This window comes from Lampetra fluviatilis, chromosome 14, assembly GCF_964198595.1.
Source record: "Lampetra fluviatilis chromosome 14, kcLamFluv1.1, whole genome shotgun sequence".
NCBI classification, from domain to species: Eukaryota; Metazoa; Chordata; class Hyperoartia; order Petromyzontiformes; family Petromyzontidae; genus Lampetra; species Lampetra fluviatilis.
In genome coordinates, this window is record NC_136288.1 from 38,481 (window position 1) to 104,331 (window position 65,851).

General features: G+C 51.5%; 1 protein-coding gene across 1 annotated transcript; it reads right to left on the reverse strand.

The window, feature by feature from the left end:
* Positions 1-19,806: 19,806 nt before the first annotated feature.
* Positions 19,807-59,185, reverse strand: CLHC1 (clathrin heavy chain linker domain containing 1). The gene is made up of 11 exons (XM_078862456.1): positions 58,919-59,185; positions 55,446-55,633; positions 54,226-54,365; positions 53,807-54,008; positions 52,698-52,816; positions 44,720-44,819; positions 34,402-34,508; positions 32,971-33,145; positions 23,336-23,538; positions 22,541-22,720; positions 19,807-20,502 (listed from the first exon to the last, which is right to left on the reverse strand). Exons 1-11 carry the CDS (start codon positions 59,063-59,065, stop codon positions 20,255-20,257), a joined length of 1,809 nt encoding a protein of 602 aa, XP_078718582.1. The 5' UTR covers positions 59,066-59,185; the 3' UTR covers positions 19,807-20,254.
* Between the last annotated feature and the right edge of the window lie 6,666 nt (positions 59,186-65,851).

The window sequence follows — 65,851 nt, forward strand, 5'->3', positions numbered from 1 at the left end:
ACAGTGTGGTCCCGTCATGCAATGGCTGACGGCTTGACCTGACAGCCCGGAGATTGAAACACTCCGTGGCATGTCTAGCCTAGTGGGCTGTGCGCTCACATGGCTCGGAGAGTGTGGTCCCATCATGCTATGGCTGACGGCTTGACCTGACAGCCCGGAGATTGAAACACTCCGTGGCTTGTCTAGCCTAGTGGGCTGTGCGCTCACATGGCTCGGGGAGTGTGGTCCCGTCATGCTGTGTCTGACGGCTTGACCTGACAGCCCGGAGATCGAGACACTCTGTGGCTTGTCTAGCCTTGTGGGCTGTGCGCTCACATGGCTCGGGGAGTGTGGTCCCGTCATGCTATGGCTGACAGCTTGACCTGACGGCTCGGAGGTTGAGACCCTCCGAGGTGCGTTGAAACAGTGGGCTGGAGATTCGTAAGGTTCAGGTGGAGTTGTCCTGTTACGTTGAGACTGTATCCCTCAGTTGTTAGGGTGCATGTTGTGCAGTGAGTGAGAGACTGGGTCGTCTCAGCTCGGTCGGTACAGCTATATGCTGCGATGCGAGTCTTGGAGAGAGACTGGGTTAAAATCCCCCCGATATGGCCGACGCGTGCTACTGGTTGTGACGCCGCGTCGGAAAGGCGGTGGGGTGGTAACATGGAAATTCCCCCCCCCCGATATGGCCGACGCGTGCTACTGGTTGTGAAGCCACGTCGGAAAGGCGGGGGGGTGCTAATGGGTGACTGTCATTGCATGCGTGATTCTAACGGGAAGGGGGGGGGGCTGTGCTGTAGCGTAAGTGGGTTAGCCAGTTTTCATGTATATTTGTTGTTTATTCCCCGTTTTCTATGCGGTTCAATTTTACCCTCGTCGATTCTGTATATATTACGTGATTGTATTTCTTATCGGTCGCCGGTCATTTATTTATGTTGCTGGTTCGGAGGCACACCTTTTCGATTTTTCACAGTTGTGTTACAGCCGGGGACGGCTGTGTGTTTATACAGGGGGGGGTGATGTAGTGACATAGAATGGTCACTACTGTGTCGGCCTGTACGAGGGCTGGGGGCCCCAAGGGGGTGCCTGGGGGGTCACGTGCTGGAGGGATCCGGACCTTCCCAGAGGTGGGGGAAGTGAGGCGTGTCCTGGGAAGGGAGGCGTGGCCTGAAGAGAGCCAGCCACGCCGGGGCGGAGCCAGCCACGCCAAAGCAGATATAAGCGTGGTGTGAACGCAGAGCGAGGCTGTTGTACTGTACTCCGAAGTGAAGACATCATCGGTCGTCAAGTCCCGAGTCGTCGTCCTGGGCCAGGCAGGCCGTTGCCTGCCTGGTCCAGTCTGTGTCGCGTTCCAGAGTGTTAGTGAGTTGAGGAAGGTGGTCACCACCTCATGTACAGCGTTATATTATTTACCGTTTAATAAATAGTGTTGCCTCCAAGCTGCGTGTGTGTGCACCTAATTCGGTCCTACTACAGCTGTACAAGGCAGAGGCCTGCTCCTGCTTGAAAGGAAATAAAAACCTTAAATCACGACCGCGGCTGGTTTGTCTCTACCGTGTCTCTGCTGGTGTCGTGCCTAGTCTCGGCTCCCTGGCTGCCTGGCCAGTGGCAGCCTCGCAGGCCCTCGGGGCCATGGCGACCAAGCGCTCTGGGGTGGTGAGCCAAGAGGCGGAGGATGAATTTAGATTTAAAGCTTTCGTGACTGCAGGGATTCATCTTCTTGGTTCTTTCGGTAAAGTCACGTAGAAGGGAAGTAATAAAATAATAAAAATAAAACATAATAAAACAATTCTCACGACGTTTCGGCCACAACGCAAGCAGCCGTCCTCAGGAGAAGAATGAGAACATTATCAAGCTAGGAGCTTATATAGGTGTAGCGAGGAGGAGCGCCTTAACAAAAGAATGTGCATATGAAGAGGAATTTAGCATACCAATGGACAATGCGTAGGGGGTGGGTGGAGGGGTTTCAAAGTCCCATTATGCCCATGCATTATGCAGGATCAACAGCACCACGGGGGGGCGCAAGGAACAGCGTTAATAAAGGAAAGGAATGTTAGTGATATGTAGCTGCATTTACCAAACAACCACGTAGAAAACCGAAGTGAAAACTACATAAAAAACTAAAATATAAACTGATACTTACTATACTCTACAATAAGCTGAGTTACTAACAACAAATAATAAAATTACAATTCTACGTCGTAAGAAGTATATAATATACTTCCATCTAAACTTTATTCTCTTAGCATATACAGTACTATATACTGCCATAGATAAACCCAACATTAAATTATATACTGTATTGCTGTAAACCACCCTATACTTTATACATTTTAATATAACACTATTTATTATTAATTGATCAGACCAAACAGTTCTCGTTGAAACCTTCTGCAGCCAGGCCACCAAGATTGTACGGCTTGCCAAAGATACATAAAGAAGATACACCTCTTCGTCCCATTGTCTCTACTATCAACTCCCCCACTTACAAACTGGCTCGTTTTTTGTCCGAAATCCTACGGCCTTTCACTGGAAAAACCACCTCTGCAGTACTAAACTCTACTGACCTGGTATCGACAATCAAGGGGATTGCCCTGTCCCCAGAGGACCTGCTTGTCAGTTTTGATGTGGTTTCCTTGTTCACCAAGGTGCCTGTGCCTGACACCATCGCAATCATTGAAGACTTGGTTCATCAAGGATTAAATGCTGGGGTACCTCCCCTGGTGAGACACTGCTTAACCAATACATACTTCACCTGGAATGGAACCTTCTACAAGCAAATTGAGGGCACCCCAATGGGCTCCCCCCTATCTCCGGTTGTAGCCAACATCTTCATGGAAAAATTTGAGACGGACGCCATCCAGACTGCCACTCTACGCCCGACCTTATGGAAGAGGTACGTAGACGACACTTTTGTCATCTGGCCACATGGCCGGCCTGCTCTAGACCAATTTTTCGACCACATCAATTCCATACACCCAGCCATCAGATTCACCATGGAAGTCGAAAATGATGGCAAGCTACCCTTTTTGGATGTCCTAATCAAAAGGAGACCTGATGGTTCAATGAGCCACTCTGTCTACAAGAAAGCCACCCACACGGATGCTTATCTAAAACCGGATTCCCACCACCATCCATCCCACAAGAATTCCCTCATCAAGACTCTATATCATAGAGCCCAATGCATCTCCGACCATGAACACATTTCCAGTGAACTCAAACACGTACGCCAAGCTCTTAAGGCTAATGGTTACTCCGACTACACAATCCGCAAAGCCATCACTCCAACCATCAAGAAAGATCCTGTTGAGGAGCCTTTCAAGACCATCACCTTACCCTACATTGCTGGGGTCACAAAAAAGATCTCCAAAATCCTGATTAAACACAAGATCCAGGTCCGATTCAACACAGTATATAAAATCCGTGATCTGGTACCATCTGTAAAAGATGTGATTCCAGACATACAGTACCCTGGCGTCTACAAACTAAGTTGCCTCTGTGGTAGCAGTTACATTGGGGAAACCAAACGACACGTCTCAGACCGCATTCATGAACATAACGCTGATCTAAAACACGGTAGGACAAACACCTCAGCCGTGGCAGACCACTGTTACAACTCAGTGGGCTCACATGACATTGACTTCTCCAAGACGGAGGTTCTCTGCAAGCCATCTGGCTATCATGAGAGATTCGTTCATGAGGCGATCCACATATACAAACACAGAGACAATTTTAACCGAGAAGATGGATTCAGGCTTAGCAATCATTGGAAGGACGTAATAAACCATTTCGATACACATTAGGGTGAGTTGAATAATACATAGTGTTATATTAAAATGTATAAATTATAGGGTGGTTTACAGCAATACAGTATATAATTTAATGTTGGGTTTATCTATGGCAGTATATAGTACTGTATATGCTAAGAGAATAAAGTTTAGATGGAAGTATATTATATACTTCTTACGACGTAGAATTGTAATTTTATTATTTGTTGTTAGTAACTCAGCTTATTGTAGAGTATAGTAAGTATCAGTTTATATTTTAGTTTTTTATGTAGTTTTCACTTCGGTTTTCTACGTGGTTGTTTGGTAAATGCAGCTACATATCACTAACATTCCTTTCCTTTATTAACGCTGTTCCTTGCGCCCCCCCGTGGTGCTGTTGATCCTGCATAATGCATGGGCATAATGGGACTTTGAAACCCCTCCGCCCACCCCCTACGCATTATCCATTGGTATGCTAAATTCCTCTTCATATGCACATTCTTTTGTTAAGGCGCTCCTCCTCGCTACACCTATATAAGCTCCTAGCTTGATAATGTTCTCATTCTTCGCCTGAGGACGGCTGCTTGCGTTGTGGCCGAAACGTCGTGAGAATTGTTTTATTATGTTTTATTTTTATTATTTTATTACTTCCCTTCTACGTGACTTTACCGAAAGAACCAAGAAGATGAATCCCTGCAGTCACGAAAGCTTTAAATCGAAATTTAACCGCCTCTACGGGGAGGGTTTCCACATAACTTTGAGATCCTTCAACAAGCTCCGGGATAAGAAGGCTCAGCTAATCGAGTCTCTCACCTTTCTGAAGAGATGCCGCGACTCTAAGGTAATACCAAACGCATTTACACTAACATCTGCTGCTGTAACTTCTTCTAATGCGAAACGAATTCTGTCTAGAACTAGCTTAGCTCTTATCTCAGAGAAAATCAGACTTACGCGCACCGAACTAGATCAGTTAGACAAGACACTCTACAAATCACACTTATCTTTGAGTGCAACAATGTCCACATCGGATTGGGAACACGTGGAAAAAATGACTGCCTCTTCAGCTGCCGCTATGTCGACTAAATGTAAGGACAACTTGATTTCCAAATTCAACCGCCTCTCAAACAAGAAACCGGACCCACACATTGAAAAGCTAGATGTTAACAAAGTCGTAATTAATCGCAGTAACAGTCCTATTTCTGAAGGTTTGAAATCCGTCTTAGCTAAAGGACTAAACTTTGCAGTCACACCTAGACACATACCAGTTAATGATATAATTGCTCGAGTAGATGTAGCTCTCAAGGGCTTGAGTCACATCGCTGCAGACGTAGCAAGATCTGAAATCTCTGTAACCCTCAAAAACGCTAAGATGCCAGCTAGCAACATCAGCAAAGATGAGCGTTTTGAATTAGCTCAATTAAAAAAGAGGGATGACATTGTCATCCTCTCAGCCGACAAAGGCAATGCCACTGTCATCATGGACAAAATAGAATACAACAACAAAATTCAAGAACTACTCAACGATGGCAGCTACACAAAAATAAAAAGAGACCCCACCAACAGCCTCGTCTCCAAAACCAACAACATCATTTCTGCTTCAACCGCATTAATTGATCAGACCAAACAGTTCTCGTTGAAACCTTCTGCAGCCAGGCCACCAAGATTGTACGGCTTGCCAAAGATACATAAAGAAGATACACCTCTTCGTCCCATTGTCTCTACTATCAACTCCCCCACTTACAAACTGGCTCGTTTTTTGTCCTAAATCCTACGGCCTTTCACTGGAAAAACCACCTCTGCAGTACTAAACTCTACTGACCTGGTATCGACAATCAAGGGGATTGCCCTGTCCCCAGAGGACCTGCTTGTCAGTTTTGATGTGGTTTCCTTGTTCACCAAGGTGCCTGTGCCTGACACCATCGCAATCATTGAAGACTTGGTTCATCAAGGATTAAATGCTGGGGTACCCCCCCTGGTGAGACACTGCTTAACCAATACATACTTCACCTGGAATGGAACCTTCTACAAGCAAATTGAGGGCACCCCAATGGGCTCCCCCCTATCTCCGGTTGTAGCCAACATCTTCATGGAAAAATTTGAGACGGACGCCATCCAGACTGCCACTCTACGCCCGACCTTATGGAAGAGGTACGTAGACTACACTTTTGTCATCTGGCCACATGGCCGGCCTGCTCTAGACCAATTTCTCGACCACATCAATTCCATACACCCAGCCATCAGATTCACCATGGAAGTCGAAAATGATGGCAAGTTACCCTTTTTGGATGTCCTAATCAAAAGGAGACCTGATGGTTCAATGAGCCACTCTGTCTACAGGAAAGCCACCCACACGGATGCTTATCTAAAACCGGATTCCCACCACCATCCATCCCACAAGAATTCCCTCATCAAGACTCTATATCATAGAGCCCAATGCATTTCCGACCATGAACACATTTCCAGTGAACTCAAACACGTACGCCAAGCTCTTAAGGCTAATGGTTACTCCGACTACACAATCAGCAAAGCCATCACTCCAACCATCAAGAAAGATCCTGTTGAGGAGCCTTTCAAGACCATCACCTTACCCTACATTGCTGGGGTCACAAAAAATATCTCCAAAATCCTGATTAAACACAAGATCCAGGTCCGATTCAACACAGTACATAAAATCCGTGATCTGGTACCATCTGTAAAAGATGTGATTCCAGACATACAGTACCCTGGCGTCTACAAACTAAGTTGCCTCTGTGGTAGCAGTTACATTGGGGAAACCAAACGACACGTCTCAGACCGCATTCGTGAACATAAAGCTGATCTAAAACACGGTAGGACAAACACCTCAGCCGTGGCAGACCACTGTTACAACTCAGTGGGCTCACATGACATTGACTTCTCCAAGACGGAGGTTCTCTGCAAGCCATCTGGCTATCATGAGAGATTCGTTCATGAGGCGATCCACATATACAAACACAGAGACAATTTTAACCGAGAAGATGGATTCAGGCTTAGCAATCATTGGAAGGACGTAATAAACCATTTCGATACACATTAGGGTGAGTTGAATAATACATAGTGTTATATTAAAATGTATAAAGTATAGGGTGGTTTACAGCAATACAGTATATAATTTAATGTTGGGTTTATCTATGGCAGTATATAGTACTGTATATGCTAAGAGAATAAAGTTTAGATGGAAGTATATTATATACTTCTTACGACGTAGAATTGTAATTTTATTATTTGTTGTTAGTAACTCAGCTTATTGTAGAGTATAGTAAGTATCAGTTTATATTTTAGTTTTTTATGTAGTTTTCACTTCGGCTTTCTACGTGGTTGTTTGGTAAATGCAGCTACATATCACTAACATTCCTTTCCTTTATTAATGCTGTTCCTTGCGCCCCCCCGTGGTGCTGTTGATCCTGCATAATGCATGGGCATAATGGGACTTTGAAACCCCTCCGCCCACCCCCTACGCATTGTCCATTGGTATGCTAAATTCCTCTTCATATGCACATTCTTTTGTTAAGGCGCTCCTCCTCGCTACACCTATATAAGCTCCTAGCTTGATAATGTTCTCATTCTTCGCCTGAGGACGGCTGCTTGCGTTGTGGCCGAAACGTCGTGAGAATTGTTTTATTATGTTTTATTTTTATTATTTTATTACTTCCCTTCTACGTGACTTTACCGAAAGAACCAAGAAGGCGGAGGATGGTGCGATGAGACGGCCTGGAGGAGGGAGACCCGCAGAGGAGAGGGACGAGGCGCGAGCGTCGACCTCGAGGCGAGCGGAGGAGGACGCCTGGTGGCAGCGGGCGAGGAAGGGAGAGGAGCCGACGAGGAGTGGGATGGTGTCGGCCAGCCCAGGAGAGGAGGCGGAGGAAGCACCGAGCTCGGCGGGACTGCAGGCGCAAGGTGCCCAAAGCGACGCTGTCCAGGCAAGTCCTGGACCTGTGGGGGCAGGGCGGCCCCAGGAGCCCGCAGGGCGGTGGCGCGGAGGTTCGGCAGGGAACTTCACCCCGATACACGCTAAGAGGCATAACTGCGTGCGGGTGTCCTTTAAGGAGGACGTGCCAGAGGAGGTCACGATCGACAGACCGAGGTTCGTGTGGTCAGTGATGGTCGAAATTCTGAAGGTGGATCCGGCAGATCTGTTTTGCTTGATAGCCTTGCCAGGTGGCAGGGCTTTTGACGTGAGCTTTAAGACAAGTAACTTACTGCAGCGTTTAATGACTTTGTTCGAGGAGAAGGCGGGGGAACGGCCACTGTGACTGCTGAAGCTCCAACTGCTCTCTGAGCTCGATACAAAAGTGGTCACAATATTTCTGTACAACGAGGCTCTGCCAGACCACGACGTCGAGGTGTGGCTGAGGCAGCACTGCCTGGTGCTTTCGGACAGTAAGCGGGTCCAAGACTCTTTAGGGATCTGGACGGGCGCCAGACAATGGCGAGTGAGGTTGAGAACGGCAGAAGGGGCTCTGCAACACATCCCGAGCGCCCTGAACATTGGTGGCAATAGGGGCTACGTGGTGTATGCGGGGCAGCCGAAGCTCTGCAGGCGATGTGGGGGGAGTGGCCATCTGGTTGCAGCGTGCGAGGCACGGATTTGTTACCGATGCAAGGCACGGGACCACGTTGTGACAGAATGCTGCGCCCCGGCATTGTGCAACCTATGCGGGAATAAAGACCACCTGTACAGGGACTGCCCACTGTCGTACGCAAATAAGGTCCGCGCACATAGGAGCAGGGTGGCGGATGGAGAAGGGGAGGTGGCCGAGGACGGGCTGAAGCCAACGCAGCCCGGCGGGAAGGTGGAGGACGGGGGTGGAGAGGTGGGCAGGCAGGGTACGCCACTGCAGGACGAGAGGGAGGAGGGGGAGATGACGTCGGAGGAAGACGCGGATCCCATGGGCCGGCAGGTGGAGCACCCTGGGGACAAGGACGAGGAGCCCGTGGGAAAACCCCCCGACCCAACGGTGGTTGACTGGGCGGAGGCGGTGGAGGCGGGGGAGGACGGAGAGGAGCAGCAGAGGGAGAGCACCAGGAGGAAGAAATTCAAGAGGGTGGTGAAAAGGAAGCAGAAAGCGCCGCGTGGCCCAGCGAGGACGACCCGCAAACGGGACCTGGAGGCAATAGACTCCTCGATAGACGCGAGGTCGTCGGAAGATGGGGCCGTGGCGGCTAAGACCAACCAGGGAAGAGGGCTGCCCAAGGAGCCTAGGAGAGGGGAACAATTGCAGGGATTGGCTGACACAAACCTGTATGAACTATTGGACGACGGGTCTGGGTAGGGAGAGACAATGCTGGGTATGGACCTTACCGTAGCATCAGTAAACGTGAGGGGAATGTGGGGCAGGGCTAGGAGGGGGCTATTCTACATTATCTACGGTCCCTGAAAAAGGACGTTTACTTTTTACAGGAGTGCCACTTGCCATACTCCCTTGGTCGAGAGGATCTGGCTAGGGACTGGGAGGGACACTGCTTCTGGTCCGGAAGCAATGTTAATAGGTGCTCAGGAGTGGTTATCCTCCTAGGTAGAAAGAACATAGAGGTGCAGGAGGCCCGAGAAGTGGTCCCGGGACGACTCCACTATGTCGATGTTGCATATGGTGGGGCGGCGGTCCGGCTGATCAATGTGTACGCCCCCACAGGCTCTCCGAAACGTGTGGAGTTGCTAGAGAACGTGGCAGCCTTGCTGCTAACACGAAGACACATCGTCATGGGGGGTGATTTTAATTGCCCTCTAACCCTGGCGGACACGCGGCCAGTCGCCGGATGTCTAAAGTTGGACCCCTCCTCTAGGAGGCTGGGGGCTTTGGTTGGAGATTTTGATTTGATTGACGCTTACCGGTCGTTACACCCAAAGCGACCAGGGTTCACGTGGTCGAGTTGTTTGGGAACCGCACACTCGAGGATTGATTTCCTCTTTGTCTCTGCCAAGGTTAAAGTGGAGAGAGTGGAAAACGAACCTTTCTCTTTTTCTGACCATAAGATGATAGCGGGGGGGCTCAGAATCCCAGATGGGCTGAGGTTGGGAAGGGGAATCTGGCGCATGAACTCGGGACTGCTGGAGGACAAAAAGGTGGTGGAGGAATTTGTCAGGCAGTACGAGGAATGGAGGAGCCTGCGGTACTGCTTTGGCACGATAGCTGAATGGTGGGGAATGGTGAAGGGCCGAATTAAGTCCTTTTTCCAGTCCCAGAGTAGAAGGAGGAGCGTAGGGGTTGTGTTGCGGGGATTGAATGAGAGATTGGAGGGAGCATATAAACTGATGGAACTGGGATTCCCCGTCATGGGAGAAATAAAGCAACTAAAATATAGGATCTCTGCGGTGTTGGAGAAGCAGGCCGCGCAACTTGCATTCAGGGCTCGGGTGAAGGCGGTCGAGGAGGGTGAGCGTTGCACGCGTTTTTTCTTTAAGAAGTGCAGGAAAGCGGACAACACAATCCGAGAATTGGTATGTCCCAGGTTAGGTAGACTCAAGAACACAGAGGAGATAACGGAGGCCGCCAGGGGTTACTACAAGGAATTGTACAGGAGCAGGCCGTCAGACGAGGGGGCGCAGAGCACACTGCTAGGGGGGGTAGATAGGGTTATTGAGGCTCCAGAGGAGATAAACAAGCATATCCAGAGGGCAGAATTGGATGAGGTGGTGGGGGGATTACGTCGGCACAGTGCACCAGGTTTAGATGGGATACCGGCTGAATTCTATGTTACGTTTTGGAGTACCCTCAGGGACGACATGTGGCAGATGTATAAGGAAATTACGGAGGAAGGCCCTGTGCCAGATTCAATGACAAGAGGGGTCATAACCCTTATATTCAAGGGGAAGGGGGAGCGCAGCAACCTCGGGTGCTGGCGCCCGATCACCCTGCTGAACACCGATTATAAAATCCTGGCCAAAGTTATCGCGGCACGTCTGGGGAAGGTGGTGGGGGAGGTGGTGGGGTCTGACCAGAAGTGTGCGGTTCCGGGCAGGCGGATATCCGATAACCTCGTTCTGTTGAGGGAGGTGGTGGAAACCACTGTGGAGAGGGGTAATTCATTGGGTCTACTCAGTTTGGATCAGGAGAAGGCATTTGATAGCATCTCGCACGATTATTTGTTCGCGGTTTTGAGGCAAATGGGGGTGGGGAAACAGCTTATAGACTGGATAGGGAAGCTATATCATAAGCTCACAGGTAGCCTGCTAATAAATGGAGTCCTCTCGGAAGGGTTTCCAATTGGGCCCGGTGTGCGGCAGGGGTGCCCGATGTCGCCGGTGTTATTCATAATGTGCATGGAGCCTTTTGCCCAGGCTGTCAGGGGAAGTCGGCTGATTAGAGGGGTGAGCATGCCAGGGTGTGCGGAACCAGCAAAAATTGCAACGTATATGGACGATGTTGTCATTTTCTGTGGGAATGTTGCTTCAGTATGGGAGGCCCTAAGACTTGCGGATAGATTATTTTTGGCCTCAGGATTTAAGGTGAATGTAAGCAAAAGTGAGCTGCTGATATTCGGTGACCCCAGGTTATTTGAGGGCCGCCCGCCAGGTATAACGGTCCAGGGTGAGGGGATCAAAATCTTAGGAGTCACGTTCTATAGGGAGGACTCGGCGACTAAGAATTGGCGGGGAAAAGAGTGCATGGTGAGAGGCAGGCTGGCTGGTTGGGCAGACAGGCGCCTTTCAATGGAAGGTAGAATGTTGGTTTTGAGGGTGGAAATCCTCCCGGTACTTATCTACCTGGCCTACGTGTTCCCGCCAGGGGCGCAAATGGCAAAAAGGTTGGAGGGCCTGTTTTTCAAGTTCATCTGGGGGGGAGGGATGGACCGAGTGAAGAGAGAAACAATGTACAAACGTGCTGAGAACGGTGGGAGGGGGGCCCCGAATGTCGTGTGCATCCTTAACACGATTTTTGTCTGTAATACGCTGCGACTATATTTCTCCAATGGCCTGGCGGCATACGCATGGTTCCGCACGCGTCCACAGGATATTTTCCTGATGTATGGCCATGAGAATGTACCCCCGATTGATGTGCAACTTGGTGCAGCGGGGAAACAACCGTCCCCTTCCTTGCCTGACCACGTGCGGGACTCGCTTAAACGGGTTACGGAGGCGCGAGAGGCCGCCAGATGTGCGACGGCCCGTACGCAGGCAAGGAACGAGAGGTGTGCGCGTCGATCGCGAACTGACATGCCTTGGTCGGTGGGCGATATGGCAGGGCTCCATTGCCCTCAGGTGCCAATGGGTACGTCCCCTAAACTGCACAGTCCTTGGCGGGGGCCTGTGAGGCTGGTGGACATTCGGAATCCCCAGAGTGTTCGCATTCAGTACGGCCAACGTCGTTGGTATGTTCATTCGTCGTGGCTCAAGCCCTATGTTGACCCGCGTGCTGGCCCTTCATCCCCACTTGTTGACCTGCCGGGGTCTGGCGTGCCGAATGTGCCACTTGCCTCGCCGAATATTCGGGAACCATCTAGAGGGTTCCACGAGGGGGTGTGGCTGTAGATGGAGCTTAGCTCCGCCGGGGGGTATATAAGCGGAGGCAGGAGAGGACTCGAGGTCGGTGTGCGAAGCCTCGGGTCCAGATTGCATTGCCGCTCTACCTCTCCTCGCCAATGACCATGTGGCGAACCTCCGACGAAGCCGCCTCTCTTCTGGGCACGCCACCAGCCAGCGGTGTGAACGGAGAGAGAGAGAGGGAGACGTGCCGCAGCAGCGGAAGGGGAAGCGAGAGAACTACCCAGAGAGAGAGAGAGCACAGAGCTGTGCAGACATTCTGTTAAATAAATGACACCAGTCCAGAGTCGTCATGGAAGTCGTTTATTACATTGGAGTCAGAAGTGGTTCGTCTGGAGACGGAAACATACAATGGAAAGAGAAATGTCCAAGCATCTCAAGAGGAAGAACCCACCTGTTACGTTTTACGATGACGACGGGGTGGTGACCTAGGACCTGCCGACCCCGGGATCCATGGTCCCGGTTACAGGAACCGCGGCTGGTGAAGTCGCTGCGCCAAAAGCGGGCGGCGCGGCTGCAGCTTCTTCGCCACGGCAGGTGGAAGACGGCTGGAGGAGGATGGAGGAGCAGCTGGAGTCACTGCGGACGGTGCTTCTCCAGCTGGTATCGCTCGTCACCTCGTCCGCATCGTCGGGCGCCTGCAGGAGGTACTGCCGAGGGGTGACGTGCAGAGGCTTCAGACTGGAGTCTTGGAGGTTCCCCCTGCGGAAACGATGGCCACAGTCGCAGGCGCTGGGGAGGCATCCGCCATTACGCGCACTGCGGAGACCATGCGGCAGGACGCCGCCATCTTGGGCGGCGCGGCTGAGATGCGGTCAGAGCCCGCCATTTCCAGTGAGCCGTGTGGCACGCTGGCTGTGGGGGCCACTGCTCCTGCTGGGCGACAGGGGGCTGAGCGCACCTGACGGCTTCTGCACGTAAAATAATTTATCGCTGCCGGTAGCGATTGGAGTACCTTCACTTGGAGATCTGAGGTTGCGTTCCGGTCGGTGCAATGGTCAGAGGAGGAGGCGCTGGTCGCTTTGCTGACCGTCCTGGACGACAACGCTCTAGCGGTCTTTAGATTGATTCCCCCTGAGAAAAAGAAGACGCTTCAAAGTGTTTATGCGGCGATGGCGAAGGTCTATGAACCACCTTCCGACACCCGACAAAAGTTTATGCAACGGAGAAGGGGGAGCTCAGAGTCTCCGCTCTACCTACCAAAGTGCCCTTATGGCATTGGCTGTGGCCGCCTACCCCGATGTTAAGCAGGAGGTCCTTGACTCGTTGGTCATGGACCGCATGTTGGCTTTGGCAAGGGACATGGGGGTGGTCTTGCCCTCTTGTGGGCATGATGTGCAGGCGTCCCGGTGGGCTGCTAGGTGTCTTCACGCCCACGAGAGCCTGCAGCGATGGTCCCAGATGGCTGCGTGGATGGGCGACCCTGCTCGGGATGGTGAGCCCGAGGGGTGGTTGCCGACTAAAGTGGTGAACATCCTGCCGGAGCACGCAACTGCTGAGGGCGATCTGGCTGCTGCTATGCCTCGTTGAGGTTTGGTGGTCCGCGTTAGCGTGAGGACGGGGGTGCCCGGAGGACGGCCGTCACCTGCTTCAGGTGTGGTTGCTTAGGCCACTTCGCGAGAGAGTGCAGGGGCTGCCCTTGATCGCCGACTCTGCCTGCTGCTCCGGCTTCTGCTGCTTCTCCGACGGATCACCATCATCCCTCACAGGGGAATCGGTACACGTCGGACATCCGGCCAAATTGGCCAGTTTAACACGTAGGCTTTCGCGACCAATGTTATTCATAATCAACGTTTTTGGGTTTAGATCGCGTTATTTATAAATGTGTCGTAACCCTCCACCACCCGACACGGCCAATCAGTAAAAATGTGTCACGTTGACAAAAGACAAATAGTTCACTGCTTTAGCCCACCGGTGTGTTGAAGCCACAACATTTACAATTTGAGTACGACGTTTCGCTGGTAATTGCATCCAGCATCATCGGGCAATTCGCCAGAATGGTGAGGCTCTGCTGTGTCTCCCGTTCTTATATAGAGCAGCAGCAGGGTGACGTCATGCATCTCATACCACGGGGCACAGTTGTTCGTATCACGATTCGGGGGCTGACGGGCTGCGTTCGGGGCCGCGTTGGCCTGTTTCGGTGACCCAATGGACAACTTGGCGCGTCGCGTGGTCGCGGTGGCTGCGAGATCCTCGGCGGTACCTGGTTCCATTCAAGGGGTGGATGTCCGCATCTTCGTTGACACGAGATCTTCCGCTACGATCATTTCGGACGTGATCTTTCAATTGTTATCGATTCCCGTTTCGCGTGTTCGTCCGGCCTTTGCTAATTGTGTAGCTGCTAATGGGGGTAGCATGGGCATCGTCGGTCAGGTGGACGCTCATATCGCGATCGGAGAGGTCGCCGCGTCGGGGCCGGTTCTGATCTCCAGGTCCTTGGCCGTGCCGTGCTTGTTGGGTACTGATTTCCTTGCAAAAATTCCTATAAAGATCTTGGTGGACCAGGGCTGCTTGAAAATGCCCTCTGGTCGCAATGTGTTCTTTCTACCCTCGTCGCTGGGTTGCTCACCTCGGGTTGCCGACGTGCAGGCGCTGGTCGATATCATGGTTGAGATCCCGCCAGGTTCCCAAATGTTGGTGCCGCTGCGCTATCGAAAAGGGGGTGGCTGCAATAATTCGGCGGCTGGGGTGCTCCTGACCCCATCTAATGCTGCGACTCGTGGTCTGACGCTGGTCGGCACTCAGCCAATTGTTCGCTCCGAACAGGACCGTTTCTGCAGGTTCTTAACGGTGGTCCAGATGAGGTTGTTGTTTCCGCCAGCACTGTTTTGGCCCATGCCACCACCGCCTTTACGGAACGCGCCGAGGTGGAGCCGCACCTTAGGTGGGGGCGACTCATATTTCTCCTGTTTGGGACGATAGATGGATTACAGAGTTGTGTCGTGAGAATTTGGCATTGTCGCCCGAACAATAGAATGGGTTGCGCGCGCTTCTGCGTGAGAGAGCGCCAGACTGTGGATGTACGTCCCTTTTGTCTCACTACATTGACACGGGCGGGGCCAGTCCTATTCGCCAAAACTCGCACCGGTTGAGCCCAGGGGAGAAGGAGCGCGTCCAGAGCGCTGTCAGTGACATGTTGGCCGCAGATATCATTTCACCATCTAATAGTCCTTGGGGCATGCCAGTTGTGTTGGTAAAGAAAGACAGGAACCCCAGGTTTTGTGCGGATTTTCATAAATTAAATAAGGTTTCGGTGGCCGATGTGTATCCACTGCCGCATATGGATGACTCCCTTGATGTGCTGTCCAGGGCGCAGTACTTTTCCACTCTCGATTTGTCTTCCGGGTTTTATGCAGTTGCCACTGGACGACTCGTCGAAGCCGAAAACCGCTTTCCGCATGCCTCAGGGACTCTTTCAGTTTCACTGTCTTCCTATGGGCTTAAATTCGGCTCCGGCTACCTTCCAACGTTTGAATGAGCTCGTGTTAGCTGGCTTGCAGTGGGATACGTGCCTTATTTATTTGGACGATGTGATTGTTGTAAGTTCAACAAACACCTCCTATGCCTGCACTCCGTTTTTGAGAGAATGCGCTCTGCCAACCTCAAGTTTAAACCTAAAAAATGTCATCTGCTGCAGAATTCGGCATGCTATTTAGGTCACATGGTGAGTTCCGACGGTGTTGACATGGATCCGACAAAAACTGCTTGTGTCCGTGACTGACCTACCCCCACATGTGTGGGTGTTCACAGTTTCGTCGGCTTCGCGTCGTATTACCGTCGATTCATGCCGAATTTCGCTACGGTTGCTAAGCCCTTGCACGCGCTGACTGCCAAAAATCAGAGATTGAAATGGGGTCCTGAGGAGGAAGCGGCGTTCATGGCACTTCGCGCTCGTTTGCTAGATGCGCCGATGCTCCAAAATCCCGATTTTTCGTTGCCGTTTATCCTCGACACTGATGCCAGTGATACGGGCATAGGCGCCATTTTATCTCAGTCGAAAAACGGGGTGGAGAAGATGGTCGCGTACGGCAGCCGTGTTCTTTCCCCCGCGGAAAGTCACTATTGTGTCACCAGGAGGGAACTGTTGGCCATTGTCTATTTTGTGCACCTGTATAGGCCTTACCTTTACAGCAGTAAGTTAATTGTCCGCACTGATCATACGGCTCTCAAATACTCGTTGAAGGTTGAGCAGCCAGCCGGCCAGCTGTCTCGTTGGCTCGAGATATTACAGGAGTTCTCGTTCGACGTCATTTATCGTAAGGGTTCCCGGCATTGTAACGCCGATGCACTGTCTCGACTGCTGCCGGTGACTCATTGCATGTGTTTCTCCGGGACAAGTCGTTGCTCGCCTGTTGCTTCACTGCCGCGAACTGTCATGTCTATGGTGAACGAGTCTCCCTTGCAGATGTGCCGGCTGATGATGCGTTGCAGTTGCCCCGCTCCGTATGGATGCACGAGCAGCTGTTGGATGACTCCTTAGGGGCTCTGTGGCGTCAGGTGGAACAGACACGTGAGGGTTATGTCAGTGGAAGGTGGTCGATTGGCTTTTCAGGAGGGCCTTTTGATGTGGAGGGATGATATATTGGACCATTGGTGCATTGTGGTTCCCGTTGCTCTCCGTGACGGATTGGTTCACGTGTTGCACGGTGAGAAGTTGTTGCACCTTGGTGTTCAAAAGTCCTTGCTAACGTTGCAACGGGATTATTATTGGCCCGGTATGACAGCCGACGTCTCTCAACTTATTCTCTCCTGTCATGAGTGCGCCCGGCGGAAGCCGCCATGCCTGAAGTGCCATCCGCCGCTGCAATCTATTTCCGTTATGCGCATCAATGAGTTGGTGACTTTCGATGTCCTGGGGCCCTTCCTGATCACTCCCAGGGGTAACAAATACCTTTTGGTGGGTGTGGAATATTTTTCCCAGTGGCCGATGACTTGTCCCTTACTTGACCAATCCGCATCCTCCATTGCTGATGCATTTTTGAATGGCAATGTAATGGACAAAGTTGCCCCGGAGCAATTGCTTACGGACCAGGGCGGAAATTTATCTTCTAAATTGCTATGCGACGTTTGCGACGCTTTGGGCACCAAGAAGATTAGGACGTCGCCATATCACCCTCAGACTGATGGGATGGTCGTGCATCTAAATTGGACTTTGACAGCCATGCTCTGCCAGACTGTGGATGCCAAACAAGCCGATTGGGATTTGCACGTGCCTAGCGTGCTCGCCGCTTACAGGATGACTCCGCACGCTTCCAGGGGGTTTTCTCCATTTTCTCTCATGTACGGAAGGGAAAATGTACCACCTATTGATGCTCAATTGAGATCGCCTGTTCGGGGCGCTAAATTGACCCTGCCTGACCATGTGCGGGACTCCCTGCGCCGGATTTCTGAGGCGCGCGAGGCGGCTCAAGTTAACACCGCTAACGGCGCGCAATGAGCGCTTTGCGCGCAGGTCCAGCCACGACTTGTCATGGTCCGTCGGCGACCGGGCCTGGCTGCATTGCACCTCTCCCAAACTGCACAAGCCGTGGCATGGGCAGGTTGAAGTGGTTGAGGTTAAGCGCCCACATTGTGTATGTATTCGGGCGGGTCGGCGTTGTTGGTTCATCCACCCGTCGTGGTTGAAACCCTTCGTCCCTCCACGTGTTGCTTCGTCATCCGATGAACCGGAGGGGGGTGCGGTTGTACGTTGATCCTCCGAAGATTTCTGTTTTTCCGTCCACAGCATCCGACCCCTGACTGCCGTCGCGGACGATGGCCTTGCCGGGTCCGGCCCTGTTACATCAGACCCCTCCGCTCTTCTGCTGACCGCGCTACACTTCCAGCCGCGCCTTATCAACGCGAAACGGGATATGGCTACCACGGAAGGTCCGGCGTCGCAGACCCATTCTAAAACGCCTCGATTTTGCTGTTTATCTTTGCTTTGGTTATTCACCTTTTAATGCCGGCTCGTACAGTTCGTGTTGCTTTTATGTCTGTTACACACCCTTGTCGTTGCCGCAAGGTCTTTTATTGCGTCTCTCCATTACTCGTCCATTTCATTCTTAGCCGGGATGGCTATTTTTTTTCATTCGGGGGGGGAAGGGGGGTGATATAATGAGAGAGCGCCACCTGGGGGGTTACAGGGGACATCTGCACGGCCACCGCTGGGTAACCAGTATCCAATCTGGAGTAGGGATTCAATCTAGGCCAAGGGTAACGGGCGAACCTACGGGGAATATTCGGGAACGATCTAGAGGGTTCCACGAGGGGGCATGGCCGTAGGCGGAGCTTAGTTCTGCCGGGGGGCATATAAGCGGAGGCAGGAGAGGACTCGAGGTCGGTGTGGGAAGCCTCGGGTCCGGACTGCATCGCCGTTCTACCTCTCCTTGCCAACGATCACGTGGCGAACCTCCAGGGAAGCCGCCTCTCCTCCGGGCACGCCGCGAACCAGCGGCGTGAACGGAGAGCGAGAGGGAAAGGGAGACGTGCCGCAGCAGCGGACGGGGAAGTGAGAGAACTACCCAGAGAGAGAGAGCGCGGAGCTGTGCAGACATTCTGTTAAATAAAAGACACCAGCCCAGAGTCGTCGTGGAAGTCGTTTATTACAATAGTAAGAAGCAAAACCGATAAACCTACGTACTTCTCCCACCGAAATATTTGTTTCTTTTTGTTTGCATTTTGACTGCTTGTGTTGTGGTTATTGAAAACAATGATCCCTTGTATAAAGGTGTCAGTTTGTGTACCAGATAAAAGTGTAAAAACGTATTACTATATTTTGCTGCTGGTAAAGGAGGTCTCATAGTATATGATTTTTTTGCCCGTATTGAAACGGCTGTACACAGTATGGACATGAAAACTCACTTTCCTGTACAAGAATATAGGTAAACCGTATGGGTTGATGACAGATATGAGTGTGTCAAATAAAACCCCCACACACACAGTAAACACAGAGTCCCACCTATACAAACATTTAAAAATCTGCAACATTTAACATACGTTTATGCAATGTTAAATACATTGACTTAGAATCAAGAAAAGGAAGAAGACGGCAAAGGAATATACACCACACCGCAGTCAAATGCACGAATGGTGCACACCACCAGTCTCGATAGATAGCACAAATACCCCACGAACCCACCCTGGACCCCTTCCGGAACAACCCCATACCCCTGGAAACAGCCTTGACCAACCCAAAAAATACTCAAAACCTACCCAGAATCCACTTGGAACCAACCCAGACCCACCCAGGATACCCCCCAGGATCCCCCTCAGACCCACCCCAGACCTTGCCCAACCCAACCTAGACCGCCCCGGCCAGACACCAGACCCCCCGACCCCCCTGAACCCCCCTGGACCCCACCCGAACCAACCCCAAACCCATGCCGAACCCCCCCCCCCAGACCCATCCAAAACCTCCCTGGGACCTGCCCAAACCCCCACTGGAGCCCCCTGCCCCTGGACCCACCTTGGAGCCCCACCAGATCCACCCTGAACACCCCCCACCAGACCCCCACCAGACCCCCCCCCCCCCAGACGACATCAGAATCCCCGCCCCCAACACACTTGCTGTTCTGCCTTCTACAGACCATTCAACCTATAATTTATAACACACGCAGATGTCTTAATGTACCTCCGATTAGCACGGTTGGCAACATATGGTGAAATAGAAGTTCAACATAGATACAACCCACGAACCTCGCTACCACTCTGTTGGATCACAGGCGCGTCTTACCACCGCCACCATCCCCAATGCACTGTGGTGCCTGAAAAAACCACAACCAGAAAGAATTGCCACCTTTTCTACAGACCAAACCTAGACAGGCATATTTCTCAGTCAGCCTAGGACCTTAGGTGTATCAAGACTGTGCAGTAAATAGTAATAAACTTTAACATAATTCCACCAGATCTCGGTACATATTCATTCTTGCCACCTCGACTGTCTTGAGTCGGAACCAGACAAGTGGCAATCCTACTGCCAGTGTCAACATTTTTATTTATTCGGGGGCTTATGCTGGGTGACAGTCACTCAGTAAAACACGTGCTCCATGAGCAAGCGTCCCTCGCTGTTGTCTCGCTCTTTAGGGAGCTGGGCATCCCCTGCAGTCTCGGCCCAGCCCTCATCATGGTCCAGCCTCCTCAGCGGCACGGGGGCCACGGCAGCGACAATGGCGGTCGCCAGGTCAGAGCAGCTGTGGCTCTCGCACTCCTCTGCAAGGCCCCGCCAGCCGAAAGAGGGACACACGGCGTCGTGCTCGATGACTTCTCGGAGACAGTCTAAGGAACAACCGTGGGGTGGTGGTGTCAGCACACAATAAGTTAAGGTACAGGTGCACAATTGCAATTGCTTGTTTACAGAACTGCTTGTGGAGAGACCTCCACTCGAGGGAGATCTTGAGAAACTGTCCACAGAGTATTTGGCCTATTTTTACCGACGTCATATAACAATACGAAAATGGCCAATCGACTAACTGTGGTGTACACCTTTATACGGCAGGGTGACCAAAGGTAAGATCATTTTTAGAGAAGCGTGGCCAAAGGTGGGAGAATTTAAATAACTTTTCTGCTGCCATGCCGGGGAGAAGGAACAGTGTGTTTACTATCACACCATGGTAGCTAATTATCTTAAATTCGACAGTTTCATTTGTAAGACAAAGTCCGTGTGTTGTAGATGGTGGATCCAGAGCTGCTGGGGAGGACCGTGATGAAGGCGTGTGCATCATGGCGGGGGATTGACCTTACCTCACACTCGCCGTGCAGGTTGATGAAGGAATAATATTTCGTCTCACTTATTGCCGAGTTGCTGAAATTGGTTTGGGTGGCCCTTTCCAGTTTAGCTACGCAGATCTACAAGGCACTTGAGCTTCTTTGCTACAGAAAGGTAATGCTTCATTGAAGAGGAATGAAATGTGTTCAATAATTTATCACTGAATACTTCAATCATCACTATTGTATAGTTTAATCTGAGTCTATCACCATGAGGCACACTTGTAATGCTGAATCTTAAACCAAAGAAAACATAAAAGGCGGCACTTGAAACACAAGAAGCAAGCCGATCCCCAAGGCTTGAAGAGGTATTGTTGACAAAATATAGAACAAATGTACAAAAATATGATAGAGAGTGGGAGAGCAAGCAAGGGTAAGGAAGCATGAGAAAGCGAGATAGCGCAAGAGCCTGGCTAAGCGCATGGATGTGCGTAGAGTTCATGCATATGGCTTCAGCAAATAACACAGAGAAGTTCATGTGTTGACGTCTTTAGAATTGCGTGTGCACATACGCATGTCGTGTCCTACCGCGCAACTTAATTAGCGAACTAACAGTGTTCCTGGTCAGCGTATTCCGGTTTATGTGTATTTTTGTAGCTTTTCCAGCTTGCCCCGTAATCGAGTCCAGCTTCGAGAGGTTTTACTGGACTAACATTTGATTTTCCTCCAGTGCAATGAGCCATTCTCTGCCCCTGTTGGTGTATTTCGTATATTTATCTCTGGATCAGCACAAACGTCCAGAATCTTCTTAAGTGATATGTGTAGAGCAATAATTTCCTTTGGTGACTCTAAACAAACGGTGTAAATTCCACATTCCTATGGTCAAAGTCGGTCTATCCATGTCATGACCGATGCTCACTCTATACAAAGCAGCACACCAAAACTCAAAGGAAAATGGGAAAAATATGGTTTGGTTCCCGGTTCGTAACACAAAACCCCCTCCTTTTGTTTTATGTCCGCCTACATGAACCGAAACATAAAACGGGAAGTATTTTTTATGTAAACGCATAATTAATATTCTCCATAGTGTTAAATATAACTTGTACAGCAAATGTATAGATTGAAAAAAAAACATGTATATTCTTTTGCAGCAGCATTGCAAGCACAGTGCAGTTAAGAGTACCTATATAGTACTTATTTACGATGCGTACTGTACAGGAATCTCATGGTCTTAGCTGCGAATGATCGAGCCATAGCAGCACAAACGGTGAACTAACTGCACCTCAATAAACGTGACGCAAATAGCCAAATCCACAATGGGAAAACCCGCGATGGCCAAGGTTTTGGTGTACTTAATTTAATGAAATCAGACAAGTGAAGAGCTGAGTCTGCACTCAACTAAATTTTAACCTCCAACCTTCCAAATGCATGTTGAGCACTCTAACAGTGCCAAGCAGTTGGCTATTCATTGCCATGTGGCTGTGTAATTACGTGTTCTCTGTCGGAGAGATGCATTTGTCCTTCAGGGGCTCTATATGTCCCAATTGCAAATGTAGTTAATTGTTAAGTGCATGCTGTGCTGATCATGCAGCGGTGATGTACAGCTCACCTGGCCCGCAGCTGTAGATGGCACGCAGGAGCTGCATGGCGTAGCAAGTCCGCTGGGCAGACACCAGGACTGAGGCTACCAGTCCCAGGGATAGCATGGGGAGCCGTCCCCGCCAGCCCTGAGTGAGACCCCGGACTAGCTCCACGCTGGCACAGCGGAGAACCAGGTATATGCAGTCCTCTGCCAAAGCCATGGGGGCATTGATTAATTAATTTGCTTTGACCGCCAAACAGTCGAAAAGGCACAAGCACTTACTCATCTCTATTGGTGGCGCTGAACCACAAAAGGACATTCTTTAACTCCTCTGATGGGGGAAGGAATTTAAACAGGAAGGACTACCATTCACTTCCTGCAAATTTAAAGTAATTTTACCAACCCCGGGAAGATTTGTGTACATTGAACTTCCTTCAAGCCGTATGTAGCCAACCGTGCTAATCAGAGGTGTGGCCGAAGGACAACAAACTAAAAACAAAAAGCGGTTCTAAAGAAATTAGTTTTCAATCTAGATTTAAGAGTGCATAGCACCAGTGGCTTCCTAATACCAGGAAGTTAAGTTGATCTCAACCGGGAGTTGAACTCATGGGTTCTAAATTGTGAGTCATCTTTATCAAATCATAAAATATATCCATGCAACAGCTCTTCACTTAATTCACTTGTTTATATAACTTTAGACGTTTTAAAACCATGCTTCTGTACAAGTGCACCACAAGGAGCAGGTAAATTGCCACCTACTGAAATAAAATCCATGCGGCTGAACAGTGTAGCGTGTGCACAAAGCACGCATCATAACCTCACCCATGCTGAAAGAGTCACAGGTGTGGACATAGGCAAGAGCTCCCTGCACTCGGCCTTGGCAGCACAGGGCCTCGGCTGCCTTCCCGTGGGCACCAGACCCGGCAAACACGGCGTGTGCCAGCACCAAACACAGAGGGGCAGTCGTTGGCTCCGTCTCACCATACCGGCAAATCACATCTCCTAGTGCTTCGGAGAATGTTAGCCTGAATGCAGACACACCATCACACCACACACAAGCATCACCTCTGTACATAATGCCTGTATAGAAATCCCTTACCAACCGCGGACTTGCCCACCACGAAATTCATGTATACACGTTTTATTATCTGTATACCAATTTACTAAACGCGGCCTCTAAGCACGGGTCCGCAACACGCAATTTACAAATGTTGTCTGGATGCGGTTCTACTCCGCACCTCCTCGCCACCCGTGGGGCTGCATCGTAGCCTATCAGCTGTCCGTCTGCGTTGTTGTGATTTTCGCAGGCCACAGACCGTGTCGTATCGCAACCATAGAGGGAGGTGTACCAGAACTTACACTTGTAATGTAGTAACTCGGCGGGAGACGACTTCACGGGTAACACACTCTTTATTTTACCAAACTCGTTCACAGGTGACTAACACCTACTTTGTATCTCGGGTGACAAACACCCACTTAGTATCTCGGGTGACAAACACCCACTTAGTATCTCGGGTGACAAACACCCACTTAGCTACCCTGGCGACTAACGCCCACTGAGCTACTCGGGTGACCAACACCCACTTAGCTACTCGGCGACTAACGCCCACTGAGCTACTCGGGTGACCAACACCCACTTAGCTACTCGGCGACTAACGCCTCTGAGCTACTCGGGTGACCAACACCCACTTAGCTACCCTGGCGACTAACGCACACTGAGCTACTCGGGACACTCCCTGCCCGGGGTGTCCGTCTTGACTGTGGGTCCCCAGCCCGACCCACGTGGGCGTCGGACCCTGGGTCCCACAGTCTCGCCTCCGAGCCACACAGGGCCCCGGTCCCCACAAGGACGGCGGGACTAGGGGTCTCGGGGCACTAGGTCTTCAGCTCCGTCTTCTGGTCTTCAACTGGGTAACTTCTCCCCGAGTGCTCTCGCGCGTCCCCCTTTATACCCCACCTGCGGACGTCGCTGCGAGCACCCATCCTATTCGACCAATCACTGGGCGCTGGCTACGATCCTGTTTTCCCACATCTCAGCGTGCCTCAGCACCCACGCCGCGCCGCCCCGTCATCTGTCACTCCCGGCGCGCGCGTCCACACCACGCCCACAACGCGTGCCCAACCCCGCACCTCGCGCCGCCCCGTGATCCATCACTGTCACAGTCGGCGCACGTCAACACCACCACTACATCACCCCCTACCACATAGCTCGCAGCCGACCCGGCTGCTATAAAAATATACAAACCCCCCTGTGTGCCCCGTAACACAACACAACAACAAGAACAACAACTAACGTAACAACCAAACACAACGCGAACACTACCATCCGCAACCATCAACCAATGCCACCGCGACAACAGAACAATATATACAATCCGGCGAGTGACAATAGCAATGTGTATGCAGCAAGAAAAATAAATGGAAAATTATTATTTTTTTTTTTCTCTCTCGACTCGTGCAGCGTCCCATTCTTTCCAAGTGTCCCTACAACGGGACATTACCCCGGCAGAGGGGAACACCGGGCGAGCTCGGTGTCGAAAAAAAAACGTCTTCATGAAAATTGTTGTGCCCTAGCCCGAGTCCGCCTTGCCGGTCCGTCGTACGGCACCAGACGCGGTTGAACGTCCGGTGGTGCCGGCGGTTCAGGAAGACATCGGCCAGGCATCGAGGACCCGTGCGTGCCGCGGGGTTCAGGCTCCCGACGGTCAGCAGCCGTCAAGCCCGAGGCACCTGGGGGTGGGTCAGGTGGAGACACGTGAGGATCAGCCTGCGACACCTCCCTCCCCGAGTCGACGGTCACATCACACGCCCGGTCGTTACGGCACAGAACGGGGTCACACGGTGCCGCATAGGGCTTCAGTCGGGAGGGGTGCACGTACCAACGGCGTTTTTCCCATTTAATCTGTATACTCTGGGGTCGTGCAACCCGCACAATTTCCACCGGTCCCCTCCAAGGTCTCAACAACTTGGGGGACGTAGCCAACGGTGCATGTGGACAATGCAGCCAGGCCTTATCGCCTGGTTTCCAATCATGCGTATGCACCCTCCGCCCATGCAATCTCTCGTTCGCAATTTGCCGAGACCGCGAATTCAACCTCGCCGCCTCCCGCGCTTCAGTCAATTTGGCGATATTAAATTTGATGTGGTCTGCCAATTTTGATTTTGCACGTGGCTGGGAAATCCCCAGTTGGACGTCCATGGCCGGATCGGCCTCCCGCCCATACATAAGAAAAAATGGGGAAAACCCCGTCGCCGCATGAGGGGCCATTCGATAGGCCGCGAGTACCCCCGGCACCTGTAAGTCCCAATCAACCTGATCGTCGCAGACCTGTTGGCACAACATAGACGTAATCGTCCTGTTCAGACGCTCAACCATGCCATCAGTCTGCGGGTGGTAGGGGGAAGTACGCACTTTCTTTGTACCCAACAGGTCGCACACCTCGCGCAACAAAACGCTCGAAAAATTCTTTCCTTGATCCGTCAGCAAGCGTTCGGGGGCGCCCTTGTCCAAAACATAACCCTGGACGAAGGCGTCCGCCACCGCTGCAGCCGACTGGTTGGCGAGTGGCCATGCCATGGGCCATCGGGTGAAGTATTCTACGCCAACCAGCAGGAACCTATTTCCCCTTGGTGTAGCAGGAAAGGGCCCCAAGATGTCCAACGCAACCAATTCGTTTATGCGCGAAACTTGAATGGATTGCAGCGGTGGATTAGCTGCCAATGGTGGCGGTTTCCTTTTGGCGCACCCTACGCATCCCTTAAGAATATTCGCCACGTCGTTACCCATCCCCGGCCAATAATAGTCTCGCTGGATTAGGGCGAGCGTTTTGTGAAAACCCAGATGCATGAGCCGTTCATGAGCTGCCAGAACGACCCTACCCCGCATAGCAACAGGCACAACGAGCACGTGACGCCGGGACATGTTGTCCCACTTCATCAAAAGGCCCTGTCTGCACACCCAGGAACCAACCCGCGCATCCCCTACCTCGGGAGCGCCAACTTTTCGACGTAGCGTAAGTAGGGAGCTGTCGGACATTTGGAGACGGCCCCACTCAATGAGGGGCAATGACAACAGCGAATCCCTCCCCGTGGGGGCGTCGACTCCCGGGGTGTCAGTGGCGGCGAGTGCAACTCCCGGGGTGCCGGCGACCGGGGGTTTGCACCGCGCCGATCCCAACAAACATGTGCAGTCCGTGCACGGTGGCAACCGCGACAAGGCGTCCGCATTTGAGTGTCGCAATCCCTTGCGGTAAATCGTCGTGAATTGGTAGTCCTGAAGGACCTCCAACCATCGGGACAATTGGCCCGATGGCTGTGCCACGCGCATAGCGTATTGTAGAGCCGCATGGTCCGTACGGACCGTAAAATGACGGCCGTAAAGATACGGCCTGAATTGCTGTGTAAAAAACACAATCGCTAACAATTCACGACGAGTTACGCAATAGCGTTGTTCGGCGGGGGAAAGAACTCTACTACCGTAGGCGACCACCCGTTCAACCCCCCCGACCACCTGTGAGAGCACCCCCCCGATACCCGTGTTGCTGGCATCTGTGTCAAGCAAAAACGGTTGTGTGAAATCGGGGTAACACAAGGGGGGAGCCTGCACCAAGGCGTCACGAAGGGAGCAGAACGCAGCCTCCTCTTCCGCCCCCCAGTGGAACCGCACACCCTTAGCCGTCAAAGCGTGCAGGGGCCTGGCTATGGTGGCAAACTGCTTGACAAAACGACGGTAATAGGAGGCGAAACCAATGAAACTGCGAACCTCCGTGACCGAGGTTGGCGTTGGCCATGAACTGACGCAGTGCGTCTTAGCAGGGTCCGTCGAGATCCCTGAACGACTCACGATATGGCCCAAATACCTGACCGATTCCCGAAGCAGAAAACATTTAGCCGGTTTAAATTTAAGCTTAGCGGACCGCATCCTGAGGAACACCGCTCTCAGTCGCTGGAGGTGCTCCTCAAAAGTCCGACTGAAGACGATGATATCGTCGAGATAAATCAAACAGGTATCCCATTGGAGGCCCGACAAAACCAATTCCATGAGTCTCTGGAACGTGGCGGGAGCGGAATGTAAGCCCATGGGCAAACGGTTGAATTCAAATAGGCCACCAGGTGTCCGGAAAGCGGTTTTAGGTTTAGACTCGTTATCGAGTGGCAATTGCCAAAATCCGGAAAGCAGATCGAGTGTGGAAAAAAACTGTGCTCCCGCCAAGGCATCCAGCGACTCATCCATCCTGGGGAGCGGATACGCATCCGCCATCGAGATTTTGTTTAAGCGGCGGAAATCGACACAAAACCGCAAGGACCCGTCCTGTTTTTTTACTAGGACAATAGGAGCACCCCACGGACTAGAAGAGGGCGAAATGATATCGGCCGCCAACATATCATTAACCGCCGATTGCACATGCTCCTTCTCGGCTGGGCTGAGCCGGAAGGGATTCTGACGAATAGGGGCCGCGTCCCCTGTAGCTATGTGGTGGCGCAACAGGTCAGTGCAGCCGATATTGTACTTATGTTTGCTGAACACGTCAGCAAACTCGAGTAGCAAACCCCTCAATGCTCCCAATTGCACCTTGGACAAGTTAGCAGAACCGGCACACAACGAGTCCAACCACTCAGTCCCCTCATCACTTGGAGGATGCGACTCGACAGTGAAATCTGCTTGAGCCACGAGCCGTTCCTCAACGGGTAGCGGCGCGGCGTGAGCCAGCACCGTTCCCTGCGCAATTACGGCCGGCCGCGACCCCGTATTCAGGACCATTACGAACGGCTCACTGTCCCCTTTCACCATGGTTTGAGCAACCGCTAAGTCGAGGCCCCTTCTGGCCCTGTTAGACGGCCCCAACAGCACCCCCTGTGCCTCCGCACCCACCTCGAGTGGTTTCCTCAACCGAAGGGGTACCAACATTTGCGATCCCGGGGGCACCCTTACAGTGTGAGTTGCCAGCGCCTGCACCGTCGCACAAACCGTGCGTATTTTGGTAGGGCTCGACAAGAACGCAACCCGCCGACCTGACGGAAGCTCAATGCAGGCCTGATCTATAAGAATTTTGATGGGCATTTTGGACAAAAAGTCCGTACCTAGCAAACAGGGAACGGCCAGCGATAATGATACAAAAATAGGGCCCGCCAATTTGATGTCACCAATGCAAATAGTCGCCCGAATCTGGCCGATGATCCCCAGGGATCCCCCATTCGCCGCATAAAATGGCACGTCTACTGGCAGAAGGGGTCTACTTTGGACGGGAAGAATGTTATAAATGAGGTCCGAGATGATAGTGGCCGACGCACCCGTGTCCACAAGCACCCGGACCTCAACCCCGTCAATAAACCCCGTTACCACGGACGACCCGGCCGACGCAGCCACTATCCTGTGGGCCAATTCGGACCACTCGACTGCTTGCGGGCCGTGTACGGACCCCCCTCGCCGAAGTGAACCCCCGGCACCCAGCCGCGAACCCCCCACCGCCAAGCGGCGACCCGAATGTGCCGTGTTTGTGGACCGAACGTGTGAGGTGCCGCGACTTGCCGGGTTTTGTTGGGATGACTTGTGGGCCTGGTCGTCGTCCCGACGTGGTCCTGTGGCGCGCTGACGCGGGGCCCGGCACCCGGCTGCGACGTGACCCCGAAGGCCGCAGTTGTAGCAGACGACGAGGGACGTCGTAGGTTTCGGTTGCTCCAGCTTGCGGGATGAACGTGTGGGCGAACGACCTCCCATTCTCCACTCCCCCGGACGCGATGCAGCGAAGGCCTGCTCCTGATCCGCAGCTGGCTGAGGTTCGGCGATCGTGGCGGCCAGTGCCGCGTTCCCCGGCCATTTGCAGACGACCCCCGGCTTGCGTTTGAGGACCTCGTACGCGTGAATGCTCGTGGCGATCGCCAGGGAGCAGATATCCATCTCGTCTGCCACATTGATGGGGACCCCCAACTCGTGGGCCAACGCCAGCAGCTGCTCCGTCACCATGGCGTCCTTCCCCTCCTTATCCATGCGGGGAAAAGCTGCGTCCGCCAAGGCGAGCAGTGCCGTGCGATAGGCGAGCGTCGTTTCTCCAGCCACCTTCCGCCGATCGTAGAACTGGTGGCGACACGTGGAGGGCGGTCCGAACACCTTCGCCATCAGGTGTAGTGCGGCCTGGAGCGTAGAGCGGGACGACCTTGCAGCAGATGTGAAGGCTGCAAGCGCGTCGTCGTCGAGCATCGCTGGCAACGCACGCAGGGCAGTGGTGTCGGACCACCCCGACATCTCCTGATGAGCGAGGAACCTTCGTTGGAAGGCTCCCCAGTCGCCCCCATCCGCCTTGAACGCCGACAGCGCGGGCAATCTTTGCTGGAGGACCCGATCGTCGTCGACGTCGGAGAGATTTTCCCGCGCTCCGCTGTAGTTGTGTAAAATGTCGGCTCGGTTGTCAGGCGCAAAATGGAGAGCTCCGGCGCGCGCTGATGACGTGGGCTGCGCTGCACGGAGGTCTCCGGCCACGTGGTGTCCGTGTTTCCCGCCAATCGATGGCGGCCCCTCAAAAACGGCGGCAACTTCCAGACTTTTGGCGCGAAGCGCCTTTTGGCGGGATCCCTCCAACGTCGCTTTCTCCACCAACCCCGCAGCCGTTTTTCCGCTCGCCGGAACGGAGATGTCCGCCAAGACAGCGACGGCGGCGAGTAGCAACTCCGCCAACCGGGAGTGTGCGTCTTGGAGGCTGGTGTCGGAGGCGAGCGGAGCGTCGGCCATCACCGCGAAGTGCTGCATTGGCGGCAACTCCTCGTCCACTCCTCCCGAGGTTGGTGTCCCTGGTACGCCGTCGTCGTCCCGACCTCGCTCGTGGGTACGGGTAGTCTTCCTTGTGTCCATACTTCTTGAAGACAGGTTTACTTCTGACGCCAGTTGTAATGTAGTAACTCGGCGGGAGACGACTTCACGGGTAACACACTCTTTATTTTACCAAACTCGTTCACAGGTGACTAACACCTACTTTGTATCTCGGGTGACAAACACCCACTTAGTATCTCGGGTGACAAACACCCACTTAGTATCTCGGGTGACAAACACCCACTTAGCTACCCTGGCGACTAACGCCCACTGAGCTACTCGGGCGACCAACACCCACTTAGCTACTCGGCGACTAACGCCCACTGAGCTACTCGGGTGACCAACACCCACTTAGCTACTCGGCGACTAACGCCTCTGAGCTACTCGGGTGACCAACACCCACTTAGCTACCCTGGCGACTAACGCCCACTGAGCTACTCGGGACACTCCCTGCCCGGGGTGTCCGTCTTGACTGTGGGTCCCCAGCCCGACCCACGTGGGCGTCGGACCCTGGGTCCCACAGTCTCGCCTCCGAGCCACACAGGGCCCCGGTCCCCACAAGGACGGCGGGACTAGGGGTCTCGGGGCACTAGGTCTTCAGCTCCGTCTTCTGGTCTTCAACTGGGTAACTTCTCCCCGAGTGCTCTCGCGCGTCCCCCTTTATACCCCACCTGCGGACGTCGCTGCGAGCACCCATCCTATTCGACCAATCACTGGGCGCTGGCTACGATCCTGTTTTCCCACATCTCAGCGTGCCTCAGCACCCACGCCGCGCCGCCCCGTCATCTGTCACTCCCGGCGCGCGCGTCCACACCACGCCCACAACGCGTGCCCAACCCCGCACCTCGCGCCGCCCCGTGATCCATCACTGTCACAGTCGGCGCACGTCAACACCACCACTACACACTCAAAAAACACAGCAGCCATGCATCCTAACTTTTTAAATGAAAAGCACCAACACCACCGATCCAGCCAGCAGCACCACCGATCCAGCCACCAGCACCACTGTGACTGCCTCCTCGCCTGCCTCCTCGCCTGCCCACTCATCTGTCATTGATGACCCGGAGGAAGAGGGGGAGGGTGGGCTGAGCTCCTCCTTCTAACCACCCCTTCCCCCATCATCTTATTTCAGTATCTTGCCCTTCCCCCGCACCTCCGCATAGGACGGTTGGCTACGTACGGTACGAAAGAAGTTCAATATAATACATACATTTTCATCATCATCGTTAATATTAAAGGTATGTAAAGTTAATGTAATGTTTATGTTTTATTACGTTATTTCGTCATGTACTATATTTTATTCTGTGTTTAGTTAATAAACAGGCAAGTGAATTAAGCTATGACGAGTCTGACCATGGCCCCTATACTTGACCAACCACTGATGTGCCTACCGTGGCCTTTTCCAGGAACCTAACCCTCGCGATTAGCAAGCGATTTCTGTACTTCGTGCATTGTGTTAATATCAGCATTTGGGGTGACATAGGTGGCCAATTATGTGAAGGAAGTGGTGTGAATGTGATTCTCATGTACATACCGGTGCTGTGTCTGTGTGTGTATCTGTATGTATGTCCATGTGTCTGGTATTGCATGTGTGTCTGTATTGGCTGTGTGATACTGTGTGGAAGCTACCTAGCTTCTTTTAAAAGCTCTGGGTCTTCTTGGCCACAATTGTGTCCTCTCTACTCTAAGCTTACAAAATGTGGACCCATTTAAACATACATCTGTGTTAGCTTGAAACATTCAGGCTGGCCGGCCTACAATCCATGCTGGGTTTAAGCAGGCTGGATCGTGTGGGGAGCTCAAACATCTTGAAAGAACTGGAAAGAGTGCCATTCGTGAGCTTCTCCTGCAGGCGAGGTGACATTGGCTGGGTCATGTAGCCTGCATGCCAAGCCTACTTGTGGCGAAGCAGGTTCTGTTTGGCCAGACAGAGGGGAATGGCATGGGCTGATGAGGTACAAGAGGATGTGGAGCTGATAGGACTTACAGATGACTGGTACCAGCAGTATCAATAATGGCCTCTGCTCGTGCAGGACACTACTGGGCTGTTTGAGGCAGTCGCCCTCCAACAAGGATGGAGGAACGATGAACATAACAATGAACAGAGTAATGGTCAGTTAAATTACAGAAAGTTGGCACGGTGGGCAGCACAGGTGGTGCATTTGTCTGTCATCTCAGTCAACTCATATCTTATGAGGCTGCCCTGTGACCTGCTATCCGCAAACCTTCCACACTTTACATGCCCTCAAAGTACACCTAGCCTGGCACAAGCACCGTGGTGACATAATCGCGACTTACTGACGAATGTCAGCTGTTGCTGTCTGTATGGGGAATGGTGGCACCGTGGTTAGTACACTGCATTATAAACCCAGCTTCCTGAGTTCGATTCATGTTCAAAGCCAACATTAGTGGCAAATATTAGAAATGCTCATGGGCCTCCCCTAGCTCGACTCACCACTGGGTTGACAAAGGCGGCGAGGCGTGGTACAGGCCACACCACCGCCTCGTATGGCACGCCAGCCTTCATAGGTGCTTGCTAACAGCACATGTCCCAACAGCATGTGTAGACTACATGGAGGATCTTTGCCTCTATATTCATATGTGCGTATCGTACATATTATTGTGATTGTGTATGATTGTCACAGGCGAGTACCGGCAATGTGTCACCCAGTGCATGAGCAGGTCCAGCCTGTGCTCCTGCAGCGAACAGCAGGTGGCCTCCAGACTTGTGCGAGCGTCGGGCAGGCGCCGAGTGGCCGTCGCAGAACCTATCAGTGTCTGGAACCAGAGCAGCAGGGGCAGTGGCTCTCCGTGCTGCCGATGGAGCGCTGGGGACAGGAGGTGTGACCAGCAAAGAGACCAGGGGAGGTGAGGTTTAATTGTAGTGAACAAAACTTTGTTTGACACACGAGTCTTCCATTAACTAAAACAAAGATACCCCATAAATGTATATAGGTGTCTGGGGCCAGTGCTGTGAGTGAGCACCTATTAAGGCTGACATGGCATACAAGGGGGTGGTGTGGCTAGAATCGTGGCTGCCAACCTTTGTTCCCTTTAGCCCTGATGTTTACACACGAGGCCAGATATACATTTACAGCTGAGTCGACCTAAAGGTAGGACAGAACCAGTTCAAATATCACTACTGTTATTAGCCGTCAATTAAATTAATGCAGCTCTGTTCGTAGCACAGTATGCTAACCACTGCACTACCACTCCTACAAAAACACACAGGTGTGCACCTGCATAGGCTTATCCAATGACCTCAAGGAGAATCCAAAATATGGTAAGTCACCACTTAACACATGTTCACACAACATGTTTTCACTAAAACGCGGTTATTCCACGAGGGAACACTTTTCCCACAAAGGGGAACGCGCAACGTAACGTGGAACGTTCGCCGTTGTAACACGAAACGCTCGCCATTGTAACGCGGTTTCTGAGCGGTTGGCAATGAACTACTTTCTTGAGCTGCACAGCTGAGCGGTATGATACAGTACGCAGAATGATACAGTAACGAAACAGTAATTTGTCCCGCCATCTTACCCTGTGTGCGTACATCGTATCTCCCCAAATTTTATCGCTACATTATTTACAGGGAAATTGTTTTCGCTTCATGCCCTTTTCGCTTAACGCAGCACATTTTTTGCGCTTAACGCAGTGCATCTACCACATTAAACGAGGACTTACTGTATGTATAAACTGTGGTAGCTTGTGTCTTCAATATTAAGAGGCAATGGAGTCGACATGAGTTTATTGGTCTCTGGAAATAAGCAAAGGTGAATCAAGTGGTCGATCCTAAAGATGAACGTTTTGCATAAATGAGCTTCCGCTTGATTATAGAGGGACTGTTGTTCCTCTTAGCTCTGGCTAGCCTATCCTCCTGTACCGAGTTTTCTCCCCGGTTACTCCCGGAATAAGTTACTCCTGTTCACGTTTACAGATCCTGTTACCCCTATCTCCAGTCATCAATGTTACCAGCTGCTCCTTTGCCTTTGTGCCATTCACCCCACCCCCCAACCTCGTCACCAGAGCCCTCTAGCCCTGTGACCGGTTACCCCCTGTGCACTGGCTCCCAGAGTCTCACTAGAGAAGCAGTGAGCGGTGTGCTCCTTTCGCAGGATTCCGTGGGGGCTGCTGGCCGCATGCTGTGCCCCTTGTTCGTAGTGCCCATCTTGAAGCAACTCATTAAACCTGCACGCACCCACCCAATCACAGACCGCACCGCACAGCAACATCGTCCGGCCATAGGATAAACAAGCTGTTATCCTGAACTCCATTGAGTTTGTTTATACATTTGTAGTGTGTTAACATAGGCGCACACTTGTACTTGGAGGCAACACGTTTATTTAACACAATGGGTAACTTTTAACAGGATAACAGCATAGGGTGGTGACCACCACGACTAACTAAACTGACACTCGGAGAGACAATTCTATAGTCGGACCAGGATAGCTAACTGGCTGCCTGGTCGACGCGTGAAGACCGTAGACCGCGGATCGAGGATAGCGACTTCATTCCCAGAGTTTAACGCCCCGATCCCTCTCGGGACCCTGCTTATAACTCCCCTGGCGTGGCCGGCCCCGCCCCTGGCCACGCCCCCCTTCCAGAACCCTCGTGGGGACTCTGGATTCCCATTACATGATCCTCTCACCCCCGACTGGGGGCCCGCCTGCCCCCCTCGTCCGGTCACGTGCCCTCCCGGATTCACCTCACTGTCAGGTCTTGACGCGACCCCCTTCTCAGCGACACCCGGGCTCTGCCCTTACAGTACCACTCATCACACGGCACTGTCTCTACACCACGGTGGCCCCCTAGAGGCCACCACACATTCATAATGCAGCTTTTTGGGATAGATCACGTAATTATAAATATGTCGCAATCCCACCTCCACCCAACACATCAAATTCATAAGGTTTGTCACGTGAACAAAATGTCCCAATTAGTTACTTCAGCATATCGGTGAGTTGGAGAGCAACCCCACAACATTTACAATTTTACACGTAGGCTTTCGTGACCAATATCATCCATAATAGAGGTTGTTTTGGGTTAGATCGCGTTGGGCAAACAGGACAAATGATCAGCACGAGACTAAAAGAACATCAGAGAAATATTAAATACTCCCAAATACAACTGTCAGCAATAGCAAAACATGTGTGCCAATAAGGACACTCAATTGATTTTGATAATGTTGAAGTTCTGTGCAAAACTAGCTACTACTGGCCAAGACTAATTAGAGAATCTATCGAAATTGAAAGAAATAAAAATTAGCACTGACTTAGTGCTGCGTGGAAGCGAATCATCAAATAATACATTGTTTAAATGCATGCCTATACAGGGCACCATACTTCAATAGGGATTACCCTTGGTACGGCTATTTTAATACACACAATGGACATGAAAGAATAATGCGCATGCATAATGTATGTTGACTCTTTAATCCCCCCTGCCCCACTTTGCGCAAAAGCACAGAAGTGTGGTCACCACATCTACGCCTCTATATAAGGAACGAAACAGGCAGACTTCTCCAAAAATCTGGCTGTCGCCTGATGAAGATAGATGTAATTGTAGTGACTGTGAATGTCACTGTGTGGTGCCGGCCTTGCGAGGCCAAGGCGGATAATATGTTGTCATTATGTGCAGCCCACTTACTGGGCATAGTACCAGCCCTAGCGGGGCTTGGGTGAGCGCTGGTTAGCGCAGAGGCACCACGTACAGTGTGCGGTGCGGGCTCCCGATGAGAGAGCGAGAGAGTGTCAGCCAGCCAGGGTTACGTTGGGGCATGATACGCTGGTTGACCTGCCGACACGTGACCGGATGATATTGGAGGGGGGCCACCGGTGGACGGAGGCCGCTGGGTGGTCACGTGGTATAGAGGAGCTCTCGGGAGCCTTCGGGAAAGAGCTCGAGAGATCTAGAAGGTGGGTGGGGCGAGAGGCGGAGCCAGCCCCAGGCCGGGCCAATATAACGAGGGCTCGAGGTTCTTGACTGTTGGCGAGTGAGTTAAGATCCTTGGCGGCATTCCTCGCCATCCCGCCGCAGGCGTTTGACCAGATGGCCGCTGTTTTCGAGCCTGCGCTGAACACCCGCCAGAAGTTCGCCGTAAGATGCAAAGGGGATGGTGAGTCGGCTCTCGCCTACCGAAGTGCGCTCTTGGCGCTGGCGAAGGCCGCGTTCCCAAAAATGCATCACGATGGCCTTGACGCCTTGGTCCTCGAGAAGATGTTGGGAGTCGTAAAGGACCTCAATACTGTGCTCCCTGCCGAGGACGGTGAGGTCTCTTCACTCAAGTTTGCAGGTGTCACATTGCAGCAGACCCTGCAACGTGACAGGGTGTTGGTGGTGTGCGCTATGTCTTCCATGGAGCCCGGAGCCCACACAGACGAGGAGCCTGCTCCTGCATACTCGCTGCACCAGCGGAGCGGCATTCGTCGGGGTGACGGCGATCGGCAGCGGGATGACCGGCGGTCGGCGAGGTCTGCATCATCCCAGTCCAGCAGTGGACGGGTCGCCAGCTACAACTGCGGCCTGCCGGGGCACATACAATCGGGCTGCCGGGTTCCTCGACGGCAGCCCTCAGGACGTCCGCCTTCCTACAACTCCCTGCTTCTTAAGGCGAGTCGCGGCGCACCCCACACTCGGCCCCGGGGTTCACTTCACCCATCGGGGGGGTTCGATTTGCATCAGGGTTGCGCGCGGGTTCAGGGGGAGTCGGTGCATGTTCGCGACGCACAGCCGCTCCGACTGGATCAGTGGTCGGAGCTGGCACATCGAGTGGTTGCGGTAGCCGTGGGGTCATCGGCTGTGCTTGGGTTCATTGAGGGGGTTAAAATTTGCATGCTAGTTGACACCGGCGCGTCTTCAACCATTATTTCCAACCTCATTTACAATATTTTGTCCCCCCGGTGTCGGATTTTGGAGCCGGTGGATGCTCCGTGTTTCGCCATCAACGACGGATCGTTGGGGATAATCGGTCGGATAACTGTTTAGTTACGCATTGCGGATGTCACATTGTCGGGCCATGTTTTGTTTTCTACGGCCCTGGCTGTCCCGTGCTTACTGGGGACTGATTTCCTCGGCAAAATGCCCCTGAAGATTTGTATCGACCAGGGCTGTTTGGAATTGCCGTCGGGGCGGCGTATGGCATTTCTCGCGTCTCCGACCCGTATGTGTTCTGCTAACGACACAGTACAAGCGCTTGCGTGCCGAACGGTGCGGATTCCGCCTGGCGCGCAAATGCGTAAACCATTCGATGTATGCACTGAGGGGGATGGTATTGTGTTGGATCCCTCAAATAAGCTTAGTCGGGGGATGTCACTCGTAGCGGCTCAGACGCTGGTGTCTCCGGACCAAGAATCATTCATACACGGTCGGACACGACGGTCATTCAGAAGGGTTCCGTGATTCCGCATGCGTTTCCAGCATGCCCGGACCTCGAGATGTGGATGAGGGCTGTATGGATGGACTGTGCTCTGAATGCGGTGATGGGGGAGTTGAGAGCGCTCCTGTGGGAGTTTTCCCAACATTTTTAGTCATAATAAATTTGATATCGGTCGCACATCCCTCTTGAGCCACCATATTGACATGGGAAATGCCGTCCCCATTTGGCAGAATCCTTACCGCTTGAGCCCGGCCGAAGAGGAACATGTTCGGGTGGTGGTTAATGCGATGTTGGCCGCAGATATCATCTCGCCATCCACCAGTCCATGGGGTGCTCCGATCGTACTTGTTAAAAACCACGACGGCAGTTTGCGGTTTTGTATTGATTTCCGTAAGCTTAACAAGGTTTCTGTTGCGGATGCATACCCCTTGCCTCGTATGGACGATTCGTTGGACGCTTTGGTGGTGGTGGACGCGCGGTTCTTTTCCACCCTTGACCTTCTGTCAGGTTTTTGGCAGCTGCCGCTTGACGAGGCTTCAAGGCCCAAGACGGCTTTTAGAACACCACAAGGGTTGTTTGAGTTTAACCAGCTTCCGATGGGGCTCCACTCTGCGCCGGCCACCTTTCAGCGTCTAATAGAGTTGGTTTTAGCGGGCCTCAGTGGGATTCATGCCTAATATACTCAGACGACGTCATTGTTTTCGGTCGCATGTTTGATGAGCATTTGGATCGCCTGCGGGCTGTTTTCATTAAAATGCATGTGGCCGACCTGAAATTCAAGCCCCAGAAATGTCACCTACTCCAAAAATCGGTTCGATACTTGGGCCATATAGTTAGATAATCGGGCATCGCGACAGACCCGGAGAAAACTGCTTGCATTCGGATGTGGCCGACCCCCACCTCGGCCAGCGAGTTGCGCAGTTTTATCGGCTTTGCCTCTTACTATCGCTGATTTGCCATGGGTTTCGCATCTATTGAAAAACCTCTCTACGCATTGACAGCTAAGGGCCGAAAATTGTATTGGGGGGAGGAAGAAGCTGCGTTCCGCTCCATTTGTGATGGGCTGGTTTTCGCCCCTCCCCTGCATTATCCCGACTTTTCATTCCCATTCGTGTTGGACACGGACGCCAGTAATACCGGCATTGGTGCAGTGTTATCCCAAGTTATCAATGACGTGGAGCATGTGGTCGCATATGGTAGCAGGGTTGCTGTCTCCTGCCGAGCAGCGGTACTGTGTAACGTGCCGGGAACTATTAGTCATTGTGGTTTTTGTCCAACAATATCGGCCGTACTTGTACGGGAAACATTTCGAGGTGCGCTCCGATTACGCGGCGCTCCAGTACGCGCTGCGTGTGGATCAGCCCTCAGGTCAATTGTCACGCTGGCTTGAAATCCTGCAGGATTTTTTGTTCCAAGTTACGTACTCGCCATACGAACGCTGATGCCCTATCGCGATTGCCAGCGGGTGGGTAGTGTGCTTGTTTTTCGGGTTCCGGTCGTTGTCGACCGGCCGGGTCGAACTTCCCCTCCCCTCTTCTTGCGTCCGCCGTGGACACGATGGGCGGGACAGGCGACGTCCCTGCTGCACGGGATGCAGGTATCAGGTTGGACTACGAGGTGTGGGGACGCCGGCAGGCAGACACGTCTCTCCTTAAGCTGTGCCGGCGTGTCAGGGAGACCACCGATGGCATGGCTCCACGAGGTGTCACCTCGTTTGTCCTGCAGGGCGGGCTGATCATGTATTGGGACGGAGGATTGCGCCGTTATACTATTGTTGTCCCTACTGCCCTCCGTGGCGAGGTTGTATGGGCTGTGCATAAACGATTGTTGCACCTCGGAGTGCAAAAGACGCTGGCCGCTTTTAAATTAGATTTTTATTGGCCGTCCATGTCCTCCGACATCAAGGATCTGCTTAAAGGCTATGTACAATGTGCCCAGTGGAAGCCGCCAGCGAGATCCTGTTGCCCTCTGCTGCAATCCACCCAGGTGTTGCGTATTAACGAAATTGTTGCTCTCGATATTCTCGGGCCGTTTCCTACTTCCGCGCGTGGAAATAGGTACTTGCTCTTGAGCGTTGAGTATTTCTCACGCTGGCCTATGGCCTGGCCGCTCCCGAATCCATCGGCTGTGACTATTACCGAGACCTTCCTCAATGGCTGTGTTCTGGATAAGGGTGCCCCTGAGTGCCTCTTGACGGATCAAGGCAAAAAAAATTAATCCAAGCTGCTGCGTGAGGTTTGCAATTTGCTGGGGACGAAAAAGGTACGCATGTCACCGTACCACCCGCAAACAGATGGCGGTCGAACGGACTCTGACCTCCATGTTGAGTCACTTGGTCAGCGAGTCATGGGTCGATTCGGTCTTGCATATTCCTGCGGTTCTCGCCTCTGTTTGGATGACCCCTCACACGTCTACCGGCTACTCTCCCTTCTTTTTGATGTATGGGAGGGAGTATGATCCTTCTATCGATGTGCAGTTACAAGCCGTGCCCGCCGCGAAAGTGTCCAAAATTTCTGATTCGGTTCGTTTCACTCTTGCCAAACTTTACGAGGTGTGGGAAGCTGCCAGTGCTAACTCCCGGGCCAGACAGTTGGCCAACAAGCGGCTCAAGGGAGCCCGTGTTTCCCTGTGCGATTGGTCGCCGGGGGACAAGGCCTGGTTGCATTGTCCGCAGGTGCCGGTGGGCACATCTCCCAATTTTCTGCAACCATGGAGAGGGCTGGTTGATGTGGTTTGGGTCGTACGCCCGCAATGTATGCAGATTCGGTTTGGTAAGCGGAGTTGGTTTGTGCACCCCTCTCGTCTTAAGCCATTTATTGCGCCATGTGAGTTTGTTTCATCTCCATATCGCAGGGGCCGAGTGTCTGGTGTGCCCGATGAGCTGGGGCGTGCATCTGCCGATGCTGGTCTTCAGGAGAGTGTTTCTGTTCCGCCCCCAGGCGCTGCGCGATTGATGCCTCGCACGTGGCCGCACGTGTCGGTCTTGCGTGCTCTGGATGTGAAGGATCCAACAACCCGGCCTACTGCTCTACCGTGAGGAGCCGGCTTCATTGAGTCGATTTCTTATTCCCCCCGGGCCTTCCAGGTTAGACGAGCTCAACAGAGACGTGCGGTGAGGTCAATGGCTGGGGAGGCACTGGCTCGTGTCAGAGCTAGATTCACACACTGAGGGGGGCGTGGCCTTACGGAGAGGGGCGTGGCCTCACTGAGGGGGCGTGTTAGACACGTCCCCCTCAGTGAGGCAGATGTGATAGCTGCCTCCCCTGGTGCTTTTTCATTGCAGTTTCATGACGAGACCAGCGAGCCTAAATATCTTTATACACATACGTGAAATAAGTTACCTGGAGTATGGAAGGCGAGGACATGAAATGAAGGGGTCTACAAACATTACATTTTCTTGGATCTTTCGGTAAAGTCACTGAAAGAACCAAGAAGATGAATCCCTGCAGTCATGAAAGCTTTAAATCAAAATTTAAACATTACATTGGTGATATACTGAGATAGTAACAGGCATGCGCTTATTGCCCGCGCTCCATTCAGCTACTGAGGGGTTGCGCAATCAGAGGGGAGGCTGAGCTCATCACTGCCTTACCTCTCATCTCTTCCTGTATTTGCAGCGGAGCTCTGCAAATTTGGCGATTTTGACTATAAAAATGATTGGAATCGTACAGAAATGACATTTATAACACAGATGAGTGGAGAAATCTTAATATTTATTTTATTTGATTATTCTTTTTTTTTACTTTTCGTAACAGCTATTTTCATTGGAGTATGACAGGTGAGGCTCTGCCTCCCCTGCCTCCCCTGACAGCACGTCCCTGGAGCCCAATCTGCCTGGAGGCCCGGCATCGTGGACTCGCTCAAAGACTCGATTTGCATGATCCCCGCGCACTGCACACTCCCACACCGTCATGGGTTGTCGTACTCACATGAGTCGTGACGAGTATTTGGCTGATTCTGCTCGCCATCGAGCTCACGGGCGTTGTTACACGTTGTGGGTGGGAGATGTTGATTGTGGGGATCTTGTACGACGCGATTGTCGGGTTGTAAATTTTTCGCTGTTGTGTGTTTTTTTCTCTCAGTGTATATATTGTACAGTTGGGTTTGGGTAATTTATTGCACTGTTGTGTTATTGTTGGAGCACACTTGCTTGTTGTTCTTTATATATGTCCGTCGGTTACTTGCTTGCAGGGGAGTTGGCAGCCGGGATGGCTGGATGCTACGGAGGGGGGGGGGTGATGTAGTGACCGTGAATGTCACTGTGTGGTGCCGGCCTTGCGAGGCCACGGTGGATAATATGTTGTCATTATGTGCAGCCCGGTTACTGGGCGTAGTACCAGCCCTGGTATAGAGGAGCTCTCGGGAGCCTTCGGAAAAGAGCTTGAGAGATCTAGAATGTGGGCAGGGCGAGAGGCGGAGCCAGCCCCAGCCCGGGCCGATATAACGGGGCCCCGTGTGGGGCTCGGGGTTCTTGACTGTTGGTGAGTGAAGATCTACGTCGGGTTGCAGAAGCCTCTAGCCACGCGGTCTGGGACCCAGCTCGTGGTCTGGACCGGGATAGCGGGACCGTGTCTAGTTCTGCCGTAGCGTGGTTAGATGGGCGTTTGACACCCAAGTGTAGGTTACGTTATGTTGTGTGTTGAGTTGATGTAATAAATAGTATTGCTCCCAAGACATCGTCTGCGACTCAGTTGGACTCACTACATAATTACTGGCGAAACGTCGTACTCAGATTGTAAATATTGTGGCTTGGCTCTCCAACACACCGGTGTGCTGTACTAGTGACGAATTTCCATGTTCTTTTTCAAGGACAGTGCAGACATTATCAGAGTTCTGTTTTTTGTTTGCATTCCGACTGCAGGTATTGTGGTCAATGAAAACATGACTCCTTGTAAAAAAAGCTGTCAGTTTTGTTGCCAAATAAAAGGGTAAAAAACCAATTATCATATTTTGCTACTGGCAAATGAGGTCCTATGATGTAGCTGCTCACCCCGAGCTCTCATTACTCTGATAATGCGTTGTCTTTGAACTGTGCGCCTTTTGGCGTCATCTGGTCGAACACCATATGAGACTAGGCTCTAAAGAAAGCTGTCTCTGGTGTGGACCAATCAGTTTCAAGGACAATGCATAAATTATCAGAGTATTGTTTTTTGTTTGCATTTGACTGCAAGTATTGTGGTTAATGTAAACATGATTCCTTGCAAAAGGTGTCAGTTTTGTTGTCAGAAAAAAGGGGAAAACCCCTATTAGTATATTTTGGTACTGGCAAAGGAGGTCCCATGATGTAGCTGCTCACCCCGAGCTCTCATTACTCTGATAATGCGTTGTCTTTGAACTGTGCGCCTTTTGGCGTCATCTGGTCGAACACCATATGAGACTAGGCTCTAAAGAAAGCTGTCTCTGGTGTGGACCAATCAGTTTCAAGGACAATGCATAAATTATCAGAATATTGTTTTTTGTTTGCATTTGACTGCAAGTATTGTGGTTAATGTAAACATGATTCCTTGCAAAAGGTGTCAGTTTTGTTGCCAGAAAAAAGGGGGAAAACCCTATTAGTATTTCCATGTTCTGTTTACTAGTTGGCTGTGTTGGGTGGTGGCGGGTTTAACGACACATTTATATAATTACGCGATCTAACCCAAAACAACCTCGATTATGTATCTACAATTTGAGTAAGATGTTTCGCTGGTGATTACAACCAGCTTCATCAGGTGATTGCCATAATTGTGAAGAAGTCTTCCTATTTCCAGTCTTAAATTGAGTAAGGTGATGCTATTACTGTGTGCCTACAAGTGCTAAGAGCTAAGGGAGGTTAATGTATTCACATAAATTATAATGGTGAAATGACAGCTGATTCGCCACTTTAACACGTAGGCTTTCGTGACCAATATCTATAATAGAGGTTTTGTTGTGAGTTTACTCTCAAACACACCAGTGTGCTGAATTAATAACGAATTGGCATGTTTTCTTTACGTGACAAACCTTACAAATTGGCTATGTCGGGTGGTGGTGGGTTTTAACAACACATTTATATTTACACTATTTTCTATTTATTCGCCCATTTTTTGTGTTCCCCTCTGAAGTAAGTAACTACATGTTCAATCAGTGCATGTGTAGTGGTGGTGTTGACGTGCGCCGACTGTGACAGTGATGGATCACGGGGCGGCGCGGGGTGCGGGGTTGGGCACGCGTTGTGGGCGTGGTGTGGACGCGCGCGCCGGGAGTGACAGATGACGGGGCGGCGCGGCGTGGGTGGTGAGGCACGCTGAGATGTGGGAAAACAGGATCGTAGCCAGCGCCCAGTGATTGGTCGAATAGGATGGGTGCTCGCAGCGACGTCCGCAGGTGGGGTATAAAGGGGGACGCGCGAGAGCACTCGGGGAGAAGTTACCCAGTTGAAGACCAGAAGACGGAGCTGAAGACCTAGTGCCCCGAGACCCCTAGTCCCGCCGTCCTTGTAGGGACCGGGGCCCTGTGTGGCTCGGAGGCGAGACTGTGGGACCCAGGGTCCGACGCCCACGTGGGTCGGGCTGGGGACCCACAGTCAAGACGGACACCCCGGGCAGGGAGTGTCCCGAGTAGCTCAGTGGGCGTTAGTCGCCAGGGTAGCTAAGTGGGTGTTGGTCACCCGAGTAGCTCAGGGGCGTTAGTCGCCGAGTAGCTAAGTGGGTGTTGGTCACCCGAGTAGCTCAGTGGGCGTTAGTCGCCGAGTAGCTAAGTGGGTGTTGGTCACCCGAGTAGCTCAGTGGGCGTTAGTCGCCAGGGTAGCTAAGTGGGTGTTTGTCACCCGAGATACTAAGTGGGTGTTTGTCACCCGAGATACTAAGTGGGTGTTTGTCACCCGAGATACTAAGTGGGTGGTTGTCACCCGAGATACAAAGTAGGTGTTAGTCACCTGTGAACGAGTTTGGTAAAATAAAGAGTGTGTTACCCGTGAAGTCGTCTCCCGCCGAGTTACTACACTACACATGAAACAAGGTTGAGTATTTAGTAGAAGACATTGCCAATGAAGTGGCTGACTGACCTGTCTATGTAGGAAAGAACTTGTGCCCCCTCCGATCCCTTGCCAGGCTCATCGTCCCCAGAGCCACCGACCATCTCCATCTCTGCTTGCTCCGGGTCATCTACCCATAGGGAACGTGTTCAATGTAATGCATGTGTAATACCGTTGAGGACTCTTGGACACCCGGGGTTGAGGCACACGTATTTATTCTGCAACAGTTGTCACAACCGCGGACATACAATACTGGAGGGGGTATCGGCCCCCTCACCCGGCTAGCTGGGAATACACTGCTTTGCTATCTCTGACCTACATCCTAGTCCTCCACTAACGGGCTCGGGGAGGCTGTCTGGCCCGACACTGGTAAGTCGGGCTACGGTACCCGGAGTCCCAGAGCACTAGCTCTGGTTCTCGGGACCACGCCGCTGGCTCAGTCCTGCGCGGCCCTGACAAGGGCGGCGTCCCAGGGGAGTCCAGGGCTCTAGCTAGACGATCTTCGGTCTTCACTGGTTTTGCTTTAACATTCTGCCCCGAGCCCTCTGACACATCTCCCTTTATACTCAACCCCCGCTGAGGGGTGGGGCCCCGGGCTGCCTGGTGCGGACGTCGTTGAGAGCACCCCCCCCGTGCACTCACGTAGCCCCGCCCACTGTGTTTGTTTCCCATAAGCTGCCATGCATAACGGCTCTCTCTCTAACACCCCTACATCACCCCCCCCCCGCATAGCTTGCAGCCGTCCCGGCTGCCAACATACAAAAAAAGACGACAATAAAAGCGCATTTACCCCCTGACCGCGCGTGTGCCTCACTATTTTTCAACAATAACAAGAACAACACAACAAGAACGCAACAGCAAGAAGAGAAAACAACCCGACGCACCCCCCCGATTAAATACGAATTCCGTAAAAACAGTCTATACACAATTTGCAGGGAACCCACCACACACACAACACGCAATGAACACAACCTATGTACACATCTTCCGGCCTCACAACAGTCTGCGCATTTTAGCGCGTGTCCGTGCAGCGGGCCCCTCACATGGGGTAACCCCGGGTGGTGGACCGTCAGGTGGCAACTGTCCGTCTCGGAGTGAGTCCTCATCCGACGCCGCGTGACCCTTGGCATCCCCAGGAGGGGTGATCGGGCGTGAGCCCGTCATTCCTGATGCACCTGGAGGTGGCACAGCCGGCAAGGCATTAGGTGAGCGCGACGGAGACGGACCCAGTGAGTCGGTCGACCCCCCACATGTTTGGCCACGCGTGTGTGAAGTGGGGATGTGTACCGCAACGAAGGGTTTTAATCTAGAGGGGTGGACGAACCACCGCCGCTTCCCCCATTTGATGCGCACGCACTGCGGTCGCAAAACCTCGACCACCTCCACAGGGCCCCGCCACGGCCGCACCAGCTTAGAGGAGGTTGCGAGTGGCACCTGGGGACAGTGCAGCCATGCCTTGTCCCCCGGCTTCCACTGCAGCATGTGCGCCCGACCCAGTCTGAGCCGCTCATTCGCTTTCTGACAGAGGTCAGAGTTTTGCATGGCAGCATCCCGTGCCTCTGTCAATTTAGCCAAATTAAATTTTACATGGTCAGCCAATTTAGTTTTTCCCTGAGGCGCGGGGATCTGCAGCTGGGCACGAACAGGCGGGTCAGGTTCGCGGCCGTACATGAGGTAGAAGGGTGAAAATCCCGTAGCTGCGTGGGGGGCCATCCGGTACGCCGCCAATACCCCTTGAATTTGCAAGTCCCAATCGGTCTGTGAGTCCGACACCTGCTGTGACAACATTGACGCGATGGTCCGATGCAGACGCTCGACCACCCCGTCAGTCTGCGGGTGATACGGGGAGGTACGAATTTTCTTCGTGCCCAGGAGTTCACAGACTTCTTTGAGCAATTTACCAGAAAAATTTTTGCCCTGGTCGGTCAGCAGCCGCTCCGGAGCACCTTTGTCCAGGACATAACCCTGAACAAAGACCTCCACGATGGCTGCTGCCGACTGGTTGGCAAGGGGCCAGGCCATAGGCCAGCGTGTAAAATACTCCACACCAGTTAACAAATATCTATTGCCCCTGGGTGTGGCGGGGAATGGGCCCAAAATATCCAGCGCGACGAGTTCGTTAACTCTGGACACTTTGATTGACTGCAAGGGTGGGTTAGACACACGTGCTGGCGGTTTTCGTTGCGCGCACCGAGGGCATGACCCCAGTAAATCCCTGACATCCTTCGTCATGCCTGGCCAAAAATAATCGAGTTGGAGTAAGGCGAGGGTCTTTTGGGTCCCCAGGTGTAGGAGGCGCTCATGTGCGGCCCACACGGCCTTGCCACGCAACCCCGAAGGGACCACCAGCCGATGTCGATGGGATTTTCCGTCCCAGTGCATCAGCAGACCATGCACCAATTCCCATGCGTCGGCATCACCCCTGCCCTGCCCAGCACAGCCGACGCGACGACGCAACCCGAGAAGAGAGGTATCCTCCATCAGGAGGCGCCCCCATTCATTGACGGGCATCCCCAACAGGGAATCTTTTCCCTGTTGTGCGATTGAATTTGGAACCAATGTTTCGTCGTGGCCGGCGGCCGCCAGGACCGGAACCGGTATGTCCCCTGCTGGCCTGCAACGTCCCGACCCCAGGAGGCATGCACATTCGGAGGTGGTTGGCATGCGCGACAGAGCGTCAGCATTTGTGTGGCGAACGCCCTTACGGTAGGTGGTTTCAAAATCTAAATCCTGGAGGATCTCCAACCATCGGGACAATTGTCCCGATGGCTGTTGAACTCGCAGGGCGTACTGCAGTGCCACATGATCTGTGCGGACGGTGAAATGCCGACCGTACAGATATGGGCGATACTGTTGGATGAAATAGACAATTGCCAACAGTTCCCGACGGGTGACACAATATCTTTGCTCCGCCAGAGACAACACCCGACTGCCGTACGCAACCACCCCTTCCACGCCGTCAACCACCTGGGAAAGCACGCCCCCAATACCTGTGTTGCTCGCATCGGTGTCGAGCAAAAAAGGCTTAGAAAAATCGGGGTAACTCAAGGGAGGAGCTTTTACCAGGGCGTCCCGAAGGGAGCAGAAAGCAGCCTCCTCCTCCTGACCCCAGTGGAACCGAACCCCTTTTGATGTTAAAGCGTGTAGGGGTTTCGCAATCGTCGCAAAATCTGCGACGAAACGTCGGTAATACGACGCGAAGCCAATAAAACTCCTGACCTCTCCCACCGAGGTGGGAGTCGGCCAGGAGCTGACGCACTGCGTTTTGGCGGGATCAGTAGCAATACCTGAGCGCCCCACGATGTGTCCCAAATAACGCACCGAATCGCGTAACAGATGACATTTTTGGGGTTTGAATTTCAAATTAGCAGCCCGCATCTTTAGGAAAACCGCCCGCAACCTCTGGAGATGTTCGTCAAAAGTTTTACTAAAGACGATAACGTCATCCAAATAAATCAGGCACGAATCCCATTGCAATCCAGCCAAAACCAATTCCATCAAACGCTGGAAAGTTGCCGGCGCTGAGTGGAGTCCCATCGGCAACCGGTTGAATTGGAACAGGCCGTGCGGTGTACGGAAAGCAGTTTTAGGCTTTGAATCATCGTCCAGAGGAAGCTGCCAGAATCCCGAAAGTAAATCCCATGTGGAGAAGAATCGCGCTCCCGCCAAGGCGTCCAGCGATTCGTCCATCCGTGGGAGCGGGTATGCGTCGGCAACCGAAATTTTGTTAAGGCGCCGAAAATCAACGCAAAACCGCAACGAGCCATCCTGCTTTTTAACCAGGACGATCGGCGCTCCCCAAGGGCTGGTGGAAGGAGAAATGATGTCGGCGGCTAACATGTCATCAATAGCCGATTTGACATGGTCCTTTTCGGCGGGACTTAACCGAAACGGATTCTGGCGTATTGGCGCGCTGTCACCCGTATCAATATGGTGACGCAGCAGATGAGTGCAACCCAAATCGTATTTGTCCCGACTGAAAACGTCGGAAAATTCCCGCAGTAGCGTTTTAAGCTGTTGACGCTCTGAATTTGACAGGTCCGTCGATCCCGCACAAAGCGCCTCGAGCCACCCTTCATCGCTGTCCGAATGTGGTCGCGGCGCAGGGACAGCACTCACGTGATTCGCGACGGGTTCCTCACAGGGCACCGGCGTCGCGTGAGCAAGCACGGTCCCCTGCGGGACCACCACCGTGTGCGAGCCCACATTGAGGACCGCGATGAAGGGGTCTCCGTCCCCTCTTACTATGGTCTGGGCCGGAAGTAAATGAGGTCCACTAACCCCGGCCCTAGATGGCCCCAGCAGAACCCCTTGGGCCCCAATGCCCTTAGCGAAGGGCCGCCGAAGTTTCAAAGGAACCAACATTTGTGCCCCCGGAGGAACGCGCACCGTTCTATCTACAAACGCCGGCACCGTTGCGAACGCCGTCCGACTCGTACCGGGGGATGGCAGAAACGCCATGCGTCGGCCCGACGGGAGCTCAATGCATCCCTGGTCGATTAATATCCTAATTGGCATTTTGGCCAGGAAGTCCGTCCCCAGCAGGCACGGAACCGCCAGCGAGGAGGAAACAAAAATCGGCCCAGACAATTTAATATCCCCGATACAAATTAGGGCTCGAATCTGTCCGATGATGCCAAGTGAGCCCCCGTTAGCAGCAAAAAATGGCACGTTAACAGGCATCAAAGGACGGCTCTGGGCAGGGAGAATATTGTAAATTAACTCCGAAATAATGGTCGCCGATGCTCCCGTATCGACCAGGATGCGCACCTCGACCCCGTCGATGTGCCCCACAACGGCCGACGACCCCGACGACGCGGCTACAACACGATGGGCCAACACGGACCACTGGCTGGGTTCAATCTGAGTACCCAGAGCGGTGCGTGTTGGTGCGATGGTGCGCGATATTGGCCCCCCAATCGGTGCGGTGTATGAGTGTGTGGCGGGTGTGTGCGTGGGCCAAACATGTGAGGTGCCGCGACTCGCCGGGTTATGATGATGGAGCTTGGGAAGAGGGCCGGCGTCCTGTCGAGGTGTCGTCCCGCGCTGCCGAGGAGAGCGGCACCCCGAGGCGACATGGCCCCGGATGCCGCAGTTGTAGCAGCGCGGGAGCGCTGGTGACGACGACGGATGATCAGGATGGCTCGAGCCGCCCCGGTCCGCCCGTACTCCCGCTCTCTGCCGCCGTTGATGGTCGATGGCGCAGATCTCCTCCGCCGGGAGGGTGGCTGCGGCCACGGTACGCCCGCTCGCCGCCTTGCTGGCCTTGCGTCGTTGCGCGAGCAGGTTTGCGTGGAGGAGTCGTGCTGCTTGGAGGGAGCACATCTCCGCGTCGTCCTGTGCGACGATGACGATCTCCAAGTCGTCCGCCAGCAGGAGTATCTTCTCTGTAACCATGGCGTCGACACCTTCGTTGTCCATCCGTGGAAAGGCCGCCTTTGCCAGTGCCAGGAGGCTTGTGCGGTACGCCAGAGGCGACTCCTTTGCCCCCCGCTGGCGATCGTAGAAGAGTTGGCGACAGTCTGACGGCGGACCGTAAACTGCAGCCAGCACCTGCATCGCCGTCTGCAGCGTAGAGCGCCTCTCCTTCGGTGCCGATGTTAAAGTGGCGAGGGCGTCGCTGTCGAGGAGTGCTGGCAGCGCGCGGAGAGCCTCGGCGTCCGTCCACTTCGCCATCTCCTGGTGAGCGAGGAAGCGCCGCTGGAAGCCGCCCCAGTCGCCTTCCTCGCCCACAAATTCTTTGAGTGGAGGCAGTCGCTGATGTAGTGCAGCGGCTGCCGCAGAAGGTCGCCCTTCCTCGTCCCCCTCACCCGGCTCTTCTTCGGCGCGCACGACCGATGGCATCGCCGGTCGCACCCGTGGTGACGTCCCGTCCGTTGGCGATGACGCGGCAGGTACTGTATGCCCGCCGTTGGACGCGATGCTCAGGCCGGCCACGCCCTCAACTGCAGCTGCGGTGATGGCGGGATTTTCAAATTGGTGTTCCGCCGAAATGGCGGGAAGGCGCTGTGGTCGTCGGCTTTCATCGCCCCGTGGCGGTCCAGCAGCCCCCAGCTGAGTGATGTGGTCCAGCATGCTGGCAGTGGCGTGCAGCAGCTCCATCAGCTTGGCGTGCGCCTGCCTCAGCCCCTCTGCCGACACCTCTCCACCCTCCTGTTGCTGCGGCGTAGCCGTATTTGGCCCCGACTGCTCCGTGCTCTCTTCACCCGTCCCGGGCTCTCCGACTGCAGCGGTGTCCTCCGCCCCCGGCATCCTGACCCGAGCTGACCGGCGCGTGTCCATGTTCATAGATTTTTACTTCTGACACCAGATGTAATACCGTTGAGGACTCTTGGACACCCGGGGTTGAGGCACACGTATTTATTCTGCAACAGTTGTCACAACCGCGGACATACAATACTGGAGGGGGTATCGGCCCCCTCACCCGGCTAGCTGGGAATACACTGCTAGCTATCTCTGACCTACCTCCTAGTCCTCCACTAACGGGCTAGGGGAGGCTGTCTGGCCCGACACTGGTAAGTCGGGCTACGGTACCCGGAGTCCCAGAGCACTAGCTCTGGTTCTCGGGACCACGCCGCTGGCTCGGTCCTGCGCGGCCCTGACAAGGGCAGCGTCCCAGGGGAGTCCAGGGCTCTAGCTAGACGATCTTCGGTCTTCACTGGTTTTGCTTTAACATTCTGCCCCGAGCCCTCTGACACATCCCCCTTTATACTCAACCCCCGCTGAGGGGTGGGGCCCCGGGCTGCCTGGTGCGGACGTCGTTGAGAGCACCCCCCCCGTGCACTCACGTAGCCCCGCCCACTGTGTTTGTTTCCCATAAGCTGCCATGCATAACGGCTCTCTCTCTAACACCCCTACACATGCAACACAAACACAGGGCACGGTCAGTCTACACCTTGCAACAAAAGGCATGTGGATATCTGTGAAACTACTTGACATCTGTGAAAAATATATTTATAGCTCATCGGATTCCTCCAGTATAAATAAATATTCTGATTCTGATGTGGACCACAAGGAATTATGTAATTTAAAGACAATTAAATCCACCAATCCATCAAATCATTCAGATGTTGTCATGGTTACACACTCCTAGAATTGTATCACCACCTTCTGGTGTTGTCTTTCCATTGGCTTTGGACCTCTAGTTTCCATTCTGCATATGTGCCTCACCCATTGTAAACTATTTTTTCTGACTACATCTGCAACATTTTTCCTCCACACTCAATTATTAATGTTCAAACTACTAATTGCATTTTACCATGGAATTCCTCAAATCCTCTGCATGTACCTATATTCAAAGACCAGAAGAATATTTATAAAAGAATGATTGAGGCATCATTCCATGATTGCGGTGTATAATTGTTGTTGAAACATTGTAAGCAAATCTGAAAATTTTATGAGTTGTCCCATTTGTTGATGATGTCCAAAGTTCAGTTATACTATCTGGTAGAGGAGTTTTCCCATTTTTCACATTGCAAATGGCATTGTTTATTTTTTTAAAGAAAAACATCTGGAACTTCTGCCTCTGAATAGGAGAGATGGTAGAATTCCTGGGCTATACGTATTGTATGCTATCCAAAAATTCGAGCTCTAAGTTATCATTCAATCTTTCATCCTTTTCCATAATAGAGGTTTTTGGGTTAGATCGCGTAATTATAAACACATCGTTAAATTCACCACCACCCGACACAGCCAATTAGTAACAAACCTTACTAATATCTATGCAATCTAACCCAAAAACATCGATTATGGATAATATTGGTCGCGAAAGCCTACGTGTTAAAGAACCATCCTTTTTACTCCTGTTGCTTACTACGATGTTTTACATTGTTTTTGTGTTGTGTTCCCAGATTTCTGATTGAAAGTGATAACAGCATGAACGTGTATTAACAGTGAATTATTTGATACATGTGAGAGAAGAAAAATGAGAACCGTTGGGAAAGTATCACACTGCAACACTGAGAGTGATGGCACAACTACCAAGTGCATTTTCCTGTGCGAGTCTCACCCTGGTGATGCTCATTCTCCCACACCCCCTGTACCATGACCTCCAGCAGGGAGCCACTGCAACGGTCGTGCAGCCGCCACATCCTCGCCGCCCCGCGCGAGGCCTTCAGCCTCCTGTACCTGCCACAGAATAAAACATCCCGCCAGAGGCTCATTTTAAAACGTCAACATCCAAGTGTCTACCTTTTCTAATGAGTAGAGTAGATGGTTCTAATCTTCATTGGTAGACTTGAGCCAGCGGTAAAAATTCCACATGGTTATGGCAGGAGCTAGTCTCTTCATAGGATGACTACTGTCAACTTGCCATTCAAATGTAACACATTTTATTTATCCTAGTGTAGTGTGGTGAAATACGTGGCGCACACTGTTGTCCAAGAGCAACCGAGGACAAACACGTCCATGTGTGCAACATGAGGTTGCACGGGCAAACCGCCACCTACTTTGGGAGAGAAGCTGGTGCAGACCAGGTCGGCCTGGGGTTGCACGCTGACACCGGAGGTGTTGCCAAGGAGACGTGCGATAAGGGGTGATTGATGGCCTGACAGGTGCCAGGCACTCAGTCGCCACGTGATTCTGTTCTGAATCTTGACCATGAGACGTGGGCTAAGCTGCAGGTTGATGACGCTTCATTATTGACGTTGCGCTGTCGTGCTTCTCGGGGACCTGGGCCCGCAGATCGCCCAACCATTGTGCTGCGTGAGGGACTCCTCATGCAGTGGGAGTCCCTGGGCTGACACTCTCTCGCTCCCCCTTGTGGGAGCCGGCACAACACGGTATGCGCGGTGCCCGCGCTATCTCAGCGCTCACCAAGCCCATCTATGGGTTGTACGCGATGACGGTGCATCACACGCTGTGCTATAGTAAAGCCGGCATCACACATCAACCTACCCAGTGCTGTCCGCGACATAGGAACATCGCACGCCATGACCCTCCCGGGCCGGCACCATACAGTGATATCCCCGATGTCACTACACATGAATGCATCTGTGATTCTCAAGTCTCCCAGTAAAACATGGTTCAATAGGTCACTTCTCCTCTACTACTCTCACTATCTGGAAACTCCAACCCCCGGCTGTCCCACATTTATGACTTGCCAGTTCTAACCGTTACCTGCGCTGGCTGGATATGTTTTCAGCAAGCAGCTGGCTACGTGTGCTCATTTCCTGCTGCAGCTGCTGCCGTAGGTCACGGAGGAACTGCATCGGCACAAAGCGCTCCCGGTTTGCCACACACAACTCAGCCTCACGAGCACGCAGCTGATACAGCCGCTCTGTCAGGAACTCCGGGTCTGTGGCCTCATGCAGAGAGAGACCTGCAGAAGTACTCACACAAACACACAGCAATACATATAAACAAGTGAAAAAAATATGTACGCATATACATACACATAAATATATATGCACACATACACATAAGTAACCATATACTCTAAGCACTGCCAACCGGCAATACACATATATTAAGTGTTATACAGTTTAGGGAAGCATAGAGAATGTAGTAGTGTTAACAGCTTGCTTGTTCACACACACCGTGTATTGGTTTGAGTGGTGGCATGACATGTGTATCTGCTGCATCTGGAATGGGCTGATCCAATGCAGATGTAGTTGGTGACATTCGATGGTGCAGTTGAGCCTCCAGTTTGGCATTGTTCTCTTCTATAAGGGCAATCCTGTGGCAACAGAGCAGTGCAGACAGACACCCACCTTCACTAACACCTGAACAATATAGCCAGCCATATCAGTGATTATAACTTTTACAATAGTTTTTTTTTTGCAAAGAGAAAATAAAGATTTATGGACTTATTATGAAACATGGAGTTAAAATATGAAATTGTGAATTCACATATTAGCAGTCTTCTGTTACCAGGTATTGGGTAACAAACTATCACTTAAACATTCAAGCATGTGTAATGTAGACATTTGTCGAAGTAAAATTGAGTGCATATTTAATGACAGGTTGGTTGTATATCAGCAACACCCCTGAACACGGTGGTGCAACCAGGAGGCATTATCCAGTCGGAGATCTTCAATCATGAACCTCTTTATTTAGAAACCATCCCGTTACGTTGGGGACTTGCTTAACATATACAAAATAATATAATACACAGCCTAAGGGTACCTACGAGCAGTGATCATGGTTTAGAACCCCCTGTGCTATGGGAGGGCACACTTCAGGCGCTAACTGCCGTAGGGTGTGCGAGAGGTGAGGTGGTCTACTTAGGCACACCATACACTTACAAGCACTTGATCAACACAGGATAGAGCCCAGACCCACACCGATTAACATGGTTGGCTACATACTGTACGAAAGAAGTTAAACAGAAAAGAACATCAAAAGCACTCCCAGGGCAGTTCTTAAATAGCCTGAAGTCAACCGGCTCTGCCTGGTTCACCCCCAGACTATGGACACCAAAACAGCTCCAATCATCCCACTACCACCCAATTCGCTTCCAAATGATAAGCTCATCCTGATTGGGCTTTGTTTTGAGCCACCGCACCTCCGACCAGAGTACTAAAAAGTTCAACATACCAAATTGGCCAGATTCTTGGAAATTTCTCAAAAACCCTTCCTTATATGCAGGCCACCTGAGTTTCTGTTCATGAATTTTTGCCACAGCCAGGCTGGCTATACACCAAACCTGGCATTGACGTTGTGGTGACATCACCACCACTGAGTGGGATGTGAGTTGTTTGGCGAGAGTTTGGCTGAAGTAACCAGCGCCAGAAAAAACCCCAGAAGAGGGCATTACCTCTCCTGTAGCTCGGCTGAACGCCGTCTGTAGTAGGCCAGGGCAATAGACTGTCCTGCTCGGGCCCTCACAGTGGACTGCAGTGAGCGAGCCTCTTGTTGCCCGGCACGCAGAACCTCGAAGAGAGCCTCGTACTCGGACATGGTGGTCATCAGCACCTCCCTGTAATCGCTGGTCCTCTCCAGCACCTGGCAGTAGCAACAACCATCATATTGGTGGCGGTGATGACCATGATTAATTAAATGTTTTATGACAGAAATTATGATCACATTGCTTCGTGTAAATCATGAATCATGATGATCGTAATGAGGAATCGGTAGCTTGTTAATCGTGAGGGGTACTAAATGTACAGTGCAGTAACCCATTGCTCTTCACGAGTTCTGGATTCTCGAATTTAGTGTATTCGCGTGTTAATAAATGCATACTAATCCCCTATATTACAACTCCGACCCGCTGGACTATTCGCAAATGACCATAGTGGTAGACCATCGACAACTGGAGAAGGTGTGCGCAGAATGTTTTATTTGAAACTGTCTCCGAATATTAGGCACAATACCTCGGCTGCCCGCTTCGTCCTCAGTCTCGCAGTAATATCGTGTACCACGAATAGGTACTACCATTGCAGCTACTGTGAACTCTCTATTGTGCATTTTTAGTTTATACATACTGCAATTGCTGTTAGTGCACTTTTCTCTCTCATTGTATCTCCCGAGGAGTCATCTTCCTGAATTCCTAATCATCACCTCCATCGTGGTCAAATCATCATCATCATCATCAAAGGTAGTTAAAATAAAAGAAATTGGGTAAAACAAGTGTTTCAATGCACACACTTTTACTTGCACTCAAAAGTAGAAAATAACTTATTTTGACCCCAGAATGAATGAAATTTGATGTGCTTCATAAAAGTGGGTGGCTTGCATAAAGAAAATTAAACATCGAAAGAAAACAACCCACTTTTATTCAGCACATACAATTGTATTAATTCTGGGGTAAAAATATTTATTTTCTACTTATGAGTGCAAATAAAAGTGTGTGCATTGAAAAACTAGTTTTTTTAACCTAATTCATTTCATAAATTTTATTCTTAGTATTTGCTTTCAAATCTTTGAGGATTTATATCTCCCGAAAATCTATCATTAAATATATGAAATAACGAGGTTAAATGTGTAAAGTTTTTATTGTTATAAAATATTAATGACTCTTCTGTAAATTAGAGATTTCCTTAAACAGATAAGAGTAACCATATCAAAACAGTTTAAAATCATTTTGAAAGGATAACTATATATATGTGTAGGACTTGAGAAACACACGTTACGCGTTGAATTGAGATACGGGCACGCGGCGCACAGTGAGGGAAAACGGGGACACAGGGAGCGGAGCGACATACTGTTGTTGTTGTACCAATTAAGGTGGCATGGTAATTAAGGGGGGCCTGCAGGTGGCCGGGGGTAATCGAGGACGCAGGCCGTTGATTTGGACCAGAGGTATGGTTGTCGGGAATTGGCGCCCCGGTATCTACAACAACAATACCACGTGAGGCTGGGGGCTGGGGGCGAGTAGCGAAGTGGGGGATGGTCCAATTAATTAAGGGGAATTGGTTCAGGGATAAAGGGAAGGAGCGTGGGGAGAAACAGGAGTTGGTTGGTGCCTGGGACGAGAGACGGACAGAGGAAGAGATGGAGCAGCAGACAAGAGAGTATAGTATAAGGTAGCAGTGGACAAAGAGAGTATAGTATAAGGTAGCAGTGGGCAAAGAGAATACAGAGTATGGTAGCAGCGGATAAAGATAATACAGATAGAGTAGCAGTGGACGGAGCAAGTACAGTATAGGATAGCAGCGGAGTAACGGACCTTGGTGGAGGAAGCTACGACGGAGTGGGACGGCAGAGAGAACAAAGAGCGACCGAGCTGGAGAGAGAGAGAGCAGAGAGGAGGGTCGCTGGAGGAGAGGAGCAGAGGGAGAGCGAGCGAAGCCAGTGGAGCGAACGAACGGAGGGACATTGAGTGATGTTGATGGGGAGTTGTGAGTTGAAGAGTACGGAGGGACATCAAGTGATGCCGACGGAGATTTGAACTATACGCGTTAATAAAGAACCGAGAAAGACAAAGAAGCTGTCGTGTCAGTACGAGTCCTACATATGTATACGATAGCGCACTTCTCTCGGTTGATTAATCTCATCCAGTGCCTTTTTGCTGCACACATTGCTTCCTGTATGCTTGGTGCATTCCAATTCTTCCAGTTTCAATCCACCTAGTGATCGCACTCTGCTCAATGCAACAAACGCCTGACCCCAGCAGCAAACACCTTGGAACCTACATTGACAACGGCATAGTTTACGGTGGATCCCTGAATTTTGTGCACCGTTGAAGCCCAACAAAGGATGAGTGGTAACATGCGTCTTTCTGCAGTTCCAAATGAATAGTTGGCAGGGAACTGGACAGACATCGGCTCAATCTGGTGATCTCCAATCTCTCCAAAACATGTCTTTACCGATGGAATGTCCTCTGCATACAATTAAGCTCCCCGGAAAATAGGCCTGATGATTTCAGGAATCTGTCCCATTACTCGATTGACTCGTTATTTTCCAACATCGATATTGTAACGAAGCATCACCTTGTCAATCCAGACAATAACAATCGCTCGTCATTGTCTAGATAATTTTCATATATATGAAATTGTGCAATACAAAATTAAGTAAAAAACACAAGAAGCACAGGATCGTCAGGACCTGGACCGGTTCTTTAAATTAAATCTTAAATTGGCATGTGAGACGACGAGTCTGTGTACAAAATTTCAGATCGTTAGGTTTCGTAGATCCGAAGATTTGAAAGAATATAAGCAGACAACAGGGTCAGTTCAATAAAAGTGTGTAATAATAAAAAATAACATTGTTCCTTGTAATTTATTTATTGTAGTCATTACTATTAAATACTTAACATTCTCCCCCTGTTCACTCGTACCAGAAACGTGTAACCTCAATTTCCCGTTGAGCAAGATTTTTCTGATTAATTTGTACATCAGTGAAAAGGCAATATTTTACCAATTTTGGCATTTGGTAGAAACGTCTCTAAAGGAGAGATGGTTGCGTGACAAGCTTTGCTAATTGGCTGTGTCGGCTGGTGCCGGGTTGAACGACATTTATATTTACGTGACCTAACCCAAAAAACCTTAATTATGGATATCTAAAGGATTTGACCGTATGTGGTGGGTGGCCTGTTGGACACTCCCAAGTGTCCCATGATCCTACTACCACAGGCCCTCTAATATCTAAAGTGACCCATGACCCTACTACCACAGGCCCTCTAACGTCTCAAGTGGCCATGACCCTACTACCACAGGCCTTCTCGCGTCTCAAGTAGCCCATGACCCTACTACCAGAGGTCCTCTAACGTCCCATGTAACCCATGACACTACTACCACAGGAACGTCTCAAGTGACCCATGACCATACTACCACAGGCCCTCTCACGTGCCTTGCTCAGGGCCCCTGCGTACACGGCCAGACGCCCAGGACCCGGCACGGCCCCAGTCTTGCCCAGCGCCTGCAGTTCGGCCGATATCTCCTCGCGCAGCCTCCGCACGAACGCGCCGTCCCACTCCAACTCCGTCGCCTCAGACATGATGACGCCGCCTCTGCTCTATGTCAACTGAATGCACTGCAGGAGGTTGTGCGTGATGCGGGGCCAAAATACTCGAGGTTTGAGGCGAGGGTCCTAGATGGACAGCAGCAGCAACCAGGGTTATAAAGAACCGGAATGTAGGAGTCGCATAAAGTAAATGATGTAATGGCAATCTTGGGTGATGAATGTTGCAGGATCTCTGAGAGGTATTGTGATAGATATGGTTTGAGAAAGGTCTAACGGCAATCCGGAATAATGGAGATACAAGGTGGCATAGCTTGACGAGACACACGATGATTTGAATGGCGACAGTTGTGGGTATGAGAGGATTGAGGAAGATCTGTAAGAGGTCCAGAATAATTCAAGTTCAAGATGGTCCTGGAAGACGGAAGTCAGATGATAATTAATGGACATTTGAGATGGACCTTAGTAGGTATTTCGAGTGGTACTCAAAAAGTCCAAGAGGTTTTGAGGACCTGCTGGACGTCCTGGAGCTTGCTACATTAGGTGCTGGATGACGGAGGATGTATTTGTAGCCACGTGTAGTCCTGGGCGATAGGCGCGAAATGATCCTCTTTAAAAGATGCACTATCTATGAAGAACATCCAAAATTCTTTATTTTGCTCTGAGAGATCGGACTGACTGGGAGAGAAATCCCTGACTCGTCGCCAGCGTAGTCGCCTAGGGAACAGCGAGCGACATCCGGCAACACGGCGCGCGTTGACGTCATGTCACGAGCAATGACGCCATGTCCGCCGGATAATGTCATGTCGCGCGCGATGACGTCATGTTGCGCGCGATGACGTTATCATGGGACATTTTTTTTTGCCAGAAGCAAGATTTTCAAACACCAAATAGATAACTGTTTGCATAGAATTGCGTCCGCATTAACCACACGTACTGGTTGTGGTGAACAGGCAAATAAACATGCTCTGACAACATATACGTTGTGTTGTGTGCATTGAAAAATTATAATACTCCGATTGATGCTCCTGCTGTTGTAGAGTGACTCATGCAGCCAGCTATGGCTGCAGGGTTTTGGTATACGACGTTTCGATTGCAACACAAGCAATCATCATCAGGTATAAATGAAATAGCAACAAAAAATCTAACCAGAAAACTATAGACAGACATATAAGCAGACATATATCACCAAGATACATAGAGAGAGTAACACAGGTACAGAGAGGGAGATCGTCTCTGTGGCGTGGCCTTAAATAGACAGAGGGGGGCGGAGGCAGAGAGAGGAAGGGGGTAGAGAAAAAATGTACATGTCAATGAGTACGAAGGACGCGTAGTAAAGTACGCAGGCTTGAACATTAGGAGAGATGGAGAAAGAACACACTAAATTAAATAACCTAGCAAAATATCGAAATGTTATGTAATACAACACAGAGAGTCGGTCAACACACAATTAACGCATAGCCTGGTCGATTACGTATTTCAAAGATTGCTAAGTTAGAATTTAAGTGTGAAAATTCCAAAGAAAGACAAAACATAAAAACAAGAGGAACGGAGACACACAGACAGAGCTGAACATAAGAACGACAAAAAACGAGTGTAGACAGATAAAAGTACACTAAATACAACAGACAGAGAGAGAAAACAAAAAACCCAGAGAGAGAGAAAAAGGTAAACTTGGAACTTCCCCGTAGAAGTGGTTCAATCTTAATTTTGGAGCTTTCGTGACTGCAGGAATTATTCTATGGTTCTTTCGGTAAAGTCACGTATAAAGATAAATTAATAAATTAAATAATAGCATACGACGTTTCGATTGCAACACAAGCAATCATCATCAGGTATAAATGAAATAGCAACAAAAAATCTAACGTCGTATGCAATTATTTAATTTATTATTTTATCTTTATACGTGACTTTACCGAAAGAACCAAAGAATAAGGGTTTTGGTAGTACATGTTGTTTATGCCATTTATTGTGAAAATTCCGTCACAGTTCCTGTTTCATTGGCTTTATTTTTTATTGATTTCGAAAAGTGTATTGGTTTAGCCATGTTTGTTTGTTGTAGTACAGATTTAGACTGATGGCCTTAATCTAAGTTGTCTTGTGGTTGTTGTTGTTTGACTTGCATCCCACTGGGATTTTTGCACACAGCGTTGGTGTACGATGTTTTTTATGCAATATTTTGCAGTCTTTTCTTGGATTTTCTGTTTGCACTTAGTCACATATTTACTTTAAGATGTTTTTTGTTCATATTTTTGTTTTTGGTTTGTTGCGGTTGCACCCGATTCAAGAGCCGAATGGCTCACAGGGCTTTACCTAATAAATTAACTTGAACTACACTCAACACAACGTTGTGTGTGATTACACTCAACACAACGTTGTTGTTTGTGATTACACTCAACACAACGTTGTTGTGTGTGTGATTACACTCAACACAACGTTGTTGTGTGTGATTACACTCAACACAGCGTTGTTGTGTGTGATTACACTCAACACAACGTTGTTGTGTGTCATCAACATTGTTGTGTGTGATTAAACGTTGTGTTTAACAATGTGTGTAATCGCTCACATGTTGAGTGATTACACACTCTGCGTGTGTGTCTGTAGCAGTAGTACGTTTGCCGCTTGTCGTAGATGTTCGCAGTTTGAATACAGCGGCCGCCCTGTTTAATGCTTACAGGCGTGTTCACCGCAAATGCACCACGTGCCATCTGCTTCAGAGCGGACGTTGAAGATCCCAGCGTCATGGACCATATTTACTTAATTAAATACAATTGCCTGCAAATTACCCAGTTGGAATATACTGTGCAATGTAATTATTGCTGGGAAATGTGGTAGGACCCTCTGGAAAAGAGCCATACGACTCAGTGGGGCTATCCTGGGTAAAACTGACCACCCACCCCCTCGTGTGCCATGCTGGCCTTAATAGATGCTCGCTAACAGAACTTACTTCTCGAACAGACTGTTAAACGCCTTGTGAAGGGACTGTGTCTTCGTTTGAGTCCGTGACTGTGTAACCTGGTACATAATAAGGGTGCCGCGTTGTTGGGATGGTAACTCCTTCACCTGGTATGCAAGAGGTCGTGGGTTCGATCCGGACCCTGACGCCTGTATATTTGGAGTTTTCATGTCTCTCTCCCCGTGGTCGCGTGGATTGTTCTCCAGGTCTTCCGGTTTTCCCCTCCATATTTAGAAACATGCGTTTAGAGTATTTTACTGCTATACATTTCCACAAGATAAGCCACTCCATTGAACTAACATTCGTGACCAGAGCGGGAATCGAGTTCAGGTCACCAGATTCATCGTAGCGCAGCGCGCTAAACCCACACGCCCACAGACAAGACTCCAACTCATCCACCTCTCGCACCTGTGCCAGGAACTTCCAATTGTGCAGCGACGTTCGAATGAAGCGACCCGACCTCCCATTGGGACACGATGGCTAGCAGGCGGTTGAAGCTACCCTGCAGGAAGAAAGCGCAGGTAACCCACGTGAGCGTCATGAGGCGTGCCCCGCAGGTGGTATCACATGGGATGATGCATGTGCCTCCACGCCATGGCCCTTTCACGAATCCGCTACTGTATGGGGACCTCACCACTGCGGTGTATTTTATCATACTTCACCACGCTGGTCGGTGCGGGTTGTTTGCTGGCGTGGGGAGCGGGGCACAGTGCAAGGGTTCATGTTGCTGGACTGCCCCTTTTCTGACCACGTGACCCTTGCCAGATTAATTCTGCGAATGCGCAATCGCCGAGCCATGCGAAAGCACCCCCGGTTTTGCCACGTGTAGCTCTCGTAGACGATGACAACAAACACGTACCCTGCTCTACGGAGCCTGACAGCGGTCATTATGGTGGTGATGGTTCGCGTGGTACCTTCCCATCAGATTCCCCCTGGCGTGCAAATGTTGATCCCCTTACGGTTGCGCAAGCCATTAGACCGGACGGCGACCACGGGAGGGATCCTCTTGGGACCCTCCAATAAGGCCACAAAGGTATTGACGTTAGTTGGAGCCCAGACTCTGGTGTCCAACGACCAGGAACCTTTCATCCAGGTTCTCAACACTGGGTTAGACACTTCCATTGTTCAGGAGGGCACCATGTTAGCCCATGCGTCGCCCGCACTTCATGAGGGATGTGTTGTTGGGGGTGTGGGGATCGAGTCGAACACGCCGCCGCGTAAGGATTTGGACGACGAGTGGTCGAAATCACTTTGTTCGGAGAGTGTGGACTTGTCCGAGTCCCAGAGGGATGAGTTGAGGGCACTCTTACGTGAGTTTGCTGACGTTTTTAGTACAGGGAAATTTGACATCTGCCGTAATACGCTTTTGAGCCACCATATCGATACAGGCGACACCGCTCTGATCTGGCAGAAACCTTACCGGCTGAGCCCTGCAGAGAAGGAACATGTGTAATGTTCTTGTAGGGAGACGGAGTCTTCGTAGAGGCAACACGGTTTATTATACCAAACAGTTTACCCTAACACAAAGGGGTAATGACCCCTTCCACCCACAACCTGGGGAGGTACAGCCTCCGGGCTATCGTACCTAGAACTCTGACCACTCTAGCCCTCCGGCTAGCTAGACCTAGGGGAGGCTGACCCACCGCTGGCCCGGTGGGTCTCTGACCACTGGCCCATCCGGACCTGGCCCTTAAAAGGACATCAGGCCGAGGGAATCTCAGGGTCCTAATCTCTCGACCACTGGCACCGCACTGACCCCCGGCCCTTAGAAGGACGTCGGTGGCTTGGGGTCCAGGGCCTTCTTCTCCAGGTGACTTCTGGCTTCAGCTTGAGGCGGACTGACTCGCTCTCTCAGGGACCCGCTTTTTATACTCTTTCTCCCTGAGGGGCGGGGTTCTGGGGGATCGTAGCGGGATCGTAGCTTTCCCCAGCCCCCTCCCCTCAGAGGGGTTCCAACCGTCGTTGGCCCGACCGGTCCAGACCGGTTTCTACCCCTCCCCCTGGTTGTGGCTCGTGTGTGTCAACATGATCACCACACATGTTCGGCTAACAGTTGATGAGATGCTAGCCGCAGACATCATTTCGCTGTCCACCAGCCCATGAGGAGCCCCTATCGTTCTTGTTAAAAAGCATGATGGTAGCTTGCGCTTCTTGTGTCGATTTCTGCAAGCTCGTGAAGATCTCTGTGTTGATTTGAAGCTTTCGTGACTGCAGGAATCCATACTCTTTGGTTTTTTCGGTAAAGTCACGTAGGTAGAAAAATAAATGATCATGACGTGTAGATCGCAACACAAGCAATCGTGATCAGGTGGGACAACCACAGCAAAAAATAATAATAACGTCGTGATCTATTATTTTTCTACCTATGTGACTTTACCGAAAGAACCAAAGAGTAAAGATATCTGTGGCTGATGCTTATCCTCTCCCTCGGATGGATGATTCCCTGGACGCCCTAGGGGGCGCCCACTATTTCTCTACCCTTGATCTCCTGTCCAGATTTTGGCAGTTGCCACTAGACGAAGCATTTAGGCCCAAACAGCCTTTTGTACATATCAGGGCCTATTCGAATTCAATCGGCTTCCAATGGGGCTCCACTCCGTGCCGGCTACGTTCCAACGATTGATGGAGCTGGTCCTAGCTGGACTTCAGTGGGACTAATGCTTAATATACCTCGACGATGTTATCGTCTTCAGCCGTATGTTCGAAGAACATCTTGATCGGTTACGTGCTGTTTTTCTCAAAATGTGTGCGGCCAATCTCAAATTTGAGCCGCAAAAGTGTCACCTCCTTCAAAAATCCATGCAGTATCTCGGTCATATTTTCAGTAAATCGGGCATTGCGACGGACCCCGACAAAACCGCGTGTGTTCGGACTTGGCCGACGCCCACGTTGGTGGGCGAGGTGCGTAGTTCACTATCATCACAAAACCCCTCCACGCCTTGACGGCTAAGGGTCAGAAGTTTCATTGGGGGGAGGAGGAGGAGGCCGTATTTGTTGCGCTCCGCGATGCCTTGGTGAACGCCCCTCCCCTCCGCTACCCCGACTTTGCCGCACCGTCCATCCTTGATACGGTAGCGAGCAACACCGGCATCGGCGCGGTTTTGTCCCAGTATGTCAACGGGGTGGAGTGCATTTGTTGCATATGGCAGCAGAGTGCTGTCGCCGACCGAGCAGCGATACTTGGTCATGCGCCGGGAACTCCTAGCGATCGTTTTCTTCGTACAACAGTATTTCCCCTACTTGTGTAATAAACCCACTCCGGACGATATCGTATTTTCTTGTCTTTATTCATTCTTCCTTGTTCACAGCTCTCTCTCTCTCACACACACCGCTGGGTTCCTTTTTCCAGTTACTCCCGTTACTCCCTCTTGAGCGTGGCGTTCGCTCGCTTTCCTCATTCCCTCACACTGCTGGCTAACGGCGTCGGGAGACAGCCTCCGGCCTGCCACGTGGCCGCTGGTGTGCCGGAGGCACCAGAGGTGGTCTCTCCTCCAAGTTCTTCACACTGACCACGAACTGTCTCTCTCTGCCCCTTATATCACCTGGCTCACGTGATGCCACGCAGCCAATCATAAGCCTCTCCCCTGGAACCTCCTAGATGTTGCTATACAGCCCCGGGGATATACCCTTGGCTCGACGTCCCATTGGCTGCGGGCTGAGGCCGGCAGAGCCTATCACCATCGCCCAGTTACCCCCGGGTGCATCCTCATATTACACTTGTATGGCCAACGATTTACAGTGTGCTCGGACCATGCAGCGCGACAGTACGCATTGCGTATTGAACAACTGTCAGGCCAACTTTCGCGTTGATTGGAGGTCCTCCAGGACTACTCCTTTATGCTCTCCTATCTAAAAGGCACCCAGCA

Excerpts from the sequence above, each read along its gene's own strand:
- CLHC1 (XM_078862456.1), bottom strand. The coding sequence starts at position 59,065 with ATGTCTGAGGCGACGGAGTTGGAGTGGGACGGCGCGTTCGTGCGGAGG. Across the intron at positions 52,817-53,806 it reads AACATATCCAGCCAGCGCAG|GTACAGGAGGCTGAAGGCCT; the intron begins GTAACGGTTAGA and ends ATTCTGTGGCAG. Across the intron at positions 34,509-44,719 it reads GTTCTTTCCTACATAGACAG|GTTTAATGAGTTGCTTCAAG; the intron begins GTCAGTCAGCCA and ends GGGTGCGTGCAG.